This window comes from Protopterus annectens, chromosome 6.part1, assembly GCF_019279795.1.
Source record: "Protopterus annectens isolate FY-2018-M chromosome 6.part1, PAN1.0, whole genome shotgun sequence".
Taxonomy (NCBI): domain Eukaryota; kingdom Metazoa; phylum Chordata; order Ceratodontiformes; family Protopteridae; genus Protopterus; species Protopterus annectens.
In genome coordinates this window covers 399,743,700-399,815,788 of record NC_056738.1, presented here as the reverse complement: position 1 = coordinate 399,815,788, position 72,089 = coordinate 399,743,700, and the positions used below count along the sequence as shown (strand labels likewise).

Here is a 72,089-nt window from a genome sequence, read left to right as displayed (position 1 = left end):
TAAAGCAGACAGATTTATTCTAGGGACAGCAAGTAGGATAATGCTCTACAAAGACACAACTCAGTGAGATCATATATGTATATATATATATATATATATATGTGTGTGTGTGTGTGTGTGTGTGTGTGTGTGTATGTATGTGTGTGTGTGTGTGAGTGTGATGGGTTTTTTTTCTGAGAATCTGCATAACTATCTAATATGATTTATAATAATTTCTATGAATACAATATTTTACTCTATTGACAAAATGAATGTTTGCCACAAGTTTTAATAAGTTTCCGCCAAAATGTTAAGGAGACAATCTGGGATGTGGGCTGTCTCATGCATAGTGTCCATGAGTTTCCTCAGAAGCTTCACTCACAGAATTTTCACAGAGAAACTGAAAGCAGTTAGTATAAACATTGACAAGGTTATCACACTGACACACCACAGATTCAGGAAAATACTCTGTTCATAAAATATGTCAGTTATGATGAGTTTAGATGATGTAGTTTCTTGTAGCAAGTAAATATCTTATTTTAGAAGGCATAGAAAATGAAACATTTATTTAAATGTTTTTGAAAATCTACTTAACAGTAGCATAATAATCTGTGTTAAAAACTTGTGTCCCAAACATATACTTTACTATAACTCATTTAATTCATCTGATTGACAAACATAAATAATCTTATAACTCTATTCTGGAAGAAATGTCATGTGATATATTTTAAAGCAGTAGGTTAGCATGATTGTAAAATCTGGTTACTAATATGTGTTTGCTGTGCATTATTTTGTATAAAGCAGACAGATTTATTCTAGGGACAGCAAGTAGGATTGTGCTCTATAAAGACACAACTCAGTGAGATCAGATATATATTAATATATATATATATGTGTGTGTGTGTGTGTGTGTGTGTATGTATGTATGTGTATGTGTATATGTATGTGTGTGTGTGGGTATGTGTGTGTGTGTATATGTGTGTGTGTATATGTATGTGTGTGTGTCTGTGTTTATGTGTGTGATGGCTTTTTTAGGTAATAACGAGGTGTTTCTGAGAATCTGCATAACTATGCAATATGATTTATAATAATTTTTATGAATACAATATTTTACTCTATTGACAATAATAAGTTTAAGTAAATGCTCATATACAAACAATTCGAGATTTTTTGGAAGCTGTTGATAGAATTCACATGACAGAAAATAGATGCATCTTAATGCATGTAATGTCTGAATCATATTAGCCAAAGTTTTTGATTTAAATGAATGTTAGAACATAATTTTCTCTCCTCTTGATTTCTAACATTAAGATTATGTGAATGCTATTAGAATACAAGTGTTATATATTACATAAAGAGTAATCCAAACAGCAGCGGGTGCTGGTGTGAAGCGGCCAAAAACCAAAACTGAAATGGTATGCACCAACAGGATAGTATGGTGAAAGGAAACCTTTCACTAAATCACTCTTCAAAAGACAAAACTTCCAAACTTCCAAATAGAAATCACCACGCTAACTCTAGCAATGTGGAGCAGTAAATCCTTTAATCACAGTGAGCGCTTCTTCAGACTGTTATACAACAATAAAAACTCAAACAGTTATCTTTATAACATATTCCCTCATCCCATTGGTTAAAAACGTCATTACACATATTCAAACACCAAAACACAAAAGCAGTTGATCAGAATGCATTCATGCAGTACAAGCCGCTTCGTTATCTACAAAAAGGTATTCACAGAAACCAAATGAACACCACTCCATATATAAAAATCAGTACAAATGAGGAAACAAGTGCGATAAATACTGAGTAAAAACATTTCTAGAGTGTGCTACACGGTCCTTCTCAGGGTAAAACAACAGGCAAACATTGTGATGGAAACACTTAATAAAGCAACATAAAAATATATTTTCATATTTAACTAACCTACGCTTAGAACGCTAATCATGTGTATGAAAAGTAAGCCTATACTTACAACTTTAAAATCATCAAATCCTTAAAAATGCAACAAACAATGCTGCTTCTTCTACTTGCAAACAGCTACACTATCAAAACACTGAACCACGTCGCTCCTGAGAATGTCGTCATGGTGAACTTAAAGGGGACGACAATCAGGAGTCAGGCATTTGAAATACGGGCTCTGTAGTGGATGATTCCACCTCAGATAGAGCAAAAATGTGTATAAATACACAACTATATTAAAGTTAACTAACTTTAAAATCATAATTTGAAATTTGATTCTTCCTGCTAAAAAAATCACACACAGGATACAGATAGTTGATTTACGAACGGTATTGGATGTAGACATTGAACATTCAAATACACTATTTCAAAAGAAAAACCTAAAATAGGACGGACTAATCCTGGAACCGAATATAAAAAATGTATACGTGTTTCCATGGAATCAAATACAGCTCACACGCTCTATATACGCTGAATACTAGTGTGTACATGCATTGCAGGCATTAGCATAAGCTACTTTTAACCTCGCACTCTTAAAACTTGGACATGTTGTAGACCGACAACGATAGTGTCAGTCTCTGTAATGCCACATCTAACTGTGCAGTGAGTCTCTAGATGTGGTATACCCCAGTATCTGAACAATGAAAGATGAAGCTCGACCACTATATCCTCCCTTTCTTTCATTTTTTATCCCACTTTTCTTTTCCCTTTTTCTGTCTTTTGTTGTTCTCCCATTTTGTCTCCTTTCCTCCCCATTCTCTTTTCTTTCTTTCCTTTTGACATCTCCTTGTTCATACACACACCACTGAGCTGTGGTCGAGCTTCATCTTTTCAATGTTCAGATACTGGGTTATAGCACATCTAGAGACACATCTAGAGACTCACTGCATATATGTATATATACATTTTTTCTCTATCTGAGGTGGAATCATCCACTCAAATGGTTCAGTGTTTTGATAGTGTAGCTGTTTGCAAGTAGAAGAAGCAGCATTGTTTGTTGCATTTTTAAGGATTTGATGATTTTAAAGTTGTAAGTATAGGCTTACTTTTCATACACATGATTAGCGTTCTTAGTTAAATATGAAAATATATTTTTATGTTGCTTTATTAAGTGTTTCCATCACAATGTTTGCCTGTTGTTTTACCCTGAGAAGGACCGTGTAGCACACTCTAGAAATGTTTTTACTCAGTATTTATCGCACTTGTTTCCTCATTTGTACTGATTTTTATATATGGAGTGTTCATTTGGTATCTGTGAATACCGCTTGCATTGCATGAATGCTTGAATATGTGTAATGACGCTTAACCAATGGGATGAGGGAATATGTTATAAAGATAACTGTTTGTATAACAGTTGATTAAAGGATGCTAGAGTTAGATTTCTATTTGTTTTGTCTTTTGAAGAGGATTTAGTGCCATACTATTTGGTGCATACCATTTCAGTTTTGGTTTTCACCAGCACCCTTTTGCTGGTGTGACATCCTAAGGGGTAAAAAAAAGTTTATTTTAGTTTATATGATGCTGTTTTACCAAATGTGTAGTTTTGTCTTGATAGATAATGTTAAATATAACTAGTATTAAATTCCTTACATTATTTTCACTTGTTCATTGTTATATGTATATAGTTTTGACATCCACAATATATTTTGTACACTCATTGTCATTACAAACAAAATTGAATCCTATACAAATTTAATAAATACAGCTATATTTAAAGGTACACCTTATTTATCTTGTTATTTGTTATTTTTTTAAAAATGCCAAATGACATCTTTAAAAGGAATTTCTTTAAACATTAATGGAAGATAGAGTCAATTTTTTTTCTAACAGATACAAAACTTATTCAAAAATAGATAGGGTCTTCCTGAAGTCTCCATTGTCTATGTTTGGGATGCCTTAATGCCTTAAATCATATCTATAAGGACAAATAAATAAAGGAGTTTATAACCACAAACATGAATTTTGTTAAAAATTCTAATTTCAATAGCACAGTATTTTAGTTTAATTAATTGATCTGATTGTAGTGGATGTCTTTGTAAATACTTTAGTTGTTTTGTTGAATATTATAATAATACCTATTTTTAATTATTTGTATAAAATTGTTATGATATTTCTCTTATATGTTAAAACAATAAACTTGTTTTGAAAAAAAAAAAAAGAAACTTTAGGCTAAACACAAGAAACAAACCACAAAGCTTAAATATAATCTAAAAGTTATGTCCCAACTACACTTAGGCTAAAGTTAACACACCTAAATATAAATACACTCTAAACAATGGCTCAAAGAAAAAAGGGCCAATGCTATGTATATAATTGCACACTATTTATGTATGCTATAAATGCAGTAACTAGAGAAATAGGAAAAACACACTTTATATATATAATTACACACTACCTATCAATGTAATAAAGACACACACTAACTAGGCCCAACACGAGGCCACTACAACTATTCTGAAATATAAAACACCAAGGGAAATAAGTCAATAGAACAACTACAGGAGCTAATATATATATAAAACACACTCTAAACTAGAATTAGAGAAAAAAGGGTAATAAATAACTTGCACAAAGCGAATTCTAGATCAAAAAAGGCTCGAGCGAACTGGAACCACTGAGATCCATGCCACGGCAAACTAGATCTGAGGTAATTCCAGCAGTGCATCATGGGATAAGGGGCTTGGTCTCGAGCTACTGGTAAACCTTGAGCTTTGCTAACGGCCGTGTCGGAGCCCGATGTTTTGGCGCCAAACCCATCAGTGAAGAATGAACGGCGAGATTGAACTTCACATCTACTAATTAATTCTGAAAGCACAATAACAGAAGAGCCTTTATAAGTGCCAAAAAAACACTAGTAAGCTTTATCTGCATTTATTGGTATCTATACAGTTTGGGGAAATCTGGCCAGGATACTGAAGAAATGTCCATACTCTTTTCAAAACTTGCTGTGGGATCTTGTTCATCCAGCCTAAGCTACCATCAGCTCAGGAGTCATATGCTGGTAGCTGAAAGTGCAGTTCCAGAACAGGCTTAGGGAAATTGTTACAGGCAGCCAATGGTAGTAATACATTTAATAAAAAAAAACAAACAAAAAAGTCTATTGCCATATCCCTGAAATGCTGTGGCTTTCCATCCTTTGGGGGAAAAAGCAAATGTGACCAGTTAGTTGAATAATCTTTTTACTGAAAAGTCTGTTATGAAAAGGCATACCTCTCAGCTGTCATCTTGTTGCATCTTTCAGCTTTTCCCGGTTAGGGGTCACCACAGCGGAACTCCGGTCCGCTAATGATTGGCAACAGATTTTTGCGTACCGAGTTGCCAACCCTGATGTACAACCTTCAATGAAGGTACACCCATTCATGCATGTCTCCACACAGAAGATGCTTTAGCTGAGAATCGAACAGGACGTCTTGCTGTGAGGACACAATGCTACCGCAGCACCACCACCGCAGTATATGATTTCACAAAATGCTGCTGCTATTTGCCTCATATTTCTGGTCTGTTTTTTTTTTTTTTTTTTCCCTGAACATTCTGGTATATCATAGGTAGTTATGCTTGCAATCCAGGGAACCACTGAAGAGCAAAGTCTAAATTTCCCATTGTTACCCCCAAACACTATCTGCTTAACTGACTGTCTCAAGGTAACAGAATAGAAAAAATGAGAGTTAAGGGAATTGATCCATGTATCACTGGAACTACACTTCACAGCCTTAATCCTCTCTGCCAACTGCCAGACTATATTAAGCAAGTTGTCAGTGACTTTAATTTACCACATACTTTGGTACCATGTATAGTACATCTTAAGGCAATCCGTTTACTAAATTCCTGAGAGATTCATATGTAATTGGAAGCCTTGCTGTCCAGGGGACAATTAAGAGCCAATCCCAGATTCCCAGTTGCCCCCAAACACTGTCAGGCTCGAAGTCACAGTCAACAAATGAGGACTTTGGGAATCAAAACTTGTATAACAGGAACTACAGCTTACAGGCTTAACCATCTGCACCAAATGACAGATGATGATCTGGACCTTTCATTGGTGATGAGGATTACTCTTACCACATAATGGAACATCTAAGTTTCAGACTTCATATGTTTCAGAAACAAAACTGACTATTCTAGCAACTTTCTAAGCAAGTCTTATTTTAACTGTACCCCAATTTTGAGTCTTTCTCACTCTTATTGTAGCTGTGTCCCTGATTCTTGCTTTAACTAGTCGAGAGCTGAAACAGTCCCTGATTTTGTGCCACTGTTTTGATCTGTACCCCCATAAAATGGGCAGTTTAGTTTTCTGGCATTTTTTTAAGGAACACAGTCACTAAATGATTATCAGACATTGTGGAGCTTCAGACTTCATATCCTTCAGAAAATGTATGCTAATGAAATCTGTTGTACAACAAACAAATTGTATAAACAGTGCCTTTTTTAAAATCTGTGCTCCATTCTGGACCCTTTCCCTCCATTACTTGTTGGGCTTGGAAACATTTGTAATTTATTTAAAAACACAGAAATCATGCAGTACTTTTTAAGATTTCTTGCACATATTTAAAAATGGCAAATGTTGGGGCATATACCTCTCAAATGTACCTCATTATTAATTATGAGTCTTAAATAATTCCGTTCCTCATGGTTTCATACTAAAAGTATCTGTCACACATTCAGTGTAAGGATTTTTTTTTTAAACAGATATCCATGAAATAATACTGAATCATATTAATGCAATAAAATGCTCACCCTCTCTTTCTATATGTGTGTGTGTGTGTGTGTATGTATATATATATATATATATATATATATATATATATATATATATGTATATACATACATACACACACACACATGTACATATACATGTATATGCATATAAAACATATTTAACCATCATGTGAGATTTGTAGCTGAAGTTGTTAGCAACTATTCCACATTATAAGTAACATTCCATATTCTAGTGATGGAAGGAAAGAGCTATACAGAGGCAAATTGCAGTAATTGAAAAAAAAAATTTTAAGCCAGGGAAGACATTTTAACAACTGCTGAGAACAGTCAAAGCACAACAACAGTCAACAGGATCTTTAAGACACTATAAAACCTAGTAGCAGATTTTATTGTGCTTAAAAAGAGTCATTTAATTGTGTTCCCTGCCTGCACTATTTATTTGCTTTTTGTGACGAGTACATCTAACAGTGTAGAATTTCACAGAATGTCACTATTTTTGGTTTATTCATCTCAAAATTTGTGGTTTTCCGGAAAACTGTTGAAGACTGACGTAACTAAATAATGATAGACATTTCAGTTTTCCCACTTAATTAATGATAGACATTTGAGTTTCAGGCTTCATATCCTTCAGAAAATTCATTCTAATGCAAAACCTGTTACTCTGACAAGTGTACAATTTTATAAAAGCAGTTGTTAAAACCTGTACAAGATTTTGGTCCCCACACCCCAGTATTTTTGGCTTTGTCTAGAATGTACTTGCACTAACAGGTTAGGTGGTATGTTGACTAGGTTAGTCGGATTGGTCTGGGAAAAATACTTTTTATTTTAACAATTTTTAGTGCCGTAGCTAGCTAGCAAGCATGAAAGTAATATTTAAAATCTGCCCAATTTGGGGGATTTCCCACTCCATTTACTACTTTGGATTTTTCCCTATTGTTTGTTCTAAGATTTTTTAACACATTTAATATACATTTTAATAACTTCAGAAAAATGTTTTACATACAAATAAAAGTACAGTAGTTATTCCAGTCTCTTTGCAAGGCAAACTCTACAATCTCAGATCTCTCAGCAGTGAAAATAACCTGAAACAAAGCTTGCACAGAAAAGGGGGGAACCTTTATACAAGTATATAAGGCAGCAGCAAGGGCAACCCCCCACCCCACATACATACACAAAACCAGTTCTACTAGCTTTTGTGACAGTTGTGTTTTACTGCTTATTCTTTAAATGGGGGGGGGGGGATACCTACCCCCTCTCTTCTTTTTTGAAGTTGCCAATCTGGTGCTACTACAATTACCAGCTCACTCCCTTCCTATTCAAAGGAATAGTCCAAAGTTTCATTTAATCAGAAATTGCAGATTACCAATAGAAACTTCTTAATGCCGCTGTAAAATAATACTTTTTTTTTGTTCAAAGCAGGAATTCAAATTAAAGGAATGGTCTGCAAACAGTACCAATCTGTGAAGTGGGTTTCTGCATGGCAATTCATAAGAGGTAAACAGTGGACCATTCATTTTTTTCTCTTTTTTTCTGCAAGAGGGAGAGACGGACAGTTTTGCGGTGTAAAAATGGGAAACCTGCCCCCACCTTGGTGACTTTTACTGCTGTATTACAGAATCAGATGAATTCAGGATATAAACCATCCTGCAGTATTAATAAGCAACAATATCTAAGATGACAATTTTTTTAATGTAGTAATTGTTAATGTTTCTGTGCAATATGGTAGTTAAAACTTGACAAACTAGATCCATATGAAAGTGCCTGGTCACCACTTCCTGTCTATGTAATGTGCATTTTATACTGAATAATGTTTAGTGCAATTTATGATACACATTTCCAACGCATATCCAGCAGACTTTTTTCTAGCATCTAAACTCTTGACTACGTATATGTAACATTTATGCCATGACTAACTTAGATGCATGCTAGAGAGTGTTTTGGGAAGAAACAGTTTTTAAGAAGTTTAATAAACATTTCACGGTGACACACAATGGATAGGATTCAGAAAGCATATCATCACCAGTGCTATTTGGGCAATGCCACACTGTCCAACAGTGCAATGGTAATGTAATGCAATTCAGAGACATAAGGCAGCATCCCATTAGCAGCTCATTATCATGGCTCTGAATTAAACACTGCACAGCTGCAGTTAACCATACTAGTGCAGAGCCATAGTTAGGGTATGACAAAGGAGACTGCTGCCCAGAGACCAAGATTTTTTTTGGTGGGGGGGGGCATGACCGGCAAAGCCAATCTGGTGAAGTGCGTTACTGGTAAATGTGCAGCAGTCATTAATCAAGTATTGGCATGCCAATATTCATTCATTCAAACCAAATGTGTGTGTGTGTGTGTATGTGATGTGCGAGAGAGAGAGAGAGAGAGAAAAAGAGAAAGAGTGTCCTCTGTAACTGTAGCAGTACAGCAGTAAGTGCCACAATGGTTACTAAAGCTTCAAAGCAGCAAGCACGGAGACTTTTTTTAAACTGTTCAACTTTGTTGTAAATGAGTCCACCAGTCTGGGGAACTGCCCAGGGTATCAATTTACATAGCTAGTACTCTATGCTAGTGTCCCTCCTATACAGTCACACAGACACCTAGAAATATTCATGCATGCATGTGTGCACAAATCAAAACAGCTTCAATCATGCTCCTACACACAAAAACACCCACTTACACATAGGGTTACCACCTATCCCACTTTGTGAGGGACAGTCCCTCTTTGGGCATTGTGTCCTGCAAAGAAAATTGAAAAAATGGCAAATGTCCTCAGATTTTAGGACAAAATATTTCCTATATTTTCTTTTAATACTCGCATAAAAGTTATTTTGTATCTGAAACACCTAAATGTTATAAGGAACTGAATAAGCGACTCAAATGCTACAAGAATAAGCTTTTATTTTGGCAAAAAAGTGAAGTTCTGTCCTTTGTACTGGCCATTGGTATGTTTTGTCCTGCAAAATCTGACTTTTCTACAAAAAATGTCCCAATTTGGGCATTTGAAAAGGGGGCAACCCTACATACACAGCGATAGCTTCTTAGTACTTACCCTCCCTATGGGGGATAACTGTCCTACTTGTGCCATAGGACTGAATGGGTGTCTGCTATCAAAAGATGTTACACCCTTTTTCCCTTAACTCCCCAAATACAGATTGCAGGGGAGAAAACACAAATACTAATTTGTCAACAAAAGCATAAACATGCGTGACTTACAAAACATGCAAAACAAACTCCACTCCATTGTCAATATTGGAGTATAGTAACCTATCCAACTAAACCCCTCAAACTAAACAAATGCCTCTAAACTACACCTGTCTAAAAAATAATCCACGATCACAAAAAATCAGCACACATCCATCTTCCAAACTGAATGCATACTGTTCTTACAGAATGCAAAAACTCTGACAGTAACCTGTACACACATCACCGATCCAGTGGTATTACTGCACAAAACTGTCCATAACAAAGCAACATGGAGCACATACACATTAATTCTTAGAAATAAAAAGTTACACACCTAACACTTCTGAATCCTTCCATGATGCTGACAAAACTAAATGTAAATGAACACTGCTAGCAAAAAATTAAAACAACCTATAAATTAAAATACTGTTGATTCCGTACTTTAGTTTATGCTTACATGGGGGGTGGTTGACCTCCACATCCGCTTACTTACCTACATTAACTCTGCAGATGCACAACAGTGACCCAAGTGAAAGACAGAGTTATGTGGTTTTAGTCAACGTAATGCAAGCTGACCAAAGTGGTGTTCAGTGAAAAGGCAGGTCGATAATCTATTTAGTTCATAACTCCATTAAATAAAACAAGCTTCCGTGAAATGCAGGACTCTCATCCTAGTCAGATATCATATTTAAACCACACCACACCATATATAAATGCATATATTTTTTAAACATACTATTGTTACTTCTGGTTTACACGTAAACTTTTAAGCTTATTGTGAACAGCTGCACATTTTGTGTGCTATTTTTGCATATTTTTCCATTTTATCTTTTAATACGTTTAATGTTTAAACATAAGAAAACATTAAAATTCAAGCCTGGGTCAGTGTGTCAACCATACCTTTGAGACTGTATCATATCACAAGCCCTTTTTACTTTTACTTGCACACAGAAAAGCAAACATGGATGCACTCCAAAAATATGTGCTACTAATCCCTGGTGCTAGCTCCCCCATTACCTATGGCTTTTAACAGATGGCATTATATCAACTTTGCCCACTCATCACCTAAAATACTACCCCATAAATCCATCACAGGCACTTACACTTCCATCCATTCCTCGTTTACCACCATCATTCTACTATCCCTTTAATACAATCGAAACTGAGCCAGTTCTCCAGCAAACCAAACTGCAATCTAGCCTGTTTAAAGGATATCACATCACCTTACCATCATTTGAGAGTTACAGGTCTGTCAGGAGAGCAACGTTTCTGCTTTTAGCAAGATGTCAGGGCAGATACTGTTGATCCCAATCTTCATCAACCAGTATTCAGTGGAATCCTAGCATTTCACTCACATCTGGCCAAAGACCCACTGCAAATTTCAGTGAATTTTAAAAAATGGCACCTTCTACTGTTCATAGATCTCAACCCAACTACTTTTCATAACTGAGATCTGTAAACACTGCACCAATGGTAAGAGCAACACAATGCACGTAATATGGTACTTATAGAAAAACAAGATCCCAAGAGCAAGGTGGACTCTTCTTCTTTCCACAGTTTAGAATACCACAACTTGTGACAGGTAGTGACAACAGTACATATACTGCCTTCATCACGTACTCGATACCCTTTTTTTATTCTGTTCTGTAATCATTGGCATGCAAAATGACTGCATTAACTGTGTTGCAAAATAAATAAGCTTCAAGTGAATAAAAATAAAGAAAACTGCAACACCTGGACTCGAATACAGAAGATGCTTACCAGATGTAAATTCTGAATGTCATGTGCTCACTTTAACTAACTGTGCCCAATTCACTGCATCTGGTGGGGTTTCAACACTGACCCTTCTTTGCTAATCATGCTGCTTTCCAGAAATGTAGCAAAGGGGTTTGCCCCCCTCCCCAATGTCTACAACTGATCATAATTGTCCACTTAAGTATGAGAGAATGTTTTTAAGGTACAAAAAATATATCAGGACATAAATAAACATACTTTTTATAACCTTTCTGTTCTGTTATTAAGCAGGTTAACAGAGAAGTTTATAAGAATGTTTATGTAGCCACAAGTCTGAAATGTTCCTACAAACATCACAGCAGTCAGAATCATAATGTGTAAAATGATGGTCTTTTTCTATGCCACTGAGCATACAAGATAAATATTTTATTATTCAGTTTTTCCACTGCTTCACTAGGCAAAAATCACTTCCTTGCTTTGGTATATATCTGAGCTGCTAATTCAGTGCATGTTATATCCAATGAGTTTATAGACTACATTCACCAAGGAGTGAAACAGTAATGCCAAACACAACTGCCCTAGAGTATCACATGAAAAACAATCACACCCACAACTTTAAGCTACTTCCTTGTCAACAGAGAGTTGTGCTATATTAACATGATAATATACGTGATTACATTATTGGAATGGTTCATACCAATCCATTACTATTCTGAATGTGTACAATTTTTGGTTTCCAAAGTATAATCTACAAATTTGTAGTAAAAGCTGAGCAAAATGCATTGGCACTTAAATTATGCTTACCTGCTTAAGTAAAATAAAAATGTAAATACCAGCATGACATACAACTATGTAAACAGCTTTAAATGTAAGAATTTTAATATAAACAGTGTATAAATTGCGTTTTCACAGTTTGGATAAAGCTCTCTACTGCTTCAACAAACTGATACTGACTACATATGGACGATGTGAGAACATAAGCTAACATAGTGCAGACAAACCATCAGAATGATAGAGATAACGTCAATAATTTAAAGTGTATTTTTGAACCAGCACCATGAAATAATCCTTCCACAACAACTTTAAGAGTCTGTCTAGGATGTCAGTGATTTATTTTGGTTTAATAAAGTCAGGTATAAACAAAAATTACTACAACAAATTTTGGTGCTGGAGAGAAGGTGGAACAAAAGGATGATACAAATTGTTTGAAGGGAGAAAATACATGTTATCAAATATTTGTAAACATAATACATAAATTTTAATATTTTATTTCCTGCATACATCATGCTACTCCATAATATCACAAACAGGATTGTGATCCAATGTTATAGTCTACTGGCAAAAAAATAATGCAAGTTCTATGAACTACACAAACAGGCCTAAGAGAGGGCTGCAAGTTACATGTCCTTGGCCCAAAGAAAAAAAAAAAAAACACTGCAAATCCGTGCATTAGCATCTTGCAGTCGGTCATAAACCAAAGGAAACCACATTGAGTTGTAAGTACTGTGGCGAAAAGATCCTCCAAACTACAAACAAAACAAAATAAAAAAAATATAAATGTTTTCACAATCTATGTGATTATATTAAATTAAATATCAATTTCCCAAAGGTTGTTGGAAATGATTGAGAAAACACAATAAACATAAGATAATGGATCCTTTAACAGTTCTTTCAATGAGCATTTTTTGGCAAGGAACCAGAAAGCAACTCATTAAGGGCACATGACATTTTACACCACAAAATTATTTCCATGCTGTAACTTTCAAAATAGTACAGAAGACACTTGTGAAGATAATGTGTTTATTTAGACTTCATCTTCATTTAACAACATGTTTGGGATTCCTTTGTTGATGGGAAACTCACGACCAGACTCTGGACATTTTAATGCACCCTCTACCACTTCCACCTGAAAGAAAAACAAAGGAATGTGAGACATAATGAAAAACAGAAAAGTAAAATAAGAACTTTGCTTAGTCATAAATAAAATTACTGAATAAATACATACACTTTTATGAAAAAATACAGGACACCAGTACCTAACTATACAAGCTCCTAATAGTTCTTAATATTATATACCACAGCTTGAGGCTTGAGTACAGGCATATGGTGTTGCCATGCAAAGATGCTTTCAGTTGTAGGTTTTCTTAAATGCAATGCATTTCGCACATACATCTGAGGAGACCTCAATATCAACACATTTCTTTTTTTTCTTCTTTTAACAGGTTTACTTATTCTTCATACAAACTTGCAACAGGAGTTTACATGCATTAAATGAGAGCTCTGCATTAAAATAAAAAATGTGTTTTTGCATTGTTTTTAAGTATTTTAATGCAGCAGCATTCCTTTAGGTGGTGCTTACAAAAAAATGTAATATTTTTCCAAAAATGGCCATCATATCGTATTAATGTGATCTTGTTTTCCTCCTTATTTCTCTTTCCCAGAATTAATTTCAATCCCTGTTTATGAGTCATTCTATACATAAGGAAGTGGTTCTGTTTTATCATCCCATTGAAATACAATGGCAGTACTGACTCCCAGTCATCTTAACTTCTGTAACAGGACTGCTGCTTTTTTTCCCCTTTGACTGACCCTTATTTAAGTCTCTCAGAGTCTGTTTTACAATATTCACAGCAGTCACATAGCTTTAGCCAAAGAAAGTAACTACACTATAGGTTTTTATAAGGATAAAATGTCTTGTCCTTCAACTGCTGACAAACCCTCCCCCTTACTCTTCGAGGTGTTAGAACTGTCAATGAAGTGAATGAACTTTGCTAGATTAAGTGCCAGTGATAGTAACAACTGGAAAGTAAGTGATACAAAAGTAATTCTGCCATTTCCCAGTGGATGCAGTAGGAATATCGGTGTGTTTTTGCCCATGAATGTCACGTTAAAAATGTGCTTTATTAGTTACAAAAGTAATTTACTTTTGTAAGTGCTAACACGTACATGTTCCTTTTCCCCATTACAATGCAGCACTGTTCTGCAGGTCTACATCAAAATATGGTTAACACTGTCATTGCTATTTTTTTGGTTATATCCTGGTTATTCTTCAAACCACAGGTAATGCTTAATGTATTGCCAGTGTGAGGATCTCTACCATCATTGTTCTGCCATTTTCTAATGCAACCACAGCAAAGACTGAAAGGAGCGTGCATGTTAAAAGCACCTCTCCAGCAGATCATATAATGCATCCACTAAATCAAAACAGCTAAATTATAGGCAAATACATCACCATTAGCCAGCAAAGTAAAACTACAAACTACTTGGGTAAAAAAAGTAAATGGTGTAATCAATGCTTCACTACATGTCACAGTGAAGTGACACACACCCAGCGGGCAAGAGGCTATAAATAAAATTCACACACCGACAAAATGCTGTTAGTATTTCTTACAGTGCAGGTAGCCCTGCCAACAAGCTAGTGAAACCTGAACATTCAGGTTAAAAACTTCCAGAAGGCAAATAAAAGGATTACATGATTTACAAACCTACCAGGACAGTGAATGAACTGAAAACTCTTTACCTTGCTCCTAGCATCTGACCTGCTGACATCAGATGGAGGCCAGTAACTGACAGTAAGAAATTACAGATTCCTCCCAGGTCTTTTGTGTTTCTAATACCATGAGGGCAATGGACCTCATTCTTAAGTCAAAGTACAACTGAAACTATACTCATTTCACGAACTTGAATCTTTGATGTTAGCCAAAAGTACTCTTCTCGGCACCTGCAATGTGTCCAGAAATGATTCCTTCTGTAATTCATAGCTGTTATATATAATTGGTACCATTTCTAAATATGTCTTCAAATTCTTTTTTTTGACCCATTGCTCCTATTATAACTGTTTGGGTATCCTCCTTCCACACTGCCCTCGCGTTTGCCTGGAAATCCTGGTATTTTAGGATGCTGTGTCTCTCTCTGTACGCAAGACACTAATCACTGGGTGTAGCAATTTCAGTGATTAATACTATTTTTGTCTTCTTTTCATGGACTACTATATCTGGTTTTCCCGCATCTATTTTCTGAACTGTTAGTAATGGGTGATCCCATGTAATACAAATTCCATTATTCTCTACAATGCTTTGTGGCTCATGTTTCCAATGCTTCGCAGCTACTTCAATAATGCAATGTTTGCACAATCCCCAGTGTAAGAGTCTTGCCACATTATTATGCCTTTCAATATATATAGGCCCTCTGCCATTAGTGTATCACACCAAGCAAAAAGATGCACAGCTTTTTCCAGTTGTTTTAAAAACCTGCATATGACTGTTTCTCCCACATGTTTAACGGACTTTGTAAACCAACTTGTACACAGTCCATTATCCTGGGCTGTGAATATTAACCATTCATATTTTGGTTTAAATTCACCTCTCTTTAACCATTCCTGTGCCAGGTCATGATTGACATGAGGTTGTTCCAGGAGTTTTCTAAATTGCAACTAGTTTTATGCCTTTTCCACATTCCTTGCCTACTCATTTGACCCCTCTTCCTTATTTTCTTTCATTTTTTGGCACATTCGGTTGCTGCCTAATTTTTGTCAACTTCATTTGCTTTCCATTTCCACTTGACACAGATATGCTTTTGCTAAACTAAGCAGGGAAGTCATCTTAGATTTGTCCTCTTTAGGTTTCAAAACTTCCACTATATTTGGATTTGGTAAGGTCAGCAGATATGCAAGCAGTCCTACTACTGTAGAACTATACATGTAATCTTTCTAGACGGCCCATACCCGCTTCAGAATGAGGAATATATATATATATATATATATATATAATCTTGGTACACGCTGAATTGTATATATCATTTGATAAGCATGAAGCATTTTTCTTGTTTTCCTATCCAACCACTCCGATACCTTTGGGATCAGTTAATCACCCCGAGACTGAAATTGCTTAATGTAGATATTTATAGCACTTTTATTGTCTGCTGCATACTTTTTACTGTATTTTATAGCTATAAACTAATCTGCATGGTTGCACTAAAATTGTCTACCTCACATGGCCTGATAAAGAAGATATTTACCGTCACACTGTTTATAAATCCTTTTTAGTTAGTTTCACTGTGTGAGGTTATTAACTGGAAATTTTCTCCATTTGTTAAACATTTGTTTGTTATGATTTCCTGCCAAGGAGTGTATCATATAACTGATTTGTTTGCAGTTAAAAGCATTCTCTAGAGTTTCCTTGCTCCTTTATCTGTTTAAAACTTTCATTTAAAGGCTCAGTACTGTTTTTTTTTTTTTTGCTGTGATAAACATTTCTGTAGTGCTTGTCTGCCTAAGCAGTGTAGGTAGTAGCTGTAGCATTGTCCAAATTCAGGCTTGTGTTCTGGGCCTAGTTTGTTTGCAAAGGCTGTGTGTCTGAGCACATATTCCAGGCCATCTTAGTTTAGCATTTGCATTTCAGTGACAGTGTAATGTTTATGGTCATTGGCTGATTGGGGTTGCCTGGACTACGGCTTGGAGTAAGCACCTCATTGATTCTTTCAAGATTTTTCTAACTCATTTCAGGTTTCAACTTCTGTTACTTAAGAAGTTAACTTGTGGTGGAAGGGCATTGAGTAAAACTCTGATCTGTGATATATAACATCAAGTATCCCTTTTTTGCTTAACTAGTTATTGCTTATTATAGATATTTATAGCAGTTTTGTCTGCTGCATACTTTTTACTATATTTTATAGCTATAAACTAATCTGCACGGTTGCACTAAAATTGTCTGCCCCACATGGCCTGATAAATAAGGTTTTTACTGTCACACCGTTTCTAAATCTTTTCTAGCTAGTTTCACTGTGCGTGAAGTATTAAATGGAAATTGTCTCCATTTGTTAAACATCTGTCTGTTTGTTCTGATTTCCTGCCAAGGAGTGTAACATACAACTGATTTAGCTTCCCACCCTCCCTTTCTATTGGTATCCTGTTGTTATACTTGGTGCCTTTGCAGTTGCCTGCCCATACTGTAAATTTGATCTGGGACACTCCTCCCAGTCTACTGTCATTAGCTCATTCTAGCTAATACAGAGAGAACATTTGAGAAGGCCAACCCACTTAGTTTTTTAACCTTGAATAATCTTCTGCTCCTCCTTTCTCCCTTTCCACTTTACTTAAAAAAAATTCTAAATTCTAAGCTTGTGTCCCACCTTTCTGTAACTAGCCTAGTCCAGATACAGATTTGCTGTATCCAGGACTGTTTGTAAGCTTCTGAGCCCGCCAAGCCTTTCTGTGTTGGAGGGAAGGCTTCATGATTATCATTGGGAATGGTAAGCATTAGGTAGCTTATCTACCACAAGAGGAGTGGTGTCTGACCCAGAAATTGTAGTTTATTGGCTGTTTGGGCAGTTTTTCCATATCTTTCAAGTTTCTGGTTTAAAAAGCCCATGTTTGCACTTGTTTCCTGCCTTTCCTGTAACTAGTCTAGTCCAGATACAGATTTGCTGTATCCAGGACTGTTTTTAAGCTTCTGAGCGGTGCCAAGGTCTGCTCTTCAATTTTTCCCTTAGATCTACTAGTTCTCTCCTCTCCTGCACTTTTACTAGCGTATTAGTCTAGCACTTTACCAGACTTCTTGTAGCAATTATTGTAGCACACAAAAGTGCTACCAGCACTAAACATTCTACAAGGAAACAGCCCACACCTCCAGGCATGTCTAAAGCTCAGTTCCCTGTGCTTTCTCCTATTAACCTGGTGAACTTGGACATCCTGAGGCAATGTAAACAACTGCCTCATGTACACTGACAACCCTCTCCTCTTACCTCCCAACACTCAGACTTGCGAGAGATGCACTTATGTAGCCAAATTGGAAGCCATTTACTCTCCAACCAAGACCGGAATAGCTGGTCAAGAGGAGAAGGTCAATACTTGCACCATACCACATGGAATACATAGCCCTCCAGAACACACACCAGCACTGCCTTCACATAAAAACACAAACCGCACACCCACCTTCGCGGAATCTCTCAATAAAAATCTACTCAAACAGCAGAGACCTCCAAGGCAGAAATGCACTCAACCACCACAACACTAATCACGAGACACATAATTCTCCTAAACACTGTGCCACTCAACCAAATCCCCTAAGGCAAAACAGCATGCCCAACACTCTAGTCATAGGTGATTCGATAGTGAAGCACACTGATGCCCCACTCACTAGGTTGAATAAGGAGAAAGTATCAGTCAGCTGCCTGTCAGGTGCCAAGATCTACCATATAATGCATGCAATGAGGTCCCTCAATAACAGGTACAAATATGACTCTGTCATTGTACACGTGGGTGTGAATGACCTGTGACGTACCTCCCTGGACTACATGAAAAGAGACATGGAGGAGCTTTTGGATTATGTATCCCAGGTGGGTATAACCCTAGCCCTGAGCAGCATCCTACCATCACCCAGAATGATACCACAGCACAAGCAGAAAATGATTAATTTCAACAACTGGCTAAGTTTCTGGTGTCATTCTAAGGGGATCCAGTATCTGTGCCTGGGAAGACATGACTGACATACCTTGATGCTTTGCCAGAGATGGCATGCATCTGTAAAGCCCTGGGCCTCTGGACACTGGCAAGGCTCTTGTCACCCCTATAGTGCCTCTTGTAGGCAGTGTTCCAAAGACCAAATTACCACTGTAGCAGCTACGAATGCAATTGGAGGATCATGCTGCTCAACGCTAGAAGACTAAATCTCAAAATGCACTCAGTTGAAGCACTCCTTAAAATGGAGCACATTGACATTTGGGCCGTAACAGAGACTTGACTCAAGGCAGCAGAAAGCACCCCTGCACTACCAGGCTATAATTCATTCCACACCTTTCGGCCCCAGAACCTAGACTGAAGCTCCAAAGGCGGCGGTGTTTCCATATTCATAAAGGATGTGCACAGCCCTAGACTGGTACCCCAACATAACGCATCTGAGATACTTTAGGTGCAGTTAACATTGGGTAAGACAGCGATTCAGGTTATAGCCTGCTATTGGTCCCTAACCATGTCCCAAGACACTCACTCCATGTTCCTAAGCACCCTGGAGAATATTAGGGTCCAACCTAACACTCTCATACTGGGCGACTTCAACTACCCCTCCATTAACCTGGAAATGTACTCATGTACCAATGCACTTCCCCAACATTTCCTGGAGTTCAATTCTAATGCACTGGACCAGCTCGCTCTTACCCCCACTAGGGGTAGCAACATCCTTGACCTGGTCATTACTAACATGGGCGACCGCTGCCCTACAACAACAGTTAACTCCTCCCTGGTTAGAGCTGACCACAAACTAATCACCTTGGAAATCCACTCCCCCCACCCCCACAAAGGTAACCATCATGAAAATTGTCTCCAAAACTAACACTGGGCTCCTAAAAACAGAGGTGGCCAACTTCAAGGCACCCATGCAAATGGAGATCAGTTGCATGACCACCAAATCATACACCAATGCACTGTACGAACACGTACACAAATGCATGGATCTCGCCATACCCAACAGAATCAAGACACTCTCCTCCAAAAAAAAAAAAAAATGAGTGGTTCCCTGCCGTAAATACACTGTACAACAGAAGGAGGAAACTGATGTGGAATAAGGTGAAGTCCCAATACGGAAAAAAACTCCCTTATCAGCCTCAACAAAAAGTTGAGATCCTTTATCAAATCCTCTAAAGCTAGCTATGAAAGCAGAATTGTAGCAGAAGTCACCACAAGGCCTTCTATAGTTATGTAAATAATCTAAACGGCAATACCCAGATTTGCTCTGAGCTACTGCACAATGGTACCTCCTATACCAAACCAACAGATATTGCCAATATATTGGCAGACAGATTCAGTGCCAACTTTACCCCCCCAAGGGACCAGTCACAATACCAGTAGATTGCCAGGCACCCAGTATTACTGCTGCACAGGTTAAAACAGCACTGTCCAAGGCCAAGAATACAGTTTCTATGGGACATGACAATATCCCTGGCTGTGTTCTACATGAACTACAGAGTGAACGGACACCTCCTCCTGTGTGCCCTGTTTAATCACAGCCTCACCTCAGGCTTTGTCCCTACTGAGTGGCCCACTGCTACAGTTATCCCTCTTCACAAAGGAGGAGTGACTACAGACCCTGGGAACCATCACCCCATTAGCCTGACTTTGTTTGTTTGATCTAACAGCCTGACAAGTCTGATATTGCAAAGCTATGGAACATATCATCATGGACCTAATAAACAAGGATATTGGGAATCTCCAAACTCTGGATCCTACACAGTTTGGTTTTGTGAAGGGTAGATCATACCTGCTCAACTTGGTCAACTTCTTTGAGTCAGTCACCAGAGCTGTGGATGAAGGCAAGGTGGTTTGGTTCATACAACCTACTTTGATCTGGCCAAGGCCTTTGATACCATTCTCCACTCAGGAATCAGAGAAACTCACTAAACTAGGCATCAACCTTTATATCACTAGGTGGGTTGAAAACTGGCTCACAAGTAGAACCCACAGTGTGAAAGTATCCAACTCCAAGTCAGACTGTCGACCAGTTACAAGTGGAGCCCCACAGGGTTTGGTCCTGGGTCCTCTCCTGTTTGGTATCTACTTCTCTGAAGTCAAAGCCAACATGGAGGGACTCTGGCTGACAAAGTTCGCAGACAATTGCAAGTTGGGAGCTATTATTAACTCCCCGTGTAATGTTGACATCCTACAGAAAGGCCTCACCGAGTCCAATGACTGGGCACCATGGACTTAAGCTCAATGCCAAAAAATGTGTCATCGTCCCCTTTGGGAAAAACTCAGTTCCCATGAATTACCACATCAATTGTAGTCCACTGAACACAAAAGGCGTTGTAAGAGATTTGGGAACACAGGTTGACAGCAACCTCTCTTTTGACCACCACATTGCCATTGTGGTCAGAAAAGTCCTTTTATTTGGCACATCTCATTACTAAGGGTTTTGCATCCAGGAAGAAAGAGGTCATTGTCTCCCTCTACTCTTCCCTCATTAGGCCCATCATTGAGCACAATGCCCTATTTGGCAAGTATCTCACTAAACACCTGCAACAACTGGAGAGGCCACAAAAGTACCTCACAAAGAGGATCCTAAGCCTTAAACATTTGTCCTATATGGACAGACTAAAAAACGTCAACTATTCTCTGTCTCATATCGCCTACTTAGAGGCGATCTCCGCTTGACTTACAAAGCCATGTCTGACCCAGCTGTGTTGGAAATGCTACATCTAAAGAAATCCCAATCCCTCTGTACCACATGCTCCAGAGACTGCCCATGCTATGGAATAGACTTCCCATACATGTTAAGCAGGGCACCTCACTGGCCCTCTTCAAGAGGAATCTTGAGTGGATGGGAAATAGATAATTCACCCCAGGGATCACTCCAGTGGCTTTAATTGACAGAGGCACTGGGAACTAAGGTCGGGTGGCACGATTTCAGGGTAATCCTATGGGCTAGGCTTGTAAAGGCTCCTGAGCCATTAGCCCAGTACACACCTATGAACCTATAAACAGCAAATTGGTTTATAGCTTGGACTTTCTTCCTAGATGCCAGGGCTGTTTTCAGTATTAATTTGAAAGTTTTCTTTACTGAGATTTGTTCGCATTTATACATATTTTACTGTTGATCCTTCATTAAATTCCCAAACATTTATACACCTCCTCCTGCTCAAGTTCCTTTATACTGCATTCCTATCCAAGACTGACATTTTCTTGATGCTGCAGCTTTCCTGGTTTAAATGTTGCTTTTGCACAATTATCAGCTCCAAATGACATTCTTACGTCATCTGAGAAAGTTCTGACCACTTCTAGCGCCTCATCTGATGAGATGTACAGTTTAAATCATCCATAAAAAGAAGAGAAGTCTTTACACTTTGTTGCTGTCTAGCGAAATTGTAACCATGACCATTAGATAGCTTAAATCAGTTAAGGACAAGACAAAAGAGCAGCAGTGACAAAGAGAGATGCTGGAAATCCCCCTTTGAATTTTTATTCCTGGGATAATAATTTGTCCTTTATCACGGCATAGCTGCAAAGTGGTTTGTCACTGTTATGTAACCTGATCAATGTCTAGTGCATCTTGTGCATCTGTAAGCACTCCTTTATCCACAAATGTGGGATGCTGTCAAATGATTTTTGTAATCTATCCATCACATACTTAGTCGTCACCTTTTTAGAATTCTCCATTAGGATTAGAATTCTCCATTAGGATTTCAACAACAAATGATCTTTGTTCCATGAGACTTTCTTTTGTTACCCTTTTGCTCTTCTTCCATGATTGAGTTTTCTTCTAAATGATTATAGACTCTGTTGGCAAAGTCAGACAGCAAGTTATTGGTCTATAGTTTTTAGGATACCTTACTGCAGGTTCACTCAAGTGTATTGTTTTTCCTGTTGTTAACCAGGCTGGTGTCTGTTTGGTATGCACATACAAGTAGTTTTTACTTAGGGTTAAGTATTTGTACAACAATGTAAATACTTTTAGCCAGACGTTAAATTCCAGATCATCCTCCTGTGACATTCTCTTCAGCTGCATCTTCCTGTGACATATTCTGTTCAGCTGCATCCTGCATAATCTGTTGCTCTTTAACATGGGAATTCACTGGCCTATCATTCCACAACACTAACTGTGTCAGAGTTGCCACCATTTCCTGTTTCTTCCCTTGCTGTGAACTCCAACTGAACTTCTGTACTGGCTTCCTGCTGAAGACTCCACAGTATCTTCACGTTTCAACTGATCAGATGCTTCCTGTTCCACCTGGTTCTCTTTAATTTGAGGACTCATTGTTCCATCATGCTGTGAAGTAACATTGGATCTTCTTCACTAAATCCTTCACTTCACAGGTAATCCATATCTTCAGTTTCTATTTTTTTGACTTTTCCATTACTAATCCTCTTTTCTACTTTTTTGACTTTTCCATTACGAATCCTCTTTTCTACTTCCCAGTCTTATTTTTTTGTATTGTAAAATTTTCCATATCTGGATTTCTCTTCAAATATCTTTGGTGCTGTTTTGCTGCATTGATTAGTTTTTGCTTTGTCCTTTGCATAAATATTGCACATATCAAATCTCTTTCTTTTTCCCATGACCATATTTCTTCTTCAGAGGTCTCCCACTCCTCCTATTTCTCCTTACTTTGGGGGCTCATTGTTCCACAATGCTGTGACATAACCTGCATTACACATTTATACACTAAATCCTTCACTTCGCAGGCATTCCATAACTTTAGCGTCTATTTAACAGCTTTACTAATCTTCAGCTCTATGACCTTTGTGAGATTATTTTTTGTATTGGGAAGTCTTCTTTATCTGCATGCCTTTGCCTGCATTTGTCTCCAAATATCTTTGGTGCTGCTTTTTTGCATTGATTAGTTTGGCTTTCTCCACTGCATAAATATTACACCGCATCAGATCTCTCTTTCCCGATACCTTTCAAAAATATGTAGGCTTTGTTCTTTATATTTTTGCACTTCATCAGTTGCTTCTTTTTCCAAACAGCTCAATATTTTAGTCTATATAATGTTTTTCATGAATCGGTTGTATTAATGAACACACATTTGCATTTGAAGCTTTTGACAGTTTTTCTTGTGCAAATATTTTTCTTTCCTCTAATTTCTCTCAATCTTTTTCAATATATTCTATCTGGAAATTCAGGGCTTCTTGCTTAACAGTAACAATACATAATTTCTTTTTTATTCTCAGTAGTCCATTCCATCATCTTTTTGGCTCTTTTTGGGCTGTCAGTTTTTGTGAATTCTGTGGACAGCTACTTCCTTCTACAACAGGGAGCCAAACTCTCCCTGAGCCTGGCCAAACCCCTTTGTAGGAATGTTTCCATGTCTTGAAGATTCTACATTGTCATTTTTACCAGTGCACTACCAGGACTGGGCACTTTTTATCCTTGGACTTGTAGGTTAAAAAATAAAAAAAGACAGCTGGGTTCACTTTTGTCCATGATATATGTTACATAAAATACAGTTTATATACAAGTGTCATCTTGGTGAGAGTTTGCAAAAGCAGGATCCCCAAGATTTGAGAATGAATTCAATTCCAACAATACTACTCACTTGCTTGCTGATTTTATCATCACTCCATCTGGACCCCTAATGTATGTGGTACGTCATGCAGGCTTAGACAGACTCTTCTGCCAAAGCATGCGGGAGGTTAAGCTTTGAAAAAAAAAAAGTGGGAGTGCTTTCCCTCCCTTTGATTCCAAGGAAAGGGAAGTTCATAAAGTACAGGGTCTATATTACGTGACCGAATGATGACAATAGCAAACGCTCTAAAAGAGTGAAAATATAGCACACCGAAGTCTTTCCTCACTGTAGTGCGATCTCGGAGTTGGTATATATATATATATATATATATATATATATATATATATATATATATATATATATATATATATATATCGTGGGGGGGCACGGCCCCCCACAATAATGGTTTCAATGTGCTGCATTTTTGCACTTTAGAGCATTGGCTATTGTGATAATTCGATCACGTAATATAGACCCTAAAGTACAGGTTGGTTCCTGATAACTAAACCATGATACTGGAACCATACTGTACAGAGATTTAAAAAATGCTCGAGACTAAGTTAAACTGCAAGTGAGGATGAACTTTTTTTCTTTTAACGATAAACATTTCAAGAATATTTCCATTGTCATCTTCATGCATTACACACATTTCCTCACAACTTCAATACTAAATCTTTACATCATGCCTTCATATTTTCTACACCTATTCACACATCTCAACTATTAGTTTGTATGTATTGATACTAAATATGCAATTTTATATACCCTTTCTTTCCCCCTTAAAGGTCTCACCTCCTTTTCTTTTACAATGCTCACTACATCCTCAAAAGTTGGTTTAGTCTTTTCCATTTTTTATTGTTGCTTTTCTGTATGCCAACAATAAAAAACTCTTTCGTTTTTTCCCGGTTAGGGGTCACTACAGTGGAACTCCAGTCCACTAATGATTGGCAGTGGATTTTATGGCGCCGAGTTGCCAGCCCGATGCCCAATCTTCAAAGAAGGCACACCCATTCATGGACACACCTACCTGCATGTCTTTAAACATCACTCAACCGCAGGGATGACATGCAGACTCCACACAGAAGGCGCTTCAGCTGAGAATCGAAATGGGAGAACCTCTTGCTGTGAGGTGACAATGTTAACCGCTGCACCACCGCGGCCTTCACTTCTGTATACCATCTTCCTACATCCTGACACTTCTTCCACTAAAGACCAGCTCAAAGAGATCATGTCCTTAATTACTACATTTGATCCCCCCAACTGTATGATTTTTTTCTGTAAGGAGTTTTTAAAAAAAAATCAGTCAACTAAGCATATTCCCTAAACACGTCCCAAATGCCTTCCCCTTCAAATACCCAACACATACTTCCCATTTCAGGGAAGATCCTTTGAAATCTACATACAGTATAAAAAATACCTGTGTAAAACATTTTCATACAAATATCCTGAAGTTTCATTTAGGTGCCCAACAATTCTCTTCCCATTGCTCCTTTGTAATTTACCTGTCAGTTCTCATTCCCAATTCTTTTTTAAGCTTGTCTGATTGGTTCTTATAGTAGTTATGAAGAATCGTACACACCTCACTTATCATACCTTTTCTGATTACAGCATCTGTTACTGGGTCCGCTAGAAACTCCCTCAAGGCTGGTCTTTCACTTTCTCTTTTTGTCTCTACTCATTATTAACCCCTGACACATAACACAATATTTAACCTGCAAGTCAAACATCTGTTTAGCTTTCTACCATTCTGTATCTGTCCTCAGTATATTGGTTTCATAACTAATTTCCACCAGTTACTTCCAGCCACCTCCTGTTAAAAACTGTGCACCCTGTGCATTTGTCTATTGAAATAATCTCCTTGCTTCAGTCCCACAGTACATTTGTCTTCCCTTTCTGTCATTTTATAAATGTAATAGTGTATGGTTACTACCATTTTTCTTAAAGGCTTCAATCCAAAATACTAATCTCGTTCATATATTATCACTACTAACTGTATTGTTTTAGAGGGGAAATGCAAATACTGCCACTGCTCTTCACATAAAATCCAAACAGACCCTACTGAATGCTTTCTCTGCATCAAAGTTAACCAAGAGTAAATCACATTTTAGTGGTCCAATTCCCTTTGAATCACTGCTGCTGTATTATAGGTCAGAGGCTTCCTTTCCACAAAACCACACTGATCCACATTTACTAAAGCATTCTCTTTGTTAATACAGTCAAACACTTTTACAATCAAGACTTAAAATAGAAACTAGTCTATATAATGTTGGGTATAGGGAATCTTTCTCCTCTTCTGGCAACACTTCCACTACTGCTTTCCTCTAGGATACTGGCACTTCATTTCCTTTCCAATGCATTACTAAACAATGCCATCCAACTCTATGAATTTCTTCCTCTCTAACTTTCAGACTTCTATAAGAATGCCATCTTATTCTCACAGATGTCCTTACTGACTGGCTACACATCAGTTTTATGTTTCTTCACTATTCATCCCGTCAGCAATTGAACTTCTATTATCAGGAAATCTAATCTTATTTAAATATTTTCATTCAATTTCAGCTTACCCTGACATCTCCATTCCTTAGCCTTATATTAATGTTCATAAGATTTCCAAATATTTCCACTTTGTTTGGGATCTCCATTATTCTTATTGAGTCTTGAGTTTTACTACCTCTCTAATTTCTGTTGCCTTAGTTGTTGTGCTGACAATTAATTGCGTGCTGGCAATTATTTGCACTCTGTGATTACTGTCAAAAAGGATCAGCTTAACAATACTTTATTCTGAAGTCATGTGCATTATCTAAATGCACATTTTCCTTAGCATTCTGCTCTGTTTCTCCTCCCTTTCTGAAAGATTTTTATTCTGCAGTGATTTAACTTTTGCAAACCCTTCTAATTATTTCCTCTCTCCCACACTTCTCGTATTTTTGAGATCCATTTTCAACCTGTCCCATAAGCTTGTTACCCCCATCAAGGGCAGTTTCTATCTTCCCTAGCAGATTCAGAATTTAACTTACCCAGTCTTTCTTTTAAGTTAGTATGCAGGAAAGCACTAGTGTCTCTCTCTTCTTTGTAAGCATGAATATGGATCCTAATCCTCACATAGGGACAGTCAGATATCATTAACTGGACAAGTCTCACTACTTTCAAATGAATAACCATAAACAAACTCTACAACAAAAGGAGGAAGCTACTACAAGATAGAGCAAAATCCTTAAAAGGTAAGACACCCTTGATCACTATAAGTAAAAAACTAAGAGCTCTCATAAAATCATCCAAAGCAAATTTCGAGAGAAAAATAGCTAAAGACTCAAAAGACAATCATAAGGCCTTCTTTAGCTATGTTAGAAACCTGGGAGGAAACTCCCAGATATGCTCAGAGCTAGTTCAAAATGATGTGAAGATTACTGATCCTACAGACATTGCCAACATACTGGCTGACAGGTTCAGTGCAAACTTCTCCCCTCCCCAAAAGGAGAGATATCTATACCAAACGATTGCAGCCCCCAAACATCTCCAGCGCCCAAGTGAGAACTGCTCTCTCCAAAGCAAAAACACAGCATCCATGGGACCTGATGGTGTCCCCGGCTGTGTGCTCCATGAACTCAATGAGGAATTAAACCCACAGCTAGGACAGCTGTTTAATCAAAGTCTTACCTCTGGATACGCACCCAGGAGTGGCGCACTGCAACTGTGGTACCACTTCACAAAGGCGGTCCCTCCACCGACCCTGGAAATTACCGGCCCATTAGCTTGACAAGCCTTATCTGCAAAGCCATGGAGAGGATCATAATGGACCTCATAAATAAAGACATAGGGAATTTGCAGACTTTGGATCCAACCCAGTTTGGCTTTGTCAAAGGCAGATCATGCCTTTTAAACTTGGTTGACTTTTGAAACAGTCACCAAAGCCATTGATGAGGAAAGGCAGTCCATACAGCCTACCTCGATCTGGCTAAGGCCTTCGATACAATACCCCATTAGGGTATCATTGAAAAACTCATCAGCTTAAATGTCAACCCATACATCACAAGATGGGTTGCAAACTGGCTGAGTGACAGAACCCACAGGGTCAGAGCTGCTGGCGCCATGTCAGACTCAAAGCCTGTCACAAGTGGTGTCCCACAGGGCTCAGTCCTGGGCCCACTCTTGTTTGGCATCTACTTTTCAGTACAAGCAAACACAGGAGGGTTATGGCTGACAAAGTTTGCAGATGACTGCAAACTGGCGCCATAGTAGAAAACACATCTGACACAGATATCCTTCAGAAGGGTCTCACAGAAAGCGGATAACTGGTGCCAGAGCCACGGCCTAAAGTTAAATGCCAAAAATGCATAGTCATACCCTTCGGGAAAAACAAGGTTACCCCTAGCTACCAAATAGGTGGCAATCCACTGAGCACAGAAGAAGTTATCAGGGACCTGGGGACCCAGGTTGATAGTAGTCTGTCATTCGACACCCATGTAGCTAAAGTAGTTAGGAAGACCTTCTACATTGCCCACCTTATCATGAAGGGATTCTCATCTAGATCAAGGAGGTCATAGTCTCCCTTTACTCATCACTCATCAGACCAATGATTGAGTACAATGCCCCATTCGGAATGTATTTGACCCGACACTTGCAGCAGCTGGAGAGGCCACAAAGTTCCTCACCAAAAGGATAAAGGGTCTCAAAATCTGTCCTATGCTGCCCGACTGAAAGAACTCCAGCTCTATTCAGTCGCACCGCTTGCTCAGAGGTGACCTTTGCCTAACATACAAGGCCATGTCAAACCCAGATTTGATGAATATGCTTCACCTCAAAAATCTAGATCCATCAGAGCCACAAGGGCGGAGACTTAAACCTTGACACGGCTATTAATAGGACGTGCTGGAGGGATAGATTCATCACCCAAAGACTCCCTATGCTGTGGAACAAAATCCCGGTACATGTGAGGCAGAGCACCTCGCTGGCCTTGTTCAAGAGAAATCTTGACCAATGGATGGGAGATCGCAGATATACCCCAGGGATTACCTCAGTGTCACTGCTCGACAGAGGCACAGCAAAATAATGGGTATAGTTCCCCATACTAAAGGGGTGGCGTAAGCCACAAAACGATGGGCTAGGCTTGTAAATGCCCTCGGGCAGATAGCCCAGTATGAACCTATGAACCTATAACCTCATATGGTTCACAGATTCTATCCACCTTGGCACATCCACTATTTCTTGCAGAATAACCTGCACATTTTATTTGAACTCCTGCTACTAAAATAATATCCTCCATACCAAATTATTTCATATTGTCTACCCTCTCCAAGTTGTAACCTCCCTTGTTGGTCACCTGATACACCCTCACTGTTACAAATCAAAATTCCAACCACCACCCAGAATTTAAATTCCTGTTTGAAAACCTATCCCCCCCCCCCCGAATCCTTCTCAGCTGAAACATGTTTATCTTGGGAGAATACAAAGACACCCAAAGTAAACCTCCTTCCCTGCCAATAACCCCACACTCCCATAAATCTTAGTTCTACCTTTTTCTTTAATTATATCACCATTACAGCCCCTACCTCAACCATTAAAATTATGCTCCTCTTTCTCTGGCCCTAATATTCTTCAGCTTCAACTGCAATGTTATATAAGTGCTTCTATACATAACTGAAAGAGAAGCACAAGTGAAATGCAATTTAAAACAGATTAGCAAATATTGTAAGACATGAAAATTTCTATGTATGTTTAGAATGTGTAATATTTAATTCAAAAGCAACAGTTAATGAAGTTCAACATCCATACAGCAGTTATCCAAAATAAAATAAAATAAAATATTATAGTAATTAAATAACCAGCAAATGTTCAGTGGAGAAAGTCCAGGCACACAGACCAAATCCAGCAAAATTATAAACACCAATGCAGCAGACACCCAGAAACCCTTACCTTATTAAGTTTACATGCCCATTCCTGCAGAAGTATACATCTCTCATAGCACTGCTATTTGCACCTACACATCTTAATGCATATTACTACTTTGCCTTTAATCTGTCTTGGTAAGGCCATTAACATTCCATGTTAATAGTGACAGCATAACCATTCTATCAAGTAAACATTACTATCACTAATAATACCAGACTGTTTTTGCACATAATATTCCATCTGGGAACTTATATGCCTGCAGTTGGCTGGTACAGCTTCAATAAACAGCCCATCCACCTTTTTCATATACTGCAAATTCACAGCACACACAACTACACAGTTTGAAAGGAAGAGAGAAAGTTCAACTCCCCCCGCTAGATCTATGACAGGCTTTACTTACCCAGAAAGTAAAGTTCTTTACAGTACGTGGTTTTGTCTGTGGTTGTTCTACAGCTAATATCTCCCAGTTTCTAATTTTTATTCCCTGCCCCAGCATAGAAAACCAAATAAAAAAGAAATAGGTCCGGTACCTAAAAACCAAGAAACCAAGGAAACAATCAATGAAAGGTACCAGTAGGAGGTGTAAGAATAATCCACAAAGGAAATGTTAAACAGCAACTGTCGGTTTATTACTTTGTAATGTAATTGTACAATGTAATAAACCAACAGTTGTTGTTTAACGTTTCCTTTGTGGAGCATAGAAAACCACTTACATGCATTTAGTGAAATGTTAATTTGTTAGTTATAAGGAAAAAAAAAGTCCTGACCAACCTTTAGCAGTTATAGATCTACCTCATTAGTTATTCAACAGTGTCTCTCATACTGCACCGAATGGGGCAGTATTTGCATTCAGAAGCTAATAATTTTCCTCTTTTTTAGTTGTTTTCCCCTCTCAGTAGGGTGTATGTTTTTGCCCAGTTGAACTTAAGTTGTTCTCTTATGCTCTCCCTCTCTCTCTAGAAGCTTCTTTAAGGGTCAGTTACAACACACTCCGTCTAGTCAAGTTCTGAATTATATCTACTTTATTTCAAGTGCATCTGCAGATGCTTTCCTTCTACCACTTATCACGTTTTCAACTTTGCATCTTTTAAGTTACTTAGCTGAGAAAAACAAAACCCTTTGCTAAATCTACATGCAGCAATCTATTTGCCCCTCTCTCTGCATAAACATGCTAAATATTTAACATTCTTCCATTTGAGTTATTCAATTCCAATCAAACTCAATCCCACAGAAGATGCAGCACAACACAGCTTCCTTTATCCAGCATTTCTGCATATTTTCCAATTCTTTATACAATGTAATTATTGGCTTGCAATATACAATTAACCAATTACTGTCTTATCCACTTATTGCTTAATTTATGTGACAAGTACTCTCCCCATCCTCTCAAATTAAGGGCTACTGCAATATTGTTATACTTAAATAGAAGTAACATACAATTTAGAGAAAAAAACATCTTCAGAAGTGAAAACTATTCTGTCACCAGTCTCCTACCTTTTTTCCCTGAGCAGCTAAAACTCAAAGTGAAACTGATCTTTGAGGCCAATAAGAAATGTGGATTATAGGCTAGTGATTGCCTTCACTATCAGTGACTGATATCAGAATACAGGCAAAGAGAACAGGGTAGGGGAATCCTTACAGAAAGACTTGCACTGGTTGAATTTTTAATTGAATCTATAACAGGTGTTGATGTTAAAAAAGGGGTAATTAGTAGGGCATATAAGATACTGCATGATAACTATACGAGTCAATCAGAAGAGGTCAGAAAAGATTGGAAAGAAATATTAGATATGCGATTCACAAAGAAACAATGGCAGGACATATGCATGGTTCCCCAAAAACAACAAAGTCTAGAAGATTTAAGGGTTTTGCCCAGAAGTGTAGACACTTTTACACTCCAAAGAATATTTCCTCAGGTAGATAGCAAGTGTTGGAGGTGTGATGAGAAAGAAAGAGGTAACTGGGAACATATGTTTTTAGAAGTGTAATGAGCTGGCAGACTTTAAAAATTCCTACAGAGCCTGGAATACTGGGTGAGCAAATGACTGTAACTAAGGAAATTATTTTTTGTTTATGAGCTGGGGCACAGGATCTGAATTGGCTAGACACAGTAAGGACTTGGTTAAGTTTAAGTCTGGTGGCTGCTAAAATGCAATTACTAGAAAATGGAAATCCAAGTCTAAGCCAACTATACTTGTAGTAGTAAATATTGTAACAAAGACAAAAGAACAGGAAGTGGGATCTTTAGAAAAGGGTGGGAGTAAATTATACAGAAAAAAATGGAAATCATAGGAACAATACATGCAGAAAAAAATGTTCTGGAAGAGGAATGATATTTAAGAGAAGGCAGGAATTTAATTTATGTAATGTTGCTTAGATTATAGATTTGTAATGTACAAGATTTATAATTATGTACTTAATATAATTTGATTTTTTATATAAATGTAAGTTTGCCTATATTAAGATACTTCAGCGTTTTCACTACTTTAACACAGTTAAAATTCAAACCTCCTTGCACTGCTTCTCATGCCTCAGTCACATAACAAAACAAATATTTTGTATTTCATCTACTTTTAAGTTCACTTCATTGTCCATCTTCCTGTTGATCTTCACCCTTGTCAGTTCCATCATCTGGTGCTAATCATCTTATTATTTTTCTGGTCAGTCTGTGGGTTTTTGTTTTTCAAGTGCATTTCTTTGAAACAGTGGAAATAGTTTTACTTGTAGTCTCTCGCCCTGACCCATTTTACTGATGGACGGCTAAAAAGCAGATTTCCTTTTAGCTTGCTGGTTTGTTTTCTGTTGAACAAACTTTAAAATAACCCCATTCATTACCTGCTCCTCTTCCATCCATGTTTGCCTTTGACCCACCAAGAAGAAAATAAAATACTCTATTTCCATAGCACTCATATCCAAACTTTTGCCTCATATTTGTGTGTGCTAATAAAATTTGTGGTATTCTGGCAAATCTGTAAGGACTGAATTCAATAAATAATGACAGTCAAAGTTTTAGAGGTCACATCCTTCAGAAAATGTACGTTAACACAAAACTTTTTTTTTATTCTATTAACTTTTTAAGGTTATACTGGCAATATTTAAAATCTGTCCCTATTTTTAGGTCTTTGTCCCTCATTTTCTGCCAGTCTTTCCTTTATATTAAAGTTCCAACTTCTGCAAGTCAAACTGCTCATCTGAATCATTACTTTAAGTATCTCCGTATACTGTCAGGCACCTGATGGATGAAATGTTACAAAAGATTATTTATCATGCAAATTATCAGTCAATACAAAATAAGGAACACGCACATAGGTACACAATAAACTCTATTCAATAATTTATCAGGAAGGCATTTGTCTTGCCGACGGCTTCAGCTAACCTATGGATTTTGTATAAGCAGTACTGCCAAATATTTTGTAATTTATATATTTATATAAAAGATACATATGAGCATGTGTACTCAAACACGCATATGTATATATACACACACACATGCCTGTATGCATATATTCTCACACATACACAGGTATACATGTTGGACTCTGTTTTAAAGACTTGTAGATACTACTCTGTTATCATATACTTCAACTGTGTTTCATTGGGATGTGCTTGATGTCACTGGGACACATGCATTGATGGAATGGTGCCAGTGATTTATCCCTCCCAATACAAGTATGTGGAAGTGTGCAGGTACTGACCGAGGTTTGCACTGGTGCCTACACATTTTCTGAGCTATGCTTCTAAGGAAACAGCACAGGACAATGTGGCTTTAGCACTACATTTTAAGCAGTACAAGCAATACTATGTAATAGGCTTTTTCTCAGTTATATGCTAATATCTGGCTCATTTCACATTTGTCGGCAAGGGCTCATTACCACACCTCTGTAAATGGTCAGCGCTACTATGAAACATTCTTTTTTGCAGTTACTCTTCCCTGGAGCTCTCTTACGCACTCACATGGGTCACATTTAAGTTACATATTAAATATTCTTTTGTCAATCACTTAAAACACTACTGACTTTTCCTATCAGTACTAGTACTACTAATACCACTTTCATTGAGTTATTCCATCTTGAACAAATTATAGTGAAAATGTAATAATACATACTCCCCTTTTGTTGAAGGAAAAAAAAAACAAAAACAAAACAAAACACGTAAATCAATAAACTAATCTTCCCAACATATTCAGCAGTAGCGTTTCATTCCAACATAGTTTAGATGTAAAGAATACATGATAACTACACTAAACTCAATTTATAGATTACCATGGTACCATTATGTTTGTGTACTTGCAGTAAGAGTTTAGAATATAATATCATGTCTTGCATTTTTTTAACAAGTGTGTCTTGTCAGAATGCTGCTGGGCTACTTAAACATGCACAAAAAACAACAACTAACTCAATTAAACATGCTTGGACGTTTTACATTTTTTTAAACCTAGCTGTCCAGCAGGGCTGTAGCTCATTTTAGTAGAAACCCAGGAAGGAAAGTTCTAGGAATGTTAACAAAAGGGTAGTACCAAAGGACAAAACAGAAGTGTACAGTAGAAATTAATTTGACATCATTACACGTAGTGTACAGTTACACGCATTTCAGAAACAAAGCACATATCATGAATATCCAGTAACTGTGCAGATGCAACACAGTACAATAACGAAACAGTAGTGCAAAAAAAAAACAAACAAACAATAGAGCATGAGATATGGCATACGTCTCAGAAGCATGAAAAATACAAACAGGAAATATCCTTGACATCACATATCTATTACACAAATGTAATGCTATTGTACATATTACTTATGTAAATGAAATGTCAGTTGTCTATGCAGCTGCGATTACAATCTGTACATACATAAGACAGAAATGGTACGTATTAAATAAGTTAAAAGGGTAAATAAATATCAATAACAACAAAGGAAAAACAAGTTCAAGAGAAGACTATTTGCCTCAAATTATAAGATAAAACTGAGGGATGTGTTATTTTCGGTGATCATGTAATATGTATCTATTTAAATGGATTTTGTATGAATTTTCTAAACTAAACTAAAGGACTACACTGCAGTTAGGAGAGAGGCTAATACTAGACATCCTTAAAATGTACATGAACACACTGTACAGAATAATTTATGCTGCTGATATGAGCAAGAAGTGTTTCACAGAAAATAATGCAAATCTATGCTGACAGGATTGCTTTTTAACATCATGTACTGAATTGTCTGCCTAGTAAAAGGCATGAATGTAAAAATAACCGACAAAACAAAACTCATGGATTCTATCTACATGTCCGCACAGAGCATGTTAACATCCATCTGAAATGATTTCCTGCTTTATAACATACCTATAAAGAAAGGGACTGACAGCACCTAAATATCTGGTGCATTTTAGACCAGAAGCATGCCTCAGTGTATATACTGCTTTAATTTCCAATTTCTAGTGTCATTGCATAAATGCATGCATGTATATATTACACACACACACACACACACACACACACACACACACACACACACACACACACACAGGGTAGCAGCTCTTTATAATTAAAGACATTATATTGACATTCAGTGAATGTATTACTGGTTGAAATCCCGTTCTATAGTTTACTCATGGTAAGTCAACTGCAGAAAAGTTTGGGATTTTTGCCTTTGGTCTGCATACTGGGCATGTGCTGTCACAGTCTTCCCCCAAGTCACAAAGCTGCTTCATGCAGCTCTTCCCCCCAATGTCAGTCCCAGAAAAAAAAAAAAAACAAGCTGTTAAATGAACAAGCGACTCCTGGGTCATATTCAGGGCTTTATCCCTCAAATCCAATGGGGCTGTCAATTCTTCAGGAAGAAGAATCCCTTTAAGAGCAATAATAAACTGCATATGTTACTATTTTACATAGCAGGCCCATGGCCTTCATATAGCTCAAGATATGTATCTAATCTTGAGATCTTTGTCATACATGGGACCTCCCTCGGTTGTCAGCTTTCTTTGTTACCATAGTCTGGTCTCCCTTTATAACATTATTTCTTCCAGAAATAGAAGCAGAGAGGTCACCAATGTCCCAAAAGCCTCCTGCTTAAATCAAATCTTTAATTCCCGTGTACCTTCCCAGAGGGGTTCTCAAAAGGCTAGTCATAGTGATTCAATAGCTTCTATCCACTAATATAAAACACTCCTCATTTCTTGCACCCTGACATGAAACTGCAACTCATCTATCACAATAACGTATTATAGGCCTGTTGTGTTCTGTCCCATTTCTCTAGAACGCCGACTACCACTGGACAAACTTTGTTTGGCTCATTGGGATACTCTAGCCCTTTTTTATAGTGCAGCTTAATCATTAATAATGAAGAAACTATCTTCGTAATGGTCACATGTGCAAAATTATTACTAAAACCTCCAGTCTGTGAGCCACCCTTATCCTTTTACATTCAATAACTTTCACCATGCTTGTATATGGATGACTGATAAATAAATATGCACAGCATTAGAAAGATGGGTATACAGCAAAGTAGAAAGTAAAATGGGAGATGGGCACTTCAGATTCAGATGCAGTACAACCAGCCCAGTGTTTTGCAGTGACAGACAGTGGAAAAAGCTGGAGAGAGAGAAAGAATCCAACTGGGAGTTCCTCAACTTTGGGCCTGGTCATATGTTTTCTCAAAGAAAAACACTGGAGGAATTAGTGCAGATTACAAACAGGGAACCAATGACACAAGTATGAATGGTGTTTGGACTCCTACAGTGTTTACAGTAGGACTGGGCATGCATCGAGGTTCATGCATGCAACTTCAAATGCATTATTACTAAAGATCGATTCTATTTTACATATGTACTGTGCCTTTATCACAGCGGTCCTTGCACTTCTCTGGCTTCAATTAAAATGTTGCACTTATAAAACTTTACCACAATACAGCAACAGAATGCAGACACAATTCTTTTAGCAGGCAACTTATGTTTCAGTCATAACATCATTAGTGCAATCCATATGCATAACACCATTAGTACATTTTTTCATGGATCATGGCTTTCACAGGTGTAATGGTGTCATCTGCAATAGTATAAAATGTGCCTCATGAAGTACATCCCAAAATAGGGCATGGTACTCTATAACATGGTCAGATCAAGAGGATAATATCTCTAGAAATGGATGTAACGAAGCAACATGTTTTAGTGGAAAAAAAAATGTCTACAGCTAATTAATTTACACAGGTTTTACTACAGGTCTAGACAGTTCAGTTCTACACAGAGTTTCATCCATAATCTTTCTACTAACACAACACAACTTTCAGTTTCTTAAAGCAATACAGAGAAAAATCTGAAACTGGTCAATGGCTAGCATTTACTAATTTAATTTAGTGTGCTGAGCCACAGGAATTAACCATAAAAATGAAAATTTTCAAGTTATACAACTGTGATCTTACTATTTTGTTATAAAAAATATTTAGCTATGAAATTTTAGGACTTTGTGTAGCTGATGTAACAGCTTGAGCAAGTAATGCCTTTCAGACCATAGTCTAGTTCTCTCCATATCCATGAAGGCTTTCAGTAGTTCTTCGATCAGCCTAGCTGAAAAGATCCCGGCCCAGTTAATGTGGACCCATCCCTCTTATTGTGCATACTGTTCAGAGGCAGCAAAATATGCCCTGAAGTTTCCATCCCTGGTTAGTGATAGATCTGTCCTTATTGTAGCCATCCATATGGTCACTGCCATGGTTACACTGCAGCAGTGACAGTCTGCAGTAACTGTTCTGCAGCTGCCATCCCAGTAAACTGATTCCCACACAGGTGCCAAGGGCAAAGGGGAGGAGGAAGGCTACCAGCACATCCCAAATGACCCTCTCATTTGGTGAAATTATGCCCAAATGGGTGGATCCTTTCTTTGATGGCAGCCTAAGGTACTGTCTTAAGACTCTGACAAGAGACACTGCATCAAAAATGCCTATATTCTCCACTAATGTACAAAATGAAAGGCAGCAGAGACGCCAGTCTTACAAAAGCAGTGCAATTACATGAAAATGTAAAAGTACAGGTTCTTCTCAAATAACAACAAAAAAAATCTTATGGCTTAAGTTCACAGCAAGTACCTTCAGTACATTTCCATACTTCTGGGTTACATTCCCTTTGAATAAACTTCTCTCTCTAAGCCTCTCAGTACATCTCAATCTCTAGCTTCCTTGTTGGTATCTTCTTCTAGTTCACTTTGCTGTCTCTCTTCATGAGACTGATCTAGACCTCAAATTCCCGCTCCATAAAAGCAAATATTTTATATAAGCTTTGAACCATGTCATTATGTAAACCTGTTTTTTTAAGTAAGTTCTCTGTTCTTAAGAAAATTGTTCAGCTAAGGAAAAAAAATAAAACACATCCCAACTTAAAAGAACAGTGTACCTATGCAAAACAATTCAATCTTTATTGTACTACAGCATTCACAGAGCTCTACAATTGTACTACACCACACTACAACACATACACTGTAGGTGGGTAGTGCGATTCTAGTCCCTCATTTCCTGTGTGACAAAAATCTCAAAACATGGATATTGAATAAGTAAACATCTAAGACAAGGTGACCTAGACAAATATTTGCCTCAAGTGTCCCATCTCAACCAAGAGGATATGCTGATTTTTAATTAACATGAATCTTTTTCTGCATATTATCTCGCCTGTTGAGAATTCTCTACAGTGCACACATTTGTAAACCTTTAACCATTACAATGGTCTGCTGCATGTCAGTTTCAGAAGAACAGTTTTCTATTGCATTACATTTTACTGTGGATAAAAGATCAATTCAGAGTTCCCCTAAAAATGCATGGTGGAAACAAAATTCACCACATTCTCAGGCCTACCAAAACTCACCCACTTCATCAAAATGGCAGGTAGACTACAATTTACACAGTAGTAGTAAACATAAGTTATAGAGGTATAATACTAGCATGCCAAATACCACATGCGACGACTATATGGCTCAGCTTGTTTCAGAGTGGTTACATGCAGAGGATAAATTCTGATGTGTTGTGCTGCAATGTGTGAAGTTGTGAACAGAAGTATTGTTAATACACTGTTAAACAAATACATACTGTATATGGAAGGTATATGAGGATGCTCTGGTGTTTCTAAGTGGTCTGTGATATGGTGATCCTGGTGTCTATCTGTTAGGAGAACATTATAGAGGGAGACCTAAATGGTATATTTTGCATTCCAACATTCACATTGTTATGGGGAGAATGCTATTCAGGAGAGTGAATTTTTGGTGAATGGCAAGTGCGAGTCAAGAAATGCCACCCCCTCATTCTGTACTATAACATTTCAATGAAATATAATACAATAAAAAGAAATGTAGTAACCACAAGCAGAAAAATGGCTACCTGTTGGTAATCTGGACTCTAAAACCAATACACAGACTATCACAAAGTATTTAATGAAACAAACAAAAAATATTGGTTTAGCATTTTTGTCCTTGCTAAAGTAGACTTCATCAGAACCAATGTACCTCAGCTCAAACAATCATTTTATAGGTTTATGACTAATCCATGTGACAGTCACGTGTTCTTAGGTCCATACGTAAATAAATTTAAAAACAAACAATCAGTACAGATGATCATATATAAAAACAATAACTACAACTGAATGAATATAAATCTTTAAAGGCAACTTTAAAAAACTAATTTTATGGTTATATTTTCAGTGACCTATGTTTTACAAGCACAAACAAAAGAAACACTTTTGTTAAAAACAAATACCATAGCGTCACTTGGGAATCAAGTGCTACAGCAACTGTTTGTATTCCAAAAAAGTATTCCAGTGACCCCCAGTTGTAGCTGCATCTACTTTTTCCAAAATTAAAAATAAAACATGAAACTAATGCAAAAATTAGAGAATGTCGTGCCAAGGCACTTTTTCATCCTTTCTTGTAGGTATTTTGCCAAATTATATATTTATTTATTTATTTTTTTGAGAGAGAATTTTCAGTCTTATCAATTGCACGAGTCACAGCAAGACAGGTACAGTAATCTAGCTGTGTTGCAATCAAATCTACCTGAACATCTCCAAGTTTAAAATTTTTATATAATGTTCTACTTCCCAGGAATATTAATAAATTGGCACAGTTTATATTGCCTGTATTTTGTAGTGCAGGTACTTGCCTGAATATCATGTTTATTAAACTAATGTTCTAGAATTTTTTTTTTTATTTTTAAATTAGATTTCCTTTTAAAAATGATTTGTGGTACCTCTCCTACTATTAGAGTGGGTACATTTAAATGTTTAAGAAAGAACACCCAATGTTTTTGCATTATGTCAAAAATCAGATTACTAATTTAAAGATTGTTGGGTGATAAGACTTTTCAAACTTTCTGTTTATCACCGACGGATCCATGCCAGTATCTTTATCCCATAAAGCTCTCAGTCTGTGCTTAATAATGTGACTGTATCTAGAAATGTGTTCTGAAAGGACTTGCCTAAAGATGTCTCTTGATGTACCATTGTGATGTTAATTAGTAGGTTTTAGAGAGTGGGTTGTCAGTTTTATTCAAAATAGTATCATCTGAAACCAATCTTGGGAGTTTAAGAAACTGTCTTGTCATAAGACCTTGTATTTGATGGGGCGAGGGTGACAACTAGAATAATGTAATAAAGCATTACTTAAAGTAGGCTTTCTATAAATGTTAATTTCCCCACCACTATCTTTTTTGAAACAATATACCAAGCAGTTAATGCCCTGTGATTTGATGGTATAACTGAATTCTGAAAAAATAAGAAGTGCCTAGTCTGTTCAAAAGAATGAACAAATCATCAAATTATGGATAGCCCCTTTGGAAATGATAAAGATGTCATCCAAAAATCTAAATTTAGCAGCACAATGTTTTCCAACACCCTCATTTTTAATAAAAATACTGCCCACCACAAAATGTACTCAGCTGGCATAAACAGGGGCACATATGGCTCCCATTGTGACACCTTTCCTTTGTTTGAAATACTCAACAAAATACAAGTAATTATCAAGTAGCACAATTACCATATATTCAGAAGTACGTTTTACATATAAACTGGTATGAAAAATCACATGTAGTAATGGTTTCCTCAAACCTTTCTAAACAGTGTGGTAAGGAATGACCATAAACAAGTTTTTCACATTTATAGTCACACGTAACAATCCTTGTCACACCTAATGTTTTGTTCTTGTTTTTGGTCTAGTTTTTTACAATAAAGAACGTTTTGTGTGGATACCAGGATTCAAGGTTGCTGAATTTGTGGTTACTAGTGACTGTTGGTACTCAGAATTACACACCTAATGTTTCTCATCTGATCCAAAAAATTCCAGGAGTCTCTCAAAATATGTCTGGAATTTCCATACAACACATTTTATCTCACCATCAATAAATTTGGCTAAGGGCTTGGTTTTAAAGGTTCTTGGACAAAACTATGGGCATTAATGGTGGACTGGCCAATTTGAATGAATTTTAAGAATTCCAAAAATACTTGGTATAACTGGATATTCCACTTACTACAAAGCAGGGCCAAATTTCACAAATTTCACCAATCAAAAACTGTTCCAAGAAAACTGCTTTTATGTCACAAAAATCTAATTCTTGGTACCACATCATAGGTACTAGTATCCACTAATATGGAAAACATTCTTCCCACATAATTTTCAGTTATGACCAACCCCATCCTTTATTTGGTTTCATTAGCCTCAAATTCTTATCACTGGAGAGGTGTTTTAGAAATTTTTAGCACCTGCGACATTGAAAAATTTGTTCTTGCCAGTTAGTCCTCTGTGGAGGTCATTCTTGCAAAGTTTCTTGAAGAAACTGAATGACAGATGGGGGCGGAGTGTTAAAAGTGCTGTTTCTCCTGAAAAAGTTGTTGGTTTCACAAATGAAGGGAAAGCCAAACTCAAGTTAAAATTCCTCATGAATATTTTAAGATCCACTACTGTGGATGCCAAGTCCAAACTTCCAGACTGGACCAAAGGTGAAGCCTTTCACAAATACCATGTTAAATAAAAGGTCCAATTGGAACACCAGTGTAGATAATTTTAACACTTAAGAATCTGTGAAATGAAAACGGTACCCATTTGGTTAGCATGAGTTAGTAACAACTGTAGTCCTTCTTGGAGTTTATGGTTTCTCCATATAATGTGTTCCCTCCTCAGACTGTTTTGGTGACTGCACTGGTTGCTCTTGCCTTTATTGTAGTGATTGTTCCTTTTGGTTAGTCTCTTGGACCAGCAGGAAGGGGCGAATCTAAAGGGACTTCACAACCTCTACTGTCTTTCCCCTGTATGGCATGGATTACTGAAGACACCTCCAGGGGAAGCCAGTTCATCCTTCTTTTCAATGTCCAATTTTAAATTTTCATGTACTCCACATCTATATTATGAAAAAGTGAGGCAAGCTCAGCGTGTAGCAAGAAGTCTTATTTTATACCATTAGGATATTTCCAAAGATATTCTGGAACATCTCTCTAAAAGCAGTATACAACACAAATAACTTTGAAAATATAAATAACAGATGCAGTATCTGTATGATATAACAACTTTTATTACAAAAGTGCCTCCAGTTAGCGCTTTTGTCTCCTTACAACTCACTCAGAGACTTCTTCAGACTCTCTATATTTGGGACATGTTGTATCTTGAGTCTTTCTAATAAAGTAGCTACCTAACTGCAAAGATCAATATTTATACAACTTTTTCTCCACATAATCATTCTTTTCTACCAAAGTTTCATCATCATTAATGTGATTCAAGGGTAGTTTTATCACATGTATATAAATTTTCCAACCATTTATTGACAGAAGGACTGCTGTTTTGAAAGACAAGCCTCCTTAAAGCTTTTCATACATTGTTATTAAGCTAATGCCCCAAGGGGTCCTTCAAAGCCTAGCCAAGATCTCCCAAAAGAATAAGGACACCCTGCATTGAAATAGGATGTTGATGGTCAGGCATTTATAAGTTACTTCTGTCCTTATGGGAAATTGGTGCCAGGCCCGGTAAATTTCCTATTCCCCCCCTTGCAAAACCATTGCTAGCAGCTGTAATAGAAGGTAGTGTACTTGGAGCAACTTGCAATGTAAGTTGTTAAAACCCTGGCATCTGTGTTAACACTTGTGAAAATTGTTGAACCAACAATGTTAAGTTCCCATTCAAAGATGACATAGTGGTAATCTGTGAACAGAAGTTGTCCTATAAAATGATTGACTGGGAAGTTTTAAATTGGATTTGATGAAGTCCAGTATAGCAAAGATGAAAGTTTTAATGAATCCATGATAAAAACGGGAGTTGGTTTAAATATGTTTTGGAGTAGTCTGCACATTGCCAACAGTTTGGTGTTTTTCTGTTTATGGCTACAATCTTATTCCTATTCCTCTGCTGACCAGCAATTCTTGCCATGCAAAATTTATAGTGTCTAAATATTTTGTTTACTACCATTCCTGATCTCATTTCCATTGACAATGGGAAACGTGCTGGCCCGAAGCAAATATGCTGCTAAGAAGTTAATAAATACACAGAAAAAAAAAAACACCTACCGGGTCTCGCACTAGTTGCCAATCTAAGAGCATTATTCCATTACAACAATTACGAAAAAAAAAGAAATTACCTCCAACATCACGTGGTGGACCTTGTGTAGGAATTCTTCATTATTTTCATAGTCTGGTAACAATTCTTTCGGGAGATCGTTTAACTGCCCTATCTATATTGGAAGAAAACAGTACCAAATAAGGTTTAAACATCATGGAGAGGACTCTGCTGGATGACAGCAGCATGTGTTTAGAACTATTAAACTAGTATTTTTCACATGCATAAGGTTTTAACACATACTGATGTATACAATCCATTTCTTTCTCTGCCTGCAATGGAAACGGGAGCTGGAATGGATAGGTCCTCCTCCTATCATGCAGCCATAAATGTGCTGCCACTGGGATTAACAACTCCAAAAATAGACAAATTCTGAAGCTGGAAACTTAGCAACTACAACATCTAATCTGTAAACCATTACCTTTCTTGACATTTAAGTACAGGTGTGTGTGTGCGTGTGTATATGTGTGTGTGTGTGTGTGTGTGTGTGTGTGTGTGTGTGTGTGTATATGTGCACGTGCATGAGCTCACGCCCATGCATGTCTGCATCTCCAAATTAATTTCACATCCAACATTGCCGGCAAATAGACTGCATTACATTTCTTCCAAATTAAAAGACGCTAAATGGAATAACTGTAAAGCCCTTTTGTTCTTTGTTTTTATAATTATTTTACTTATAATTTAAAACCACTTACAATACGTCAGAAAACAAACATACTCTGAATGTATATTTATTAATCTGCAACCCATGTTACCATTTGCTTTCAAGCTTAGTACGAAAAAAACAACAACACAAAACTAGAACAAAATAACTCCTGAGGAAGAAAAAAAGATTAAATGCTCATTCTATACGATATGCAAGGGGCTGACTTCAGAAGAATCCACCTGAGAAAAGGTCCAGCATTGTGGCATAGAGGGATAAAGCACTGTGACCTACGCAACCCAAAATTAACTAGGCAGCACTGGAGATAGAACAGCCAGCTGGGCAGGAGAGAATAAGCACGAGCAGCTCCCTCAGGGAGGGAACCGTATTTTCAGTCATTTGTGCACCACTGTGTAAAGTGCTGGCTTGCACTATGCCAAAGTGTCCAGAACCAGGGATGTGGGCCTGGTGACCAAAAGTTGATGATGGTAGCCCTTTTAACTTGTGGGTAAAAACATGCACAAGTAAGTGGAAGGTGTGGGATGCACCCAAGTGATGTAGGTGCTCATGCTAATGACCATGAACAGAATTAGGGTCCTGAAAAAATTTCCCATTCTCAGTATGCTAGCAAGGGCACAAAATACTTCAGTGGCTACCTGGATTATAACCCCACTCCTTACCTCTTACTCATACTGGCTCCCCCAGTAGAGGGGGAATTAGTGGGTTCACATTGCCGATGCCTGTTGTCAGTACACAGAGGCACAAACAAAGTATATAGAAAGAGAATCCACCTAAGAAAGTCCAATAATAAAAGGATGCTAATAAACTGACACACCTCAGCTTGGGAAATAAGCAGCTACTGAGGGATAAACTGTTCTAACACAGAGGTTCCCTACCAACTATAGTTCCAGTCACTCAAAAGCCCTAGTTCTGGACTTCAAGGCAGAACAGCAACAAATATGGCAGTGTCACAGATATGCTCTAGCACAGCAACATAAATGAGTTGTGCTGAAGGACACATCAAAATACCTGTTTAAGTACTCAACTATACAAGTCAAAAACAGGCTAGCAGAGAACATTTAAAACAAGAGGAAAAACAAAAAGGAAGTCAGAAAGTTAAATGTCCAAACTTAAAAAGGACAACCAATTCGGTCTAGAAAAGTATAAAGCTGAAAAACACAGATGACAACAAAAAGAAAAATGGAAGGATAATGAAACTAAATAAAGGGAAAAGGGAACTAAAATAAAAGGATTGTCTACCAGCATCACTGCTAAATGAACATATCTTATAGGTGCAGTCTTAAACAGTGAAACAAGCAATAATGATGGTAAAAAAGAACACAGAAGAACATATCAATCCAGTCAAGTCATAATGAGAGAACAGGAGGTCAATGTGAGTGCAAATGCACTGCTAAATACAACGAAAGGGAATGGTACTGGGCATGTGCCAAGACAAGGCCAAACAGCTGTGTACTCCTGCGTTATTGAAGTGTCAAATGTAGAGCACATTACACACAGCAAACACTATTTACACATACAGTCTAGATTAACAGCTAGCCCTAAGGCCATAATCCGGCTGACTGAAACATTTTATTTGGCCCTCAGTATGTCCTATAATGAATGTACTGCTTTGAACAAATACATGGACATGGTAAAGTGCCCCCCCTCCCCACCCCAACCTTGTGAAGTATGGCAAGTGGCCCCTGGGCCAAAAATGTTGGACACTCTTAATCTGCACAGATTGACAGATGGAAAATATGTGCCAAAATATGTGCCACAACATGCATAACAGTGGCTGGAGTTCCCTTCTAGTATCTATAGGATAGTCAGTGGTTTGTCCACTTGACTTCTGTGCCTTGGGATCCACATATTGCTATTGCTATTCATGCATTTTGGTGATCCTGTCCTGCTCCCTTTGAAGTGCCAGCAAATCAATGACTGATAAGGTCTTCTTTGGAGGAAAAGGTGCTAGTGCCACAACAACATTTTGAGTGGTTAGAAGGGAAGCAGTCATCAACTAATGCACATTTCAAAAGCTGCGTTTATGAAAACACTACTTGGAAACCCTGTGTGCCCCACCCAAGCAACACATACAAAGGCTTCCTCTGAACACAGTTCTTCATGAATAACTAACAAAAGCTGCAGTGGAAAAAGCAGTTCTGTCCTCATAATGTCTGAAGTGTATGCATAATAATGCGATCAGATGCCAGACCTGTAATGAGAAATGGTCTTGCATATGGGGCTGCATCTGTCATCATAGAAAATTTTAGTCATTTGGAAGTTCCAACCTTTTACTGTTGCTGCTATGAAGTGTGGATACACCAGTTTGAGGACTGCCAATTTACAAATCACAAATAAAATGCGTAGTACTGAACAGCAGACCATACCTCCCAGTCCATTTCTACAAGGCTGACAAACAAGAGATAGCATGTGTAGGAATAATGGTTTGCAAAAAATCAAGTTCCTTCATTGCTGATCTGCTGCACAAACCTGACCAGTCAGGAGTAAATCTCAACATAACTCCTGCTCCTACAATACATTATTCCTGCAGCTGCTTACTCTAACATATGAAGGGGGGAGGACATCCAGTAGATGCAGGCATTTATGCCCAACCCTATCCTCAGCTAAAGGTGCCCACATAAGAAAGAAATGAGGGTGGAAGAAATGAGGTGTTGTTAAAGAAGGAGCTATAGATAATCCAAAACATAAGAAAATGGGCAGACTAGATAGGTCAAGAGGGGATTTTCATCCACTAAAATGTATGTGTAAAGTCCTGAAACATGCGTTTCTTTATAAAGGCAAAGTTCTGTAATGAAAGTAACTGCCTCCTGTCTGGAAGAGTAAGCCGCTTTTGTGACACCCTTATTCTGACCTGGACTTAACCATCTTGGAGATCCAAATATCATATCTAGTCTCCTCTGGACACTAGAGGAAATGACATTATGGCCAGGGTAGTGGCCATGCAGAACTTTGCTTTAGCAATGTAAGTGTCTAGGTTACAGCAGCCTAGAAAGGGTCTGATGTCCCTTGTTGTCTTGGGTAATGGAAAGCAACAGCACTACACTTTTGACTTGCTGGTCTCTGGGTATGTGCTGGATGACTTCCTTGGGGGAAGGATGAGAAAATCCTGAAGAATGCCACCTTCTATGGGTGAAGAGAGAATAAGTTGTATTGGAAAGACAGCATCAAATGGGAGAAGAACAGCAGCTGTCCATCTATGACCTTCCAGACCCAAGCACCAACAATGATTTTTCCCTAGGCCAATGCATGGAGGGCAATCCTCCTCCTGATCATCTACCACAATGAGAAGTAGTTGGTTAAGGGAAAAGGACTCTGGGAACTACCCTCAGAATGTCTTCCCCCAGAATGTCTTCCCCTGTCTATCTCTTGGTGTAGAGGGCCACAGAACCAGCCCCAGTGCCAATGTATTGCTGACAGGCAGAGGTCTGCTGATTACATTGCTGTTTTTTATTTGCCATCCTTCCTGGAACAAGGACTTTGTAGTGTGCGCTGCAAGGTCCACTGAAGAAGCTGAAAAGACATCCCCACAGCCAAAAGGGTAGAGTGCAATTTCCATAGCCTTAAGATGATGGTTTCTGAGCTGAACAGCAATGGCTCCTCAACAGTAGACATCCAATGTTATGTCCCTGAAGAAATGGGAAAGATCTGCTCCCTGCACCATGTGAGCAAGTCTAAATTATCAAATGTGCCTACCTGGGCTTTAAGACAACCACTGTACTCGGTCTGCTCATTGGTCCATGGATGTATCTGTCTTTTTCAGGTGTTCCAAATGATGATGGAGCTTCCAAGGCAGTTATGGCCATCAGGTGAAGGGTGGAAGGTGTAAACTTGCGTCAGTCCACAGCTTTTGATTCTGTCTCCCGGCTGGCAGCCTGCACTTGAGGAGTAAAAAAACCTAGGTTTTCATTTATGTCAGGAACAATATAGAACCCATTCTCAGGTTTACTCTGGCAATGATCAGTTCTTGAGTGAGCTAAAGATCCAGTCTGCTTTTCTGGGAGCATGAGATAAGGTATCAGTGTACTCCCAATTTAAATGTTATGAGATTCTTAAATGCAACAAATAATACAGGATACAGCTGATGAACAAGCATAATGAGCCTTATCTATGGTGAAGGAAATGCATCTTGTAGCTACCTTCCTTTCTGCCACATAATTTCTAGTATTTTTGCAAATCTGTGGTCTTCTGAAAGGCAAGGAATAGAAACAGTCCATCATCATCATCATCATCATTTACATTAGTGGAGATATGTTCACATGGTACTGCAGTTGCAACTGCCTGCTAATATACAGTGCACTCGGTTAGGATGCATTCAAAGTCTGAGGTTACTGCCTTTTGCACTGCTAGTGTGGGTGATATGCAGCAGGTCAACTGCCAAGAAGACCAGCACAGGACAGGAAGCTTACCTGGGATGGTATACAAATGGCATATAATACTTCTTAGACCTACTATCCAGTGGAAGGTTACAAGATGGAAAAAGTGAGACTGCTGGGCAAGGTTTGAGTAGAGGTCCCAGAATGAACAAAGATGGTCACAAAGCCACTGCCAACTGGAAGGCTTGATGAGGACATATACATGGGTAAGATTACAGAGAACCTGCTAACAGACAGTCACACTGTAACAGTGCAACAGATGCTATGAGCCAGATGCCCACAGGTCAGCATCTGGTAACACATTGATGGGCAGCAGTCAAATAACTTGACAGCTGCACAACAAACAGTAGATAAATCAGATTTGCTTCTGATATCAAGTGGTTTCATATCCAATAAGTGGCTGGAACACGCATCAGAAAGGCCTGAAGTAAGGGTACTTACTGCATGGCTGAGGCATGCACTAGCCAGCCCATTAACACCACCTACCAGCAGCTCATAATCATACATATACACTTTTTTTTTTTAAATCTACCTCCATTACTCATTAGCTCTTCTCAGCAGCCCTAGCATACCATTTGTTTCCCTTTCGTGGCAAGTTTCAGGCTATCCTGGGAGAGATCTTAACACTACAGAAATATGGCATTTTGTAGCCCTAACCCCAATGTGCTGGTTCTAGACTCTTCTGTGGGCATGCATAGATGCCATGAGAAGGTCCCTGCCTCCTTTGTGAAGTATTTACGTGGGTCCCAATCCTCCAGATGCAAGCAATGGGATGCTAAGAGGCTATGCCAGCCTCTACAGAAATACACTGCCTCCTCTCCTGTCTCACCCCCTCCTCGCCTGTCTCACCCCCTAACAGCTTGGTGCACACTGCCATGATCTCATTATCAGAGAACTCTGCAAAACTGAGAGAGTGTTTCAACTGCATCCAGAGCCATCTAAGATATTATTTACTGTACTTCTACTTGCTTTTATACAGTGATTACCGCTGTTTTGAACATTTTTTAAAGCATGTATTTAATTTTGTGGCAAAAATGGTCAGTTTGCTGCCAAATCATCTTGCAGGTGGGCAAATTAGCCAGGGACTTAGTTGTTGTTGCTTAATCTGCACTTGAGAGCTGCATTTGCATTAAGAAATTTCAGGATCATCCATCTTGTGGCAGAGGGTGCTTACCTGGTCTTTCTGAGATGGAAATAACTCCAAGGAGCTCAAGGTGTGGTTGCTTATTGGTTAGGACGTAGAAGTCAGTTTTCAAGCTTTTGTTCTCTGCTATAAATTAGGTAAGTTTGTGCAGAGTTGCCACTTAGCAGCAGTTAGCAGTGCCTTGTATAGCAGCATATGTCTAAACAGTAAAGCTTCACTATTAAGTTAGGGTTAGGTCAGAAATCTGTTAAATGGTGTGGCACTGTGCAGAATGAAGACTAAAACAGCTAGCTTGCACATGGACTAGCACTAACATATTCTAGCACTATATAAAATGTTGCTCTTCACCCCAGAAACTGCCCTAGGAGATCCCGTTTTAAACCAAATCCTTAATCCTAGACAGCTATTACAGGACTGGACAACATGGATATGTAATTTTCAAATGTCTCTGTGGCCATCTTGGCAGATTTGGATATACTAAAGCAATGTAGCAATTGTCTCATGTTCTTAGACAACCAGTTAATCATTAAAGAAAATGACACTTTACAGGAGATATGTAAATACACAACTTCCTTGGAAGCAAACATCTTGCATGCAAACAAGGTTGTTGGGAATATCCACATTACATTTACATCCCTTACACACACTGCTCACCAGACACACAAGACTGTTTTATGCTGAGGCACTCAAAAAGAAGCCTTCCCAAATCTCAAAGACCTCCAAAACCACCCAACAGCAATACTGCTTCTAAGCAATCACTAAAACACACACCAAAGGCAACACCAAACATCTCACATAAGCCTACACATAATGGTCCTCCAACAGCAAAGCCTATAAGGCAAGCATATACTTGTCATTAGGGACTCCATTGTGTGACAACACAGATGCCCCACACACCAGTTTAGACAAGGAGAAGATAATGGTTAGTTGCCTATCTGGAGCCAGGATCTACAATACCACACATACACTCAAGTCACTGCACCCTAGGTACCAATATGATTTTATCATAGTCTATGTGGATATAAATGACCTAATACAACTATCTGAAGAGACACAATGGATCTTTCAGAATGTGCGTCACAGATAAATATGTGCCATGCATTAAGCAGCAGTCTAACTTCACCAAGGATGACTGCACAGTAGGAGCATAAAATAATTGATTTTAATAATTGGCTTAGTTTCTGGTGTCACTCCAGGGGGGATCAAATATATGTCAACATGGGAGGACGTTGTCAGCAGACCACACTGCTTTGCCAAGGATGGCTGCACTTGTCCCTCTAGACTTTATGATACTGGCTACAATTTTATCCACCTCTTGGAGCCCTTTTAAGGCAAAACTAGCAACATACAGAAAGGGTTCCCAAGCAACCTTAAGGTGTTACTGCTCAATGTTAAGAGCCTAAACAAGAAACTCCACACCCTTCGATCTCTCCTCACTCTGGAGAATGTAGACATCTGTGCTGTGACCAAGACTTGATTTAAAAGCTATAGAAAGTACTCAGACAGTGCAAAGCTACATAGCATTCCATACAATTTAGACCAACAGCACAGACCAGGACCAAAGGTGGAGGTGTCTAGATCTATGACAACAACAAACATATCTCTAGGTTGGTTAAACAGGATGATACCATGGAGCTCATCCACATGCAGGTCACCATAGATAAAGTCTCTCACCATATCATGACTAGCTACAGGTCAGCATCTATGCCCTCAGGGTCTCACAACTCTTACTTAAACTTACTAGAGGTGCTCACCACCCAACTAATAGCCTATTCATGGGTGACTAACTCTCTACAGACTAGGAAACTTAACACTGCCTCAAACTCACAGACACAACTCTTCTTAGAATTTAACACAAAACACCCTGGAACAGACTGTTTGTTTGATCCTCTGGTTGAAGCATGCACTTACTGGATCTGGTACTCACAAACATGGCAGTGTGTTGCAACCCTCCCCCTCCACTACTTCTTAACTAGCAAGCTCGGATCACAAAATCACCTCCTTTGAAGTAAAAACCAACATCGAAAACCTGGCTAAACCAGTAACAATTAGCTATTCTAAAGGCAAACTACGTCTTATTAAGTGACAGTTTGTCAAAATTCAAGCCTCTCCTAATGCCGAGACAACAGTTACCCATGCAGAATTAAATAAATATGTGAATGGCTGCATAGAAGCTGTCATACCTACCAGAAGTAAACCCATATCAAACACTAAAAACAAACCCCTGGTGGAATCCTCACCTATATAGGGTATATAATAAAAGAAAAAAATTCATGGCCAAAATCAGGAAGAACAATTCCCTTAAATACAAGTGCTCTCATACAACTAAACAAGAAACTAAGTGGTCTAATCAAGTTCAACAAGGCCAACTATAAGATCAGAATAGTCATGCAAGTTAAAGATAATCACAAGGTCTTCTCAGCTATGTCCGGAATCTTAAAGGCAACACACAACAGTGCACTGAACTGGTGGTGAACAGTACCACCTTCGCCGATTAGGGTAACACACGCTGAGAATTCAGATCAAACTTTACCCCCAACTCCTCCCCAGCAGCACCATGTAAAACCTCCTACAACATACCACCTCCAACTACCCAACTATTAGCAGGGACTAGGCCTGGCAGTACTCACTAACGGCAAAAATACCGCATCCATGGTTCCTGACAACAGCCCAAGTTGTCTCCCGAACAGTCTTAAAAAGTGGCCTATCAGAACAACTTGAGACACTCCAATTACAGACTTGAAACAGGCTACACACTAAGTGAATGGAGGACCACAATAGTCATGCCCCTTCATAATGGTGAGCCATCAATTGACTCAATGAAGTACAGACTCAGACAAGCCTAATATGCAAAGCCATGGAATGAATTATCATGGAAATGGTAAACAAAGACACTGGCAAATTACAGACACTGGACCCATCTTAATATGGCTTTAAGTAAAGGTCATGCCTACTTAACCTGGTAGACTTCTTTGAGAGAAAAATAGCACATACTGAATATCTTGACTGGTCAAAGCATTCTATACAATACCCCACTCAGGCATTGTTGACAAGCTCTCTGAGATGGGCATAAATTCCTACATAAAAATAATTTGATTGCCTGTTGGCTCACAGACAGAAAGCAGGATGTCAGGACCAGTGAGACCACCTCCACCAGGCACTAGTCAGAGTGGAGGAGCTCAGGCCACTGTGCTGGGTCCGCTTCTGCTTGGCATCTACTTCTTGGAAGTCAAGGCTAATGTTCAATGCCTCTGACACACCAAGTTCACAGATGACTGTAAACTGGGAGCATTACAGACCCCCCCCGCCAAGATGCCAACATCTTGCAAAAGGGTTTAACTCAAGACAAAATGACTAGTGCCAAAACCAAAACCTAAAACTCAATGCTAAAAAATGCATTATAATGCCCTTTGGGAAACTGTCAATCCAAGTTAATTACACCATCTATAAAACACCCCTAACAATCAACCCAGTAGTAAAGGATACGAGAACATATGTAAACAGCAATCTGGCCTTTGACCAACATGCAGTTGTCACCAAACGTATATGCAGGGGTATGGCATCCAGGTCCAAGAAAGTTCTAGTACCACCCTGCTCAGCCCTTATTAGACCTATCATTGAATACAATACTCCCCCCACTGGCATTTATCTAACCAAACACTTGCAAGAGTTGGAACACCCTCAAAGGTTTCTCACCAGGAGAATTCAGGGCATGACTACCTTGTCCTACACTGAGCACCTAAAAGATCTGTCTCTGTATTTAGTCTCCTATAGGCTGCTGAGAGGGAATCTTTGCCTTGCTTAGAGGGCCTCCTCACACCCAGCCCTGATGGAGTTGTTGCACATGAGCAAAACAAACAGCACCAGAGACACTAGATCCAGGGATCTGAACTTCGTTTTTGACATATAAAAAGAATGTGCTGGAGAGAGACATGTCCCAGAGAATCCCCACATTAAGGAACAGGCTCTCCTTTCTTCCCAGACCCTATTTGAATATAATCTTGACAACTGGATTATAAAATTATAAATTTGTAAGCCAAAAACACTGAAAATCAGGAGAGAACCAGGTCTTTTAGCGTAAAATGATTCAATTCGCTATTCGGTCAAAAGCAACTTCATCAGAAATACTGGTATTTCTGATTAAGTCGCTTTTGATGAATAGCGAATTAAATCATTTTACGCCAAGACCTGGTTCTCTCCTGATTTTCAGTGTTTTTGGCTTACATTTTTTCTTGGTATACATTGTTGCTGTTCCTGCTTCTTTTGGTTTTATAAATTGTAAATTTACTCTTGGTCTGGTCCCCATGTCCCTTTTGGACATAGGCCATCAAGAAGAAAAGTATTATCCCAACAAACACCCCTCCCTTACAAATCTTGAGTTACCTCCTTACGAACACCCCCCTCCCCCCGTAAAGACATCCATGATACTCGGGACCAAAATGGTTTGGGGTGCATAGCTAGATTTTTAAACGACTTAGTGGTGGTTAGTCTCGTAACAACTTATGAATCACTACCAGCAACATGGCAGCAGCAGGCCTCCACAGCACAGCACCCATTACTCTCTTAAAGAGAAACAAGGGAGGCATAGACCTTTCATTCCTCTCCCACCTTTCACTAGTTCTTCAGTGCTGGGACAGCTAATCAAACCCTAGTCAACCAGGCAATATTTAGGGCTCCATCCTTCTACACCACAGAGACACCCTGCTCATAATCTTTCTAAGGGAAGTGAGAGGAGTTCACCTTAGAGCAGGGAAAATCTTAAACTCTCACTCTGGCTTTGTTACTCCGATATGGGCAGGCACCAGCACTGGTGTCTGGAAAATGGTAATGAGACACACTGTATAAGTTTCTGCTTTCTGTCAATGTTACACCAGCCTCAATGACCACCACCCACCATATCAAATGTAACTACTTTATGTATAGGTTTGTGAGCCAGATACTCACTGGTCCAGAAACTAAACACAGCAGGCATTGGTAAGGGAGTGAGATGCATAGTGGGATCTTTGCACTTGCCCTTTTTATACTCCTGTTGATCTTCTTTCTTCATCCTCTTCACCCCCCCACCGAAACACACGCACACACACACACACACACACACACACACACACACACACACACACACACACACACACACACACACCTGTCCCTCTCCTTCACATTTTGCTAGAACTGTAACTAGAAGGGAGACTGAAAATGAAGTGGATGTAGTTGAGGGTAGGATAAGCTGTTCTGACAGCAGATTTTTAATTTTTCAGTCACTGAACAATTCTGAAGGACTTGACTCATTTGCAACTGGCAAACTGTTAAGTACTGTTTGATCTGTTATGGATTTATGTAAAGATGAGACATCAAGAAGCAAAAAAAGGGCTACTTCTCATGGAGGCAGCTTGATTTTGGGGGAAACTACAGTGAAAGAATATGGGGAAAAATAAAACTGGAATTCTGAAATCAATGAAAGTGACTAACCTATGGAAAGGACAATCCGGGATGTACCTTAAATTTCTTTCACAATGTGATTAAACCACGTGCATAACAGAGATGTGAAAGAGATGAAGTAAGTACTGTCTAGATACAGAGGCAAAGGATAAGCTGAGCTGATGCTTGGGGGAGTTTTACTTGCCAAGTGGTTTTAGTTCTGGGAGTTACAATGTTCTAACATTCCTGCTGCCAAAGCATCTTGCAAAAAAAAAGATAAAGGTAACCATTTGCTATTCTTAGATCCAGCCCTGTACTACACCTGCACCCAGACCAATGAAGAAAACATTATTGCTTTAATGCAACTGGTACAATAATCCTAAAAGTGAAAACAACAACTAGACCAAGACCAAATATCTTGAGGCAATGTTTAACTTCCAAAGGAGTTGACCTATAATGCACATACACACTTAATCACAAAATATAAATGTTATGAACCCCATACAACATAGGTTAAAATATATTTGACTTACAGTGCTGGGGGTGAAAAAGGAAGGGCTAGAGTAAAAACAGTACAGAAAAGTACTTACACTTTCTGCAGCTTCTACCAGTACATTCCATTCTACCTTGGGAATCATTCGAGCAACAAATTCTGGATTAAAATCGATATTGTTCACTTTCAGCTCAGTGGCCTATGTAAGACGAATATTATATATAAGAGAGAAAGACAACCAAAAACATTGGAAATAAACTGCCAAAAAATAAAAACAAGTTAAAATGTTCTAGCAAATAATTCACAAATTAATTACAGTCAATCGTATTGTCACTGCAAATCATACTCCAATCTCTTGCTATGAGGCAACATATTATAAAAATTTCATTGAATGCATTCATGAAGTGAACTGTCGTTTAACAAAAGTGCCATAAAAATGTGTGGCACTCAGTCAGAGTAATTATTTATGCATTTGTTTACACAGTGGGGAGGAAATATTTTATTTACATTTTGTGACTGGGAGAAAAAATCATTGCTGCTACATTTTCCGGGCAAACCCTTTTCTGCTTCAGAGAACAGTCTCATTTTATAGCATTTTAGGGATATGTTTTTGATGAAATATTTACTAGAACATTCACTCAAACCTTAAAAGTGGGTACTTGTTTGTCATGGTCTCCTGATTCACTGCACCCATAATTATGTGACTTAGCCCACATAAAAAAAATCATTACCACATGGATACCCTACTGTGGATGGCTTTTGCAATAGATGTACTTAATGAGTGTTGTTTTAGATACACATAAATGTACAGCATTATCAACTAGCAATTGCAGCAGCAGCAGTATAACTTGCCTGCTGTACATTCAATTATTCATAATATTCCATCAGATCTGCTCAATGCCTCAACATACTTGTTAACTAATTTCAAGTGATCAAATACAAAAGGTCACACAATCCCATTTTCTGATACACATCAAACCATTCATTTTATTTTTTGTGTTGTCCTCCACACGTGTAAAAGCACAACATGACGTACAGCACGATAGCAAATAAAACAGCAACATGATCTTAAGTACAAAAAGTATTGCTTTATGAGCATAATAAACGTACAAAATCTCATGTTTTGAATAGTAATGAAAGGGTGACATGTTCTGAAATGAGAAAACAAAACTAACCTATCCACACACAATTTTCTTATTCATTAGTAATTTTATTTTTTGGCAAACTATTAACGGAGCCTGCAAGGAAAACACACACTTTGTATCCGTATATTTGACACAGTATCTAGAAAGACAGAACTCACAACAAACGATATACAGATGATCCAACAGTACTCCCTTTAAGCAATGAACTCTTCCAGCACATATTATTCCTGAGCAGCTAACAATATCTTCTACAACTTAAAAATCACGTGCTATGTATATTCCTACACGTCTACTTTCAAAAGAATAACAGTGATCTTACTCGTTATCTACCTTTAGAAGCAGAGGGTATCCCTTTGTTACACCTTTTACATGTGAAGTTAACATATTATGTGTGAACAGCTTCATCCTTCAGCTGTACTTCTTAAAATACAAACGACTCAGAAGTACGAGCGAGAAGCAATAATACACACATGTACTACTTGGACACGGCAATTTCCAACCAAAGTAATCGACTGACACTTTGATTTCCGAATATTGGTTCCGGGCAATCTTCGTTCCTATCATTATACATTGTTTGGAAACTGTGTCGATTGAAGCGCATTTAATTAATTATTTACGATGGGGGTAATGGCCTGACCCAGTGGTGCTCCACTTCTGTATTCAAGAATTGGGGATAAAGCCAAAAGTAATAGGGAACAAAGATCCCAAAATAAGGACAATGTTAAGTATAACTCGAATTCATTTTAAAATGGCAATAAGACCAGCACATTTTGCAACAACGTGCATTTGTCTTGTACGAAACGCTAATGCCTGGTATTACTGACTATAACCTTGAAAACAGATACATTAATCGCGATACAGTTAATAAAAAATAAAACGGATACACGGAGATCGTGCCTGCTCCACCTCACAAAACAGCAGTAATGCTTTCCCAACATTATTTACTGCAAAACCAAGTTCTCTCATAAATGGGCAAATATGCTACCTCTCCAACATTCGCAATCTTTCTAGGAGCTCCAACTTTATTAACTGTATCGCGATTAATGTACCTGTTTTCAAGGTTATAGTCAGTAATACCAGGCATTAGCGTTTCGTACAAGACAAATGCACGTTGTTGCAAAATGTGCTGGTCTTATTGCCATTTTAAAATGAATTCGAGTTATACTTAACATTGTCCTTATTTTGGGATCTTTGAAAAGTTGGAGCTCCTAGAAAGATTGCGAATGTTGGAGAGGTAGCATATTTGCCCATTTATGAGAGAACTTGGTTTTGCAGTAAATAATGTTGGGAAAGCATTACTGCTGTTTTGTGAGGTGGAGCAGGCACATGAGGTTATACCTCATACCATGCTTTTCGGCCCCCAAACTTGGACCCAACCACAAAAGGAGGGGGAGTATCAATATTCGTCAAAGATACCCACACCTCCAGGTTGGTGGCACAGCACGAAGCATCAGAGACTATCCATGTGCAACTAACTGTGGGTAAAACTGCCTTCCAGTTTATAGCCTGCTACAGACCACCCTCCCAAACACAGGAACCCCACTTGGCCTTCCTGAGAATACTGGAAAATATGAAGGTCTCTCCAAACACCATTATATTGGGCGACTTCAACTACCCAAACATAGACTGGGAGCATTACTCTAGCTCCAGCACCCTAGCCCAAAGGTTCCTAGAATTTATAAACTCAAATGCTATGGAACAACTTGTTACCACTCCCACAAGAGGGGAAAACATATTGGACCTGATCATCACCAACATGGAGACACTATGCTCCAGACCAGAAGTGTATCCCTCACTGGTAAGATCAGACCATAAACTAATCTCACTGGATATTCACATCCCGACCCCACCCCTTGCCCAGAAAACCACAGTGAAAAACTTCTCTAAAGCAAATTTCACACGCCTCAAAACCAAGGCGAAATCCTTCAAAGCCCCCGGGCCTGTGGAAAATACGGCCCAGACCGCAGAATCCTTTATAAACGCATTCTATGAACACCTTCAGGAATGCATGGATCATGCAATCCCAAATAAAACCAAGACCCAATCCTCCAAAGGCAGGCGTCCTGTCTGGTGGACCCCAGCCATAAACAAACTATACAATAGAAGGAGGAAGCTATTACATGATAGAGCAAAATCCCAAAAAGGGAAGGCATCTTTGATCAGTATTAGCAAAAAACTACGGGCACTCATAAAATCGTCTAAGGCCAGCTTCAAGAGAAAAATTGCACAGGACACTAAGAATAATCACAAGGCTTTCTTTAGTTATGTTAGGAACCTGGGTGGGAATTCCCAGATATGCTCAGAATTAGTCCAAAATGACAAAAAATACACCGAGCCCACAGACATTGCCAACATCCTAGCTGACAGGTTCAGTGCAAACTTCTCCCCCCTCTCCCCACCAAAAGGGCAAATATCTATCCCAACAGAGTGCTGCCCCCCCTGACATCTCAGATGCTCAGGTAAGTGCCGCCCTCTCCAAAGCAAAAAACACAGCATCAATGGGACCAGATGGTGTCCCGGGCTGCGTCCTACATGAACTCCAAGAAGAGCTAAACCCAAACATAAAACTACTGTTCAATCTTAGCCTTACTACAGGATATGTACCCAAAGAGTGGCGTACAGCAACAGTGGTCCCTCTCCACAAAGGTGGTGCCTCAACGGATCCTGGAAACTATCGCCCCATAAGCCTGACTAGCTTGGTCTGCAAAGCTATGGAAAGGATCATCATGGACCTCATAAATAAAGATATTGGCGACCTACAGACACTGGATCCTACCCAGTTTGACTTTGTTAAGGGCAGATCCTGCCTCTTAAACCTGGTCGATTTCTTTGAAACAGTCACCAAGGCCATTGACGAGGGGAAGGTGGTCCACACAGCCTACCTGGACCTCGCAAAAGCCTTCGATACAATACCCCACTCGGGCATTATAGATAAGCTCACCAGCTTAAATATAAACCCCTATGTCACTAGATGGGTTGCAAACTGGCTCAAGGACAGAACCCACATGGTTAGAATTGCTGGAGCCATGTCAGACTCCAAACCAGTTACAATTGGCATCCCACAAGGCTCAGTCCTGGGACCTCTCTTGTTCGGTATATATTTCTCGGTGGTACAGGCCAACACGGAAGGACTGTGGCTGACCAAGTTCGCAGATGACTGCAAACTGGGCACCATAATCAACTCTCCAGCCGACACAAGCATCCTCCAAAAGGGCCTCATAGAAACAGACAACTGGTGCCAGAGCCATGGCCTCAAACTAAACGCCAAAAAGTGTATAGTCATCCCCTTTGGCAAAAACAAAGTGCCCACAAATTACCACATAGGTGGTAATCCATTAAGTACAGAAGAAGTCATTAGGGACCTGGGGACCCAAGTTGATAGCAATCTCTCATTTGACAACCACGTGGCCAAAGTGGTTAGAAAAACATTTTATATAGCCCACCTAATCATGAAGGGATTCACATCTAGATCACGGGAGGTCATCGTACCTCTTTATTCATCCCTCATCAGGCCCATAATTGAGTACAATGCCCCTTTTGGGATGTACCTTACCAGACACCTGCAGCAACTGGAAAGACCCCAAAAGTACCTCACCAAGAGGATCAAAGGGCTCAAACAGATGCCATATGCTGCCCGGTTAAAGAAACTCCAGCTCTACTCAGTGGCATACCGCCTGCTCAGAGGCGATCTGTGCCTGACGTATAAAGCCATGTCCAACCCGGAATTAATGGACATGCTGCACCTCAGAAAATCCAAATCCCATCGAGCTACGCGCTTGAGAGACTTGAACCTCAGCACTGAAATAAATAGGACATGCTGGAGGGACAGATTCATAACCCAGAGGCTCCCTTCACTCTGGAATAAAATCCCAGTCCAAGTTAGGCAGAGTCCCACATTGACTTTCTTCAAGAGGAATCTTGATGAGTGGATGGGAGATCGTAGGTTTACCCCGGCTATCACTTCTGTGTCACTGTTAGACAGAGGCACAGTATACTAACCTCAAAAAAAGGCATAGCAAAATTAATTTAAAATGGGTGGCGAAAGCCAAACACACTCTGGCTAGGCTTATAAATGCCCTAGGGCAGATAGCCTAGTATGAACATCTTATTCTATAGTCAGACTTTGTCTTGCAACTGAATTGTGCCCCCAGTTACTTATACAACTCTTTGGAGCACGTTCACTTTTTTTTGGGAATCCCTTCTAAATAAATTGTTTCTTACTACTTGTCTTGTAAAAAGCATAGCCTTCTCTTCAAAATAGTCTGAAGACCAACATTTTCAAATCCCTTATTTTTTTTCAGAATAAAAACGTCTTGTGCCACTGTTCCACAGTCTGACATAATCTTGCCGTGGAATCAGGCTTCCAAGTTCTTAGATCGCTGCATCCATTTTTTCATGCACCAATTTCATACATCTCAACTGCACAGATTTTCGCAGAATGTTCACATTTTTGCCTCGGATTTTTGGTCCATTTTTCATAAAATTGTGGTTTTCTGGCAAATTAGTGTCAAATCATTAACAGCTGATGTTAGAACATAATGACAGACATTTCAGTTTCAGACTTCATACCCTTCGGAAAATTTATCCTAATGCAAAACCTGTTCTATCAACTTAAGTTTGTAAGAGTAATATTTAAAAAAGTCCCTGTTTTGGGGCCTTTGCCCCGTTGTCCCACTTTTATTTATATCTTTGTCCAGATTTCTTGATCTAGGTTTCAGAGGTATGTGCACCATCTGTTACTAAATAGCTTTATAACACTTTCCTCAGAACAAAGAATGGCCAGTTGATTTAACGATAAAGGCACAATACACCAAATGTTAGATAAATGGCCAGACACATGCATCTATTGTCAACTGAGATAAAGTCTTAAGTTATTCAGTCTTTATAATTATTATTATCATGCCATCATAATTTTTTGAAATGATCATAAATGCATAAGGGGCAGGTTTATAAGGCAGTGATTAGATGGTTGACTTAATAACAAATTGAAACATTTGACATCTTTTTCTGGATAACCTTCTGTGGTATACAGAACCTTGCTATTCTGCTGTGTGACACCTCTAAGCATGTGTAAAAGCAAACCAGGATCTATTACAAAATGTTACTGCACAAGACCACAATGTTTAGATAACACATATAAAGAGTACATATGGCCTTCTTGTGATTTCTTTCTGAATGCACTGAATCAGTGAGAAGAAATAATGATCAGGCAATAAAAGTAATTGCACTGAAGCAAGAAGGGCTCTTTTGGAGTCAAGTTCAGCATATGAGGAAAACAACTGAACAGTATTTCCTTGTAAGTGCTATTTCTGAAGATAAGCATGTGCTGGTATTGCTGAGTGTGATGGAATCTTCTATAGATGGATATGGACTACTGCAAATTTGGTTCAGCCATTGAAATGAAAAGATAAAAGTTACAACCAAATTAACAAAATGTTGAGGGGACATTTTGAGCCCAAGCCATAGATCGTAGCAAAAAAAAAAAAAAGTGCCTTAATTATTGCAATCAGAAAGCAAATGGAATTGTTACATAGCATACCGCACAACTGAAAATGGTGCAGATTTGAATGAAGCACAAACATGTAGAGTCATTATTGGATTTCATAGCGAAATTTTCTTTTTTTAGGTCCTTTTATTCTGGGTTACCCCACCTGGCTTGTCAACTATGAAGCCTCCATGTATTTGTACTCAAACCCATTTTTTCCCTAGCGGTGGGGATCTTCCATCAGATCCTGAGGGATAGAATTGTCTGAAGGAGCCATCATCCAGGCAAACTTCATGAATTTTGTTGCTTTCACTGGCTTTCCAGCCATGAGTGCTTTTTACATAAATAACCCTAACCCCCCCACCCCTTTGGGTGATGAAATGGGCACCTATGTCACTACAGGGACCACCATTTGCCATTCTATCAGCTTCATATCATGGTCTCCCACACATGGATATCAAGGGCTACCATCACAAGTGTTGGTGGTCATGCCCACATTATCTCTGCAGTTATCCCCACTCAAGATTATGTCCCCACCCTCCAGTAAGGATCATATCCAGGTGTGGCAGCTAATGGGTTGTTGCTCATGCTTAAACTCAACAACATTTCTGGGCAAGGTGTGGCAGCCCTGGGGATAGTGTGGTGGAACTGACCATTGCTTAAACACATATCCGAGTTCAACCAAGGTGAGTATGGCAGGATTTGGAGAGGGACTGTGAGGGAGTGGGAGTACAGCTGTTAGGTTTAGGGAATGACTGAGGGATTTAAGATTAGATTCAGGTAGTGGGCCGGGAGTTTAGATTTAGGGAGTAGGAGAAGAGTATTATAGTTAGGGTGTAATAGGAAAATTTAAATTTAGAGAACATGAATGGAGTTTTAGAATTCAGGTTTAGGTTTATGGAGTGGAAGGGGGGGGGTTAGGTTTAGTGAGCTATCAGGGAATTAAGCTTTAGGGAGTGGGAGGCATACCTTTCAATTATCCCTGATTTTGAAGAGTGCCCCTGATTTTGCCTTATATTTTTGACCTTTTCCACATATTTTTTTCTGGTAAATCTCTGAGGATTATAAAGCTGGTTAACTTCGCTGACTTTTAACTTGGCAGAGTTGTAAGTATCCCAGTTCTCTACTTTTAACTCCACGCATTTTTCAGTTGGAAGATGTCAGACTTCTAGGAAATAATTGTTGAAGATAGGCATTTATTGGGCATTTTATACTATGTATATATATATATATATATATATATATATATATATATATATATATATATGTGTGTGTGTGTGTGTGTGTATGTATATATAGCTGGTTCTTTATAAGCTGTCAAAAAGCAAAAAAAAAAAAATATATATATATATATTTATATATATATATATATGTGTGTGTGTGTGTGTGTGTATGTATATATATATATATATATATATATATATATATATATATATATATATATATATATATATTTGCTTTTTGACAGCTTAAAAAGAACCAGCTATTATTACAACACCTAACTTAATACAGAAACACTGCACGACATTTACTATCTGGGTTCTGAAATGCCATTTTGTGACAGTAAGTTAGGAGAGTGAATGTCAACAACTGTAATACTCCAGAGCAGTTAACGAAATAATAAAACTGTATATAGCTGGCTAAAAAGGCAACAATTACACAGCGCCCTCAAGCGTGTATCAGTAAAACATTTTACACACGCTTGGATCATTGTCATTATACTGTGTGTAGCTGTAATTGTGAAGGAAAGGTTGACAGACAGGATCAGACAGGAGTCTCCATGGACTATGATGTTTGCTGATGACATTGTGATCTGTAGGGAGAGTAGGGAACCGATTGAGAGGACCCTGGAGAGGTGGAGATAGGTTTGCCACCTTTTCAAATGCCCAAAGTGGGACATTTTTGGTGCAAATGTCAAGATTTTGCAGGGCGAAACATACCCATGGCCAGTACAAAGGACGGAATGTCAATTTTTTGCCTAAATAAAAGTTTATTCTTGTAGCATTTTTGTTGCTTATTCTGTTTCTTATAACATTTAGGTGTTTCAGATACAGAATAACTGTTTTATGCAGCTATTACATAAAATATAAAAAATAATATTGTCCTAAAAATCTCAGGACATTGCCATTTTTACAATTTTTTTGCAGGACACAACTGCCCAAAGAGGGACTGTCCCTCACAAAGTGGGACAGGTGGTAACCCTAGGTGGAGATGTGCTGTAGAGAGGAAAGGAATGAACTTCAGCAGAACTAAGGCAGAGTATATATGTGTGAAGGATGCAGAGAGTAGAGTTGTCGAAGGTGGATGAAATGGTGTGATACTTGGATCAACAGTTTAGAGTAATGGTGAGTATGGAAGGGAAGGGAGGTGAAGAAGAGAGTACAGGCAGGGTGGAGTGGGTGGAGAAAAGTGTCAGGAGTGATTTGTGACAGACAGGTACCAGTAAGAGTGAAAAGGAAAGCCTACAAGAGGGTAGTGAGACCAGCTATGTTATATGGGTTGGAGACTGTGGCTTTGACAAAAAGGCAGGTGTCAGAGCTGGAGTTGACAGAGTTAAAGATGTTAAGATTTGCGTTGGGTGTGACATGGATGGACAGCATTTGGAATCAGTATATTAGAGGGGCAGCTCAGGTTGGATGGTTTGGAGACAAAGCCAGAGAGGCAAGATTGCGTTGGCTTGGACATGTTCTGAGGAGGGATGCTGGGTATATTGGGAAAAGGATGCTAAGGATGGAGCTGCCAGGTAACAGGAAGAGAGGAAGGCCTAAGATAAGGTTTATGGATGTGGTGAGAGAGGATATGCAGGTGGTTGATGTGACAGAGCAAGGTGCAAAGGGCAGGAAGAAATAGAAACAGATGATCCACTGTGACAACCCCTAACGGGAACACCCGAAAGAAGAAGAAGTAACTTTCAGACAATGAGTAGTTGAGTAATACAAACTGTTTGTGTAGGATGAGTATATTTATTTTGAAGTTTTACTTTTTTAGTGACGCTTTTGCCGTGGTGGTACAGCGGTAGCGTTGTTACCTCACAGCAAGAGGTACTCCCATTCGATTCGCTGCTTGGTTGGGAGTGCCTTCTGTGTAGAGTCTGCATGTCCTCCCCGTGGTTGGGGAGCGTTCGAAAGACATGCATGCGTAAATGGGCGTGCCTTCGTTAAAGGTTGGGTGTCGAGCTGGCACCTCGGCGTTTCGTAAAAATCTACTGCCAATCATTAGCGGACCGGAGTTCTGCTGTGGTGACCCCTCACCGGGAAAAAGCTGAAAGACAAAAAACAACAACTTTTTTAGTGATGCTTTTATAAGTTTTGATATTTTTTATTGACTTTCTTCCATTAGTTGCAGATTGCTGAACTGTGACATTGGTACTTCCACTTTCTCCTTTGAGATGCGAATTTAAAGGTAGTCTTTGAGAAAATTTGAGGTTTGGTACTATGGGTTAGTGTTTTACTAGCCCTTTTATTATTTTATTTGTTGAACTTACTTGGAGTGCTGGGAAGTCTGGGCAGAAAGATCCAATGTGTAAAGGACTGAATTTGTGAGGTAGGTGTCATGCAACATTCCCACTTCCGATATTGTAATAAGAAATGGACACGAGGCTGTGTGAATTTTTCCAAACTGGATATGTAGTTTTTTTTGAGGGGGGGTGATTTTCCTGCTACACACGCACACACACACACACACACACACACACACACACACACACACACACACACACACACACACACACACACACACACACACACACACACACACACACAAGCATGCACACACACACACACGCACAACAATTACTACAGAACTATTAATTGTAGTACACCCCAATTTAAATCATTATCCACCGCATTTGGAATTAATCATATTAAAGTTTAAGATGAGCTCTTCCAAGTAACATAGTTTCCAAATCACCCCCTTTCAACAACTTTGGACTGAGCATTGACCTTTAATGAATCTTCCATGGAAGTGTAGAGCAACTTGCACAGTACACAGATATTGCACAGCTATAGTATTAGTCAGGATAGTCATCCTAATGTCACTGAAAGGCTCTCTTTTCCTTAGTCTAAAATTACTTTGCATTTTTCAGATTTATACCTGATGTTCACAGTAAGACGTTGTCCTGTTCGATTCTCAGCTAGAGCATCTTCTCTGTGTGGAGACATGCGTGAATGGGCGTGCCAAGGATGTGCGTCAGAGCTAGCAACTCTGCACGTAAAAATCTACTGCCAATCATTAGCAGACCAGAGCTCCGCTGTGGCGACCCCTAACTGGGAAAAGCCGAAAGACACAACAACATACCTGATGTTCATTGCAATAATAACACATAGCATTAACCACCCCTTTGGCATGACAAGCAAATTTCATTGTTATTTACAATCTTTCCATTTACTGTTATTCCCTTGTAATTGTTTATTATAGGACAAACCACATTTCTACCACAAGAGACTGTTCCTTTAGAAAAATTATCCGGATTAAAAAGTTAAAGAAAAGATACCGACAGTCAACCTATCTGCTGTACTTCTGTCTTTATTGTAGGAAAACAAATCAGGTATGGTTGGAAATAATATTTTTTAAGATGTGGCATCAGAAACTTAATAGGTAGCACACTTACTTTTGGTGTTGGAAAATCAATAGGCTGTGGGTTGTATTCCCATGCCAGGTACTTGGATCAGTTTCTCTTCACTAATGCTACAGTGCGGTAGCGGTGCTGCACTCCTGAGTGTGCTGCCCTTTGGATGAGATGTTAAAGAGAGATGCCGTCTGCCTCAGTTGTTGGAAGCTCAGGTAAATGTAAAAGATTCCACAGCATTTATTGAAAAGGAGACGTTCCATGGTTCCCTGTCCAATTTTCCTCTAGTTAGTATGAGTACTACCTCAGGTCTCCCCGAAAAGAGGGCACTGGTTTAGTGGGACTAACCTGGTCAACAAAGAATAAAGTAATAGTTCAAAGCTAGGGATCATTGGTAACCATGACCCAAAACGAGGTTTTTGAGCAAAATGGAAAAATGTTTGGCATTAACAATAGATTGTCAATGAAATGGATTACAAAGGGTTGGGCAAGCACCTGGCAGTCTTTGGATATGTGGTGCTTTCTGAAAAATACACACCCTGAGTTCCTTACTGCACTTTTAAAATAGACATCGGTATTTTTTTTCAGGTTGAATTTTAGATGTAGTAGTTTGTTTGGAAATCATATGTTTTGTTGTGCATTTTAATGTAAAATAGCTCCTCCACTCATTTAACTATTTGATTACTAAGCAGGGTTATAACTTTTCAAGTATATATGAAATGTTGGCAATTATTCTGGTATGAAATGTTTGGTATAGTCATTTAAGGGGCCTTTCTGATAAATTGTCTGCTGTTGCATGGTCCTCTTTGCAAACAGGTGCTAACTTTGCACAACATCTCATCTGGGTTGGTGCCAGAGCCATGGGCTCAGGCTCAATGCCAAGAAATGTGTAGTTATCCCCTTTGAGAAAAAAACATCTACTCATAAATTACCACATAGGTAGCAGTACACTAAACACCGAAAGTGTGATAGGAGACTTAGGGACACAGGTGGACAGTGGTCTCACCTTCGATAACCACATCGCCACAACAGTCAGGAAATCCTTCTTAGTGGCACACCTCATCACTAAGGGCTTTTCATCCAGAAAAAAGGAGGTCATTGTCCCACTGTACTTATCCCTCATTAGACCTATTATAGAATACAACACCCCGTTTGGTATGTATCTCTCAAGACATCTGCAACAACTGGAAAGGCCGCAGAAATACCTCACTAAAAGAATCACAGGCCTAAAGCAGATGCCATATGCTGACCATCTAAAAAAACTCCACCTATACTCTGTTGCATATCGTCTGCTAAGAGGCGATCTTTGCTTAACATACAAAGCCATGTCAAACCGAGAGCTGTTGGACATGCTACACTTAAAGAAATCCCAATCCCTCAGAGACACACGCTCTAGGGATCTAAACCTTGTCATCACAGTGAACAAAACATGCTGGAGGGATAGGTGCCTGACTCAGAGACTCCCCAGACTCTGGAATAGACTGCCCATACATGTCAAGCAGACCGCTTCTTTGGCCCTCTTCAAAAGGAACCTTGATGATTGGATGGGAGATAAGAAATTCACCCCGGGGATCATGTCAGACAGGGGTCCAGGGAAGTAAATACTGTGGGAAGAAATAGCCAGGGAATTGTTATGGCTAGGCTTGTATAGGCCCTAGGGCCGATAGCCTAGTACCAACCTATGAACCTATGAACCTATAGTCAGTCAATAATGCCAGGCATTAGAGTTTCATACTTATTATTCTTCACAAAATGCATGTTGATGTAAAAACCTGTTATACTATTAGCCTTTTAATAGAGTTAGAGTAATATTAACAATTGTCCCTGATTTTGGTCCTTTGTCCCCCCTTATTTTTGTCTTTCTCCAGCATTCTTAAGCAAAAATAGTTGCGGTATATCAGGAGGAGAGTTTTAAAATGAGACAGTGATCAGAAATTTAGTTTTAGGGATCAGATGGCGAGATTTAGGGTTAGGGAGTGATTGGGAAATTTAGATTTAAGGAGTGGGAAGGGAGTTTAGAGTTAAGGAGTGAGGTTTCTGGTTAAGGACTAGGTGGGAGTTTTAGGGTTAGAGTCAGGGTTCTGGGATGGCTATGTAGTTTATTATGATCAGGCTGTGGGAGGAGTATGTAATTAAAGAGAAGTGAGCTAGTGGGAGCTGGGCATTTGCTCTTTCATGCAGGAGGCATGACAGCTGCAAGCTTCTAGCATTTAAGTGCATGTAGTAGACCCACATTTTATAGCATAAATTAATTGTAATTTATGATGCTCTGCAGCTGATAAACACGAAAGTTGAATGGGAGGCTGGCTTCCCATTGAAGGCATAGCTTCTTCTTGACCCCCTTCTCTTCAAACTCCTATGCCAAGACACACCATCCCCATAACTATGAAACTAACCCACACTATAACCTAAAAAGCCAATCCACTAATGGGCCCACTCTCATAAGTCCACCACTAAACTTCATTCCACAGACCATAGCTTCTCTTTTCTTGCTCCTAAACTGTGGGAATCTTTGCTTTTTGATCTTACTGAAATTGGAGACTACAACCAGTTCAGACAATAGTTCAAACAATACCTAACTGAATAATATAAGTGCACATGTCAGAACACAGACTATACCACTTAACTCCCATGGTTGTAGTGTTACATTAATCTCAGAGAACCTTGGCTGCTTAATCTCCTAACCTCTCCAGCTTATAAACTTATACCTACTGTTCCACATTTGCCCTGTCCATTCCCTAATATATATCTAATATCCACTTCTCCTATTATTAACTCTTTTATTGTAGCTCTTAGTATTCTACAATTTCTTCTTTTTTCATTGAGAAAACCTTCCTCCATATTTGTATGTATTATGTCCGTTCTTTTGGCTGGACCACATTTACCTCACTTATAACATTATACATTGTATTAATCCCAATTATACTTCTTGTTAAACTTTCTTGCAAATATTTGTATATATTTTTCCATCTACATTATGTTGTTATGTCACTATACTATATAATTTTGTTTTACCTTTAATATTACTTTACTGTTGATACTCTGTATGTAACCCAAGCTGAGCCTACAAATGATTATATTTGATCAGTGTACTGCCCCAGGAAACAAAGTACATTAAATAAATAAATTCCAATCTACATTACATTTTAGATTTCAAGGATGATCAAGCAGCACACATTCTGTTCATTTGTCACATACTTTATTTGCCAACCTCTGCCAACCTGATTAAGAAGAATATACTTTTTGTGTGTATTTTGTGTTTTTGTTTTTTAAGATTCTGCTTTCATTCACGTATTTCCTTTTCATCTCCTGAGCATAATCCTCCCCATTCTAGCAAAATACTAACTTTACTGTTTTCTAGCTGAATGACTATTAAAGGTCTTGTCTCATTCCCAACAAGAAGGCTTTGTCCATGTAGACACACCAAGATGGCCTTCTCTTCAACAAAGCATCATTTTACCCTACTAGAATTCCACTCTCTATTCCATCTGTACATGCACCTAAATCATATTTGTTTTTTTATTAGTCTGGTAACTGGGCAGAGAGAGCTAGTCTAGAGAATTGTTTATAGCTTTAGACACACACACACACACACACACACACACACACACACACACACACACACACACGCACGCACACACGCACGCACGCACGCACGCACAGTCTCTGTCTCTCTATGGGACCTGCAACACAGTGAGTGATACTACAATACATTAAAAAGAAAGGCACACATGAGGAAAATCAACATAACGACTGTAAGGCCCTTGATAGAAATCTAGGTTTAGTATCTTTAATGATGCTTATAATTTATTTATTTATGTTTCCTGATTCAGATAACATGAGAGTAAAATCAATGAGAAGTCATTGTTATTTTTACATTTCAGGCATCAATGGGTGAGCTAAAATATAGCATATAATAAACAGCGTATACTTTATACTTGTGTAGGGTGGAGGAGGAAAAGGAATTAAAAAGATAAGTGATAGAGATTTTAATGGAAATCTCAACAAGCAAGCAACAGTGGCCTGTTTATGTGATGCAGAGTGATAAAACCTTGACTGCACCATAGCTGACCCAAATTCAACTAACTGTTCAAATTCTGGAAGAACTGGGAGGAGAAGATGGGAGTAAGTGGCTGATGCTGATTTGTCCATCATAAGGTGAGGGAGTGGTGGTTCCAGTTGTCCAGTCCCCACATTTCCAGGCAATGATTACAACCACAGAAAAAGGATTAACTAAGTCAAGCCAAGCTGTTGATAGTTGTCCTCTTCAGTATATTTCTGTAAGCATGTGTACATTGGGAGATGACATAACATGGCCTTCTAAGGTGATGTGAGTGCTAATGTTAGCCACCGTCTTCAAGTGAGTCTGTCCTCAAAGGGAATGAATGGTACAGGAATGGGTGCTATCTATACTGTGATGAAAGAATGGATCAATAGATCACAAAGAGGACTAATTGTGCAAAATGAATTGGTCAATAGATTGCAAGGAGGGATGATGGTCATCAGGCAGCTTGGACCCCCCCAAAAAATTCAGTTCTTCTTATATAATTGATTACTTAGTGGTGTGATACAGTCCATTGCTGCACATGGAAGTACTGTAGCCTCTAAATAGTACATTATGGAATAATCCAGAAATAAAGCAATCAGGAAAAAGTTCAGTTATAGTGAATTTTTGTGGCAGAAAATTAAAACAGACCAAGATCATTTTGGGAGGGGGTGCATCAGTATAGGAATAAAGGGGAATAATATCATGTATTGCTTTATCAGGAGAAGAAAGAAGTGTAAGGAAAGGTAG

At 38.6% G+C, this 72,089-nt stretch overlaps 1 protein-coding gene across 1 annotated transcript; it reads right to left on the bottom strand.

The window, feature by feature from the left end:
- Positions 1–12,646: 12,646 nt before the first annotated feature.
- On the bottom strand, positions 12,647–57,774 carry TRMT112 (tRNA methyltransferase activator subunit 11-2). The gene is made up of 4 exons (XM_044075812.1): positions 57,573–57,774; positions 56,195–56,296; positions 44,031–44,123; positions 12,647–13,471 (listed from the first exon to the last, which is right to left on the bottom strand). Exons 1-4 carry the CDS (start codon positions 57,645–57,647, stop codon positions 13,370–13,372), a joined length of 372 nt encoding a protein of 123 aa, XP_043931747.1. The 5' UTR covers positions 57,648–57,774; the 3' UTR covers positions 12,647–13,369.
- Between the last annotated feature and the right edge of the window lie 14,315 nt (positions 57,775–72,089).

Bases quoted from the DNA above. Each gene is read 5' to 3' on its own strand.
- TRMT112 (XM_044075812.1), bottom strand. From the start codon at position 57,647: ATGAAGCTGTTCACACATAATATGTTAACTTCACATGTAAAAGGTGTA. The intron at 44,124-56,194 runs GTAAGTACTTTT...CTTCCAATATAG, and splicing joins TGGTAGAAGCTGCAGAAAGT to ATAGGGCAGTTAAACGATCT. The intron at 13,472-44,030 runs GTAATTTCTTTT...TTTTTCTTTCAG, and splicing joins TCCACCACGTGATGTTGGAG to GTGGAAGTGGTAGAGGGTGC.